The sequence below is a fragment of the Mauremys mutica genome, chromosome 13, assembly GCF_020497125.1.
Source record: "Mauremys mutica isolate MM-2020 ecotype Southern chromosome 13, ASM2049712v1, whole genome shotgun sequence".
In the NCBI taxonomy this organism is placed as follows: domain Eukaryota; kingdom Metazoa; phylum Chordata; order Testudines; family Geoemydidae; genus Mauremys; species Mauremys mutica.
Genome location: NC_059084.1, coordinates 56,395,440 through 56,466,091, shown reverse-complemented (window position 1 = coordinate 56,466,091; position 70,652 = coordinate 56,395,440). Strand labels below are relative to the sequence as shown.

The 70,652-nt window shown below is 52.3% G+C and overlaps 3 protein-coding genes across 3 annotated transcripts; all 3 read right to left on the bottom strand.

The window, feature by feature from the left end:
* Positions 1 to 15,226: 15,226 nt before the first annotated feature.
* Positions 15,227 to 19,511, bottom strand: LOC123348549 (ribonuclease-like). The gene is made up of 2 exons (XM_044986058.1): positions 19,491 to 19,511; positions 15,227 to 17,167 (listed from the first exon to the last, which is right to left on the bottom strand). The coding sequence occupies exon 2, from the start codon at positions 17,122 to 17,124 to the stop codon at positions 16,708 to 16,710; it is 417 nt and encodes a 138-aa protein (XP_044841993.1). The 5' UTR covers positions 17,125 to 17,167; positions 19,491 to 19,511; the 3' UTR covers positions 15,227 to 16,707.
* Positions 19,512 to 35,436: 15,925 nt separating this feature from the next.
* Positions 35,437 to 36,571, bottom strand: LOC123348919 (ribonuclease-like). The gene has a single exon (XM_044986617.1). The coding sequence runs from the start codon at positions 36,006 to 36,008 to the stop codon at positions 35,475 to 35,477; it is 534 nt and encodes a 177-aa protein (XP_044842552.1). The 5' UTR covers positions 36,009 to 36,571; the 3' UTR covers positions 35,437 to 35,474.
* Positions 36,572 to 54,583: 18,012 nt separating this feature from the next.
* Positions 54,584 to 55,282, bottom strand: LOC123347190 (ribonuclease-like). Its single transcript, XM_044984570.1, has one exon. The coding sequence runs from the start codon at positions 55,013 to 55,015 to the stop codon at positions 54,584 to 54,586; it is 432 nt and encodes a 143-aa protein (XP_044840505.1). The 5' UTR covers positions 55,016 to 55,282.
* Positions 55,283 to 70,652: the final 15,370 nt, after the last annotated feature.

Sequence of the window (70,652 nt, the reverse complement as noted above, 5' to 3'; positions counted from 1 at the left end):
CGTCTCATTCCCCCACCTGCATCTGGATTGGAGCCAGAGCCCCCTAAAGAGGAGAGTCCCTAGATTCCCTAGAAACCCCTGAGCGAGCCAGGACTCCGATCATGGTCACTGCACAGCAATGGGGCATATCTGCCCCTTCACTCATCCCTTTAAATAACTGAGTCATGTTCCCAAAATAGCCTGAGGGTTTGAGATCTCCAGATGCACAGTGACTTCGCCCCCAGCCCCCAAACACACTGACTGGTTCTGCACTGGCAGGAAAGTGTTTTATTGCAAGAAGCAGCAAGGAAACAAAACTCAGGGACAGCTTCCAGTGCCCCACCTGGGACAATCTTCTCCCCACAACCTGCCCCCCTCCATGGATGGATGCGGAATGGGAGGGGGCGGCTGTATTGTGTAATGGGCACCCAGCGAGGCGGGCGCTGGGCTCAGGCTAATGGTCTCAGTGCCAGTCGTGGGGGCTGGGCACCCGGATTTTCACTCATGCGGATGGGAACTGGGCACCCAGTGTGGGAAACCCCCCGGCAGGCCCGAAGCTGCCAGCCTGTGGAATAAAGGGAGATGCTGAATGTCCCTGTGGAGACTCATGGTGGGCGTTGTCCAGGAGGGGCAGGGATGGGGCAGGAGAGCCCCCAGTGACAGAAGGCTGCCTAGGAGGTACAGGGGGTCTGTGGCCAGCGCCTGGGCTCTACAGGACTCTGATGGAGTTCGGGGCAGTGTCTAGAGACAGGTCACATGGATCCTGCTGTTGAGGACTGTGGTCCTGTTTCTACAGCGCCCTAGGAATGAGGATGTCAGCTGGCACTCGGTGTGGTCGAAGCGTGCGATACTGGCATAGACTTTGCCGTAGACGTGTTTCCCTCTGCGGCTGCAGATGTTTTGGACTTGACTGAAGGGGGTGTGGATGAAGATGTTGCTGGCTTTGCAGGCGGAGCGGGTCAGCCCCCGGCGCTGCATCATGCAGTTGCAGTAGCCCTGGTCATTGTGGGCGCTGGACCTGGGGAAATCAATGTGCTGGTTCACAAACTGCTGGTTTGTGGTGCCTTTGCTGAGCTGGGGCAGGCAGGCGGCCAGCAGGACAAGGGTTCAGAAGAGCAAAGGGCAGGGGTCCCCTTGGGCCCATCGCTGTGTCTGTCACTGGATCGACCTGCAGTGGGGAGAGGAGAGGAGATGGATGGAGACGGCACAGGGTGGGGATCTGCCTCCTCCATGGAACCTCCTGGCCCATCCTCATCCCATCCAACCCACTCGTCCCTCACAACTTCTCTCAGCCCAGGGCAGTGAGATGGGGCTTAACTATTTGATTCAGAGCAACTTCTATTAACCCATTGACTCTGTGGCCACGAGGGGGCGCCAGAGTCACATGGCCAACATTGTACAAGGAGTCCAATTTTTTGGGGATGCTGGAGGTGTATAAATGGGGGCTGCCCCACTTATCTACTCACCATTCCCCAGCCATCACCTGGCTGATAGACACTCTACTGGAACACCTAGGTCCTTCTGTGGGGTGGGAATAGGAGCCAGAAGCCCTTTCCCCCTCTTTTAACCAATTACAGCCCATTCCTTTCCTCAACTCAGAGATAGAACCCAGGAGTCCTGACTCCCAGCCCCCCACTCTCCTCCCAGAGCTGGGCTAGGACCCAGGAGTGTTGACTCCCAGTCCATCTCCCCCACTAGACCTCTCTCCTTCCCAGAATCAGAAACAGAATCCAGGAGTAGAGGTTGGGTGAATAATGAATTTTTTGATTCCAAGCAATTGAAAACTACAGTAGAGCCTCAGAGTTACGAACAGCAGAGTTACGAACTGACTGGTCAACCACACACCTCGTTTGGAACAGAAAGTACGCAATCCGGCAGCCACAGAGACAAAAAACAAACCCAAAAACAAATCTAGTGTTGTGTTAAATGTAAACAACTTAAAAAAAAGGAAAAGTTTTAAAATTAGTATTTGAGAAGGTTAAGAAATTACTTCTGTGCTTGTTTCATTTAAATTAAGAGGGTTAAAAGCAGCATTTTTCTTCCTCATAGTAAAGTTTCAAAGCTTTACTAAGTAAATGTTCAGTTGTAAACTTTTAAAAGAGCCACCAGAATGCTTTGTTCAGAGTTACGAACATTTCAGAATTATGAACAACCTCCCTTCCTGAGGGGTTTGTAACTCTGAGGCTCTACTGTGGTGTTCTCGGGTTGAACCAAACCCCATAGTTTTCCAAATTTATGGCAAAATAAAAAGTAAAAAAATTCCACGTTACCTGGACAGGAAAAGTTTCTGTTTGGCCTGATGTGAAAGGTTTCTTTCCAGTTTGGGGCATTTGGACAAAAGCAGAGGACTAAAGCCACAAAATGGCCAGTGGAGATGGGCTCCCCTGTAACTTTCAGCCCAGCAGTTACAGCTGCCCAGAGCTGAAGGAAAACCCAGTTCAAATCCTCCCTCTGCCTGCCAAGGGGAGGGGATTAGACCCACAATCTGCCCCCTCTCAGTTGGGGACTCCTCACTCGCTGTGCTTGGAGCTGCCCTGCTCCACTGTGTCTGAACTGCTGTTGGAGCAGGGCCTGGAAACTGGGTCACCCACATCTGAGGTGCAGGCGTTTAGCAGAGTCATTCTCACAGGCTGTCCCAGGCCCAGTGGCTACTCAGCATCACCCTGCCTGACAATTTAGGTAGGCAAATTGATACAAATTCTACCCAGGAGTCCTGGCTCCCTGGTCTAACCCACTAGAACCCCCAACCACCCCAAAGCAGGGCTATAACCCACCTCTCCTGGTTCCCACCATGCCCTGGCCGAACCCATTAGACTCCACAACCATCCCAGGGCAGGACTAGAACCCCAATCAAAAGTCGGGACTGTCCCTATAAAACTGGGACATCTGGTCACCCTAGGCCACACCTAGAGTATTGTGGCCAGTTTTGGGTGCCCCACTACAGAAACGATGTGGACAATTTGGAGAGAGTCCAGCGGAGGGCAACAAAAATGATTAGGAGGCTGGAGCACATGACTTATGAGGAGAGACTGAGGGAACTGGGATTGTTTAGTCTGCAGAAGAGAAGAATGAGGGGGGATTTAATAGCAGCCTTCAACTACCTGAAGGGGGGTTCCAAAGAGGATGGACCTTGGCTGTTCTCAGTGGTGGCAGATGACAGAACAAGGAGCAATGGTCTCAAGTTGCAATGGGGGAGGTTTAGGTTGGATATTAGGAAAAACTATTTCACTAGGAGGGTGGTGAAGCACTGGAATGGGTTACCTAGGGAGGTGGTAGAATCTCCAGCCTTAAGAGGTTTGTAAGGTCAGGCTTGACAAAGCAGGGGGTTGGACTAGACGACCTCCTGAGATCTCTTCCAACCCTGATATTCTATGATTCTGTGATCTGCCAGTGCTCCTCAATTCCACCTCCCAGCACTCTGCTAACCCTGATCTGCTTCCAACAGAGCTCTGCCGGTGCTCCTCAATCTCGACCCCCAACCCCCACTATCCCAGCCCTGGATTCCGCATTCCCCACCAGCTCTCTGGGTGCCCCTATGTCCTGACCCACAGCCCCCTCCCATTTCTCCACACCATCCCTATACCCCCTATTCAACCCAGCAGCCACAATGCCCCTCTCTAACGTGCCTGTGACACCCATCACCATGGTCTCTGGTCTCCATGTTCTGTCCCCCTCCCCACCCCTTTCTCTGCCGGTGGCTGTTACACTGTAGGGTCTCTGCTGCCGGGATTGTCCCTGGCACTGTGTTTGTCCAGCACCAAGCATGTGGGACCCAGTCATAATGGGCGATGATGGGACTACAGCACAGCAATGAAATTTCTCCTCCCTGCAGACACGGAGCCCCCTGTGATACCCTGTTAATCTCCTAGGAATTGGTTATGGGTGCTCTGGGAACACCTAGGGGCTGCAACTGAAGTCAGGGCACTGTTTTGCCAGGCGCTGCACAGGCCCCAACAGAGATCAGGGCCCCCGTTGTGGCAGGCGCTGGACAGGAGTCCTGACTCTCCTGCCACAAGACGCTGCCCTGGGACAACCAAGCTAGTGGCATCCTTCCTTTTCCGAAAGAGCTCAGAGCAGGGTGCCCCTGCCCCACCTATGCCGGGGTGTGTGTGTGAATGAGAACAGCGGAGAGATCTAACCCAGCAGCCAATGAGGAAATAGTGCCTGGCTCTGCAGAGAGAAAGAAACCAGGTGGTGTTTTTGTTCTATGTTTGTGCAGGGCTGAGCACAATGGGCCGCTTGTCCAGCCCTGGACATCCTAGCCCCACTCCCACCCCAAACACACATGACACCAGTTTGCAATGGCAGTAAAATATTTTATTGCAGCCAGAGCAGCAGATTTCCCTCTGAACCAAACCCCAGTAGGAATATCCAGCAGAAGGGGGTTGGGGGAGCGTGCAAACCTCAGTACTGATGCAAAATGGTTATCATTTTTTTTTGAATGTCAGCTCATTACAAACTTGCCTGTGTCTTCACTGAACTAAAGAGACACTTGTGACAGTGTACCCCATAAGGCTTTATGGGGGGTGCTTACAAAGGTATATATGATGTAACTGGAATAGAGTTTTGCTACATATGCCATGTAACATATCTATGTAAAGGTTATGATCTACTGGTTATGTTCATCCTAGTTGTATGCAGGCACCATTTGTGTGTTCAGAGTTATGAACATTTGCTGTATAACTGCTTGATTTCAAAGTAGCCTTAGTTAGAACATTTGGTCACTTCTTGGGAAAGGAATGTGCTCAATCAGGAAGCATTTAACAGACAAAAGAGCCTGGAAGACTCCAATCCACATAAGAAGTCTACCTGAGAAAGGTAGTATGTGGGTAATGGCTGCTCCCTGCAAGTCCTGAGTCATGCATGGGCAGGTGACTTGCCCATGTGGTTCCAAATCTCCATTTTTGTGACTGGATTCTACACAGGGGGAGGAGGGGGTCTCCACCCACAAGAGAGAGTCTATTTAAATCCCTGGGAGACCCCTCCAGGGGGTCTTCAGATGGCTAAAGAAAGAGCCTCTCCACCCCACCAGGATACTGAAAGGAAACTGAAACAAAGGACAGTGTGCAAGGGGTGTGAGTGATTGCCGGACCGAGTCTAAAAGGAGATTAGCCTGTAAAAGGGAGCATTCGGGAACTGGTGAGGACCTTATCTGTATTTAGTCTGATTAGACATAGATTTGCGCATTTTATTATATTTTGCTTGGTGACTTACTTTGTTCTATCTGTTACCATTTGGAACCACTTAAATCCTACTTTCTGTATTTAATAAAATCACTTTTTACTTTTTAATTAACTCAGAGTATGTATTAATACCTGGGGGAGCAAACAGCTGTGCATATCTCTCTATCAGTGTTATAGAGGGCGAACAATTTATGAGTTTATCCTGCATAACCTTTATGCAGGGTAAAATGGATTTATTTGGGTTTAGACCCCATTGGAAGTTGGGCATCTGAGTGCTCAAGACAAGCACACTTCTGTTAGCTGCTTTCAGGTAAACCTACAACTTTGGGACAGGTAATTCAGACCCTGGGTCTTTGTTGGAGCTGACAGGAGTGTCTGGCTTGGCAAAACAGGGTGCTGGAGTCCTGAGCTGGCAGGGAAAACAGGAATAAAAGTAGTCTTGGCACACTGGGTGGCAGCTCCCAAGGGGTTTTCTGTGATCCAACCTGTCACAACACTCACAGATATTTTTATTCAGGATATTTGGAGAATGTAACAACTGACATGCCTATATTTTTAATTGCTCAGGGTAATTAAAGAAATTCAAGGAGGATTTTGCTTTCTGTCATGTTCATGGCATGCACACAGACACGTTAGATAAAAAACATACAATACTATTGCTGGAAGGTAGCAACTTTATTTCTTAGAATCCAGAACCTTAACACACAAGAATCCAAAACACACAGAGAGAAAACAGGCTGCTCCCTAAGGCACAATTCACCCCACCTTACTCCAGGCAGGCTTGCTGCATCCTGACTGTGCTGAAGACCCAGATCAAATGCTCCCCTCCAGAACCCCCTAGCCTGTCAGCAGGATCGGGTAACCCCTTGCACTTGAAGTGACAGCTCCCTACACACCACACCGTCACCCAGGGATAAGTCGGGTATGCAGCATGTCTCTGGTCATAAAACCATCTTTATGACACTCAAGTGTGTTTACACAGACTCTAAGACATAACTTGTATCTTCCTTTAGCAGTTTAGACTATCTTTTTTTTCTGCTATGTTTTGCAAAGGTAGATAAGCATTGTTCTCTGCAATAATTACTTGAAGTCTTAAGTGGAAAGTTGTAAATACACTGCGAATGACAGGTGTTAAAACCACATGGGTCAAAAGGCAAACCACCTGGACCTTATTAAAGACCAGGATGGCAGTCTGGTAGAGGGATGAGATTATCTGGAGAACAAAGCAAGGAGGATGTTTGTGGTTTAAAGAGAGTCCTGACTTGAAAGGAATGTCTAAGTGCTCTGTATTCAGCCTCAGAAAAGATCCTTATCAGAAGCCATAAAGAAGCTGTAAAAGTGGGAGTTTCTCCTTTCTCTCTTTCTAGCAATAACCCTCCATTTAAACCCTTACTAATTCCTGACTGAAAGTAAAACCTTCTGTAAGTGCTCTGAAAGGTGGTATGTAGCCCTGCAATTTGAAGAAAGACACAGCTGCTTGGAAAATGTTTTGCAGAGGATATGGGTGATTTCTGCCTAACTCCTGTTTCCTCTCAATGGTGCAAGCTTTGATTACTACTTATATGCCTGAAGATGGCTCTAGCTTCTTGGGAGATGCCTGTTTGCAAATACTTTACCTAAGTGCAAAGCTTCTAATTGCTATGGAAATAGTGAGATGCTTTATGTACCATGGAACCCAATGACCTTACTGGCCTGTTGTCTAATCAAGAAGCCATCGGAGTGTAGACTATTTATCGTCCTTGGGGAACCTACACTTAAAACAATGCAGTGGCGCAGCTTCAGTGATTCAAGTGCAGACAAGCCCTGGGAAAGATGAGAGCCTCCTCCCGAAAGACTGTGATGGAGAAGAGACAGTCGTGGCTATTCAAATGTCGTGGCTGTCTTTAAGAATTAATAATATTTAGGGAAGCAGGGGAATCGTCCCACTGTTGTGGAGAACTTTCCTGGCTTATACGCTACCCCGGTGAAATGGGCTAGTGAAAGGATCTGAGTCCTCGCTTCCACTCCCTTTACTCAGAGTCCTGCCTGACCTAGAGGGCTCCTCTTCCACTCTCCTGTGTCGCAGAGTCCTCATAACCCCAGCAAGGCTGGGCCCAGGATTCCTGGGGGGCTCAACCCCCAACCTTGTCGTGGTCGTGGTAGGGCAGGGGCTAGGGTGTCCCCACTCTGGGGTGCGCTCTCTGCACTGGAGGCTTCCCTGACCCACTGATCATCACATACAATTCAGAGCAAATACAATTTATTAAACAGCAACCAATTAAAAAAAATAAGGAAAAAATGGGAAAGTTTAAAGGAAAACATGTAACACGGCTCGGTGGCACGGGGCCATCACAGCCAGCGTCTCTGGAATGTCAGGACAGTTCAGTCTGTCCCTCACTCGTCCCAGGCCTCCTGCCCAGGCCCTGGCTGTGCTGCAGGGATGCTGCGAGTCAGACACTTGCTCTGGCGGTGGCCACATGCCCTCAGGCTCTAGGGGGCAGGACCCTTCTTCCCAGAGTCAGCCTCTCCCCATCCCCCCTTGGGGTTACAAACCCCCTCCAGGTCTTGCCTTCAAAGCCTCTCTTGGCTGGGAGCATCTTCCTGGGCTGGGTCTGCTGCCCAGGGTCCCCTTCGCTCTCCCCAGCTGCTCACGCACCCGGCTCTGGACTGCTCCAGATCCAGGTCTAGGGTTGCCAACTTTCTAATTGCACAAAACCGAACACCCTAGCCCCACTCCTTCTCCTGAGGCCCCGCCCCTGCCCCACCCCTTACCCAAGGCCCTGCCGCCCGCTCACTACATTCCCCCTCCCTCGGTGGATTGCTCTGCCCCACCCTAACTCACTGTCACTGTGCTGGGGCAGGGGCTTGGGGTGCAGGAGGGGGTGAGGGCTCCAACTGGGGGGGCAGGCTCTGGGGTGGGGCCAGGGATGAGGGGTTTGGGGGGGCTCAGGGCTGGGGAAGGGGTTGGGGCTTGGGGTTGGGGCACGGGCTTACCCTGGCGGCTCCCGGTCAGCAGCACAGCGTGGGGGGCTAAGGCAGGCTTCCCGCCTGTCCTGACTCCACGGTGCGCTCTGGAGGTGGCTGTCAGGTCCGGCTCCTAGGCGGGGAGGCCAGAAGGCTCTGCACTCTGCTCTTGCCTGCGGTTCCTGGCCAATGGGAGTGCGGAGCTGGTGCTTGGGGTGGGGGCAGTGGGCGGAGGCCTGTGGCCTCTTCACCTAGAAGCCAGACCTGCTGCTGGCTGCTTCCGGGGCACAGCGCGGTGCCAGGACAGGTAGGGACTTGCCTGCCTCAGACCCCCAACACTGCCAACCGGACTTTTAATGGCCTGGTCGGCAGTGCTGACTGGAGCTGCCAGGGTCCCTTTTCAACCGGGCTTTCTGGTCTAAAACCAGACACCTGGTCACCCTAGAGCCAGGTCCAGCTCCACTCTGCCTCCAGCTCCCTGGGCTGCTTTTCTGCCCCCCTGGCTCTGGTTGCTGCAGTTCTCCTCCCAGCACAGGTCTGCTCTCTGGGCTGCTTCTGCAGCTCTGCTCCCAGTGCTGACCTGTTCCCCCTGGGTTGCTTCTCTGGTTCTCTCTGGCTGGCACAGCTCTGCTCCCCAGCTCAGCTCAGACCCCTGCTCTCTCCTTAGCTCGGCCCCACTCTGTCTGACCCAGGCAATTCCAGCTCACTTGCAGGACAGGACCCCCTCCCCCCCCCGGCCTCCTGACTCCCTCATTAGCCTGCCGCCCTGTCCATCAGGGTGACCTAGAGCACTGGTCTCTCCCCATTGTTCCTGGGGACTGTCAGTCTCAGGGTCCTGATTTCCCATCGACCCTTCCCCTTCCTTTTAGTACTGGGAGCTAGCCAGCCAAAATACCCCTGCTGAGTTTTGGTAAAGGGCCAGCAGTCCCCTTACATTTATGAAGAAGTTTGATGTGGCAAGTTTGGACCAGTTTGAGGCAGATTTTAAGCTTCTGTAAAACCCCGATGAAGCAAACAGGGTAGCTCCAGAAATGAACTGGATTTTAATGCAGCGCTAGTTCTAACTGCTGTTAAAAACTCTTTTCTGTTACATCGGTGACTTTTCTAAAACTTGCTACGTTATTTAGATGGACTTGAAATGTGTTTCATCTCATGGGAATGTGGGGTAGGATTACTAATCCAAATTTGGGATTATGCTGTCATTCCTGAGATACAACCCTGGGGAAAAAAGCTTCTTTAAGGTTGACTGATTCTAACAATTCTTTTAAAACAGACTTCGGGACCAACCCATGGCTCTGATCATACCCCAAATGGTCTTAATCATTCATCCTAGATCCCCCAGCTAGGCCCCTTGAGCTGGTTTTGACCATGTTCACTGCTTTGCAAAGGGGTCTGCCCCCAAGCCCCTTCCCTAAGCCCTTTGAACAACGTAGTCATATTCCCAAAATAGCCCGAGGGTTTGAGATCCACAGATACACAGTGACTCAGCCCCCAGCCCCCACAAACGCCACTCCCACTCGTTCTGCACTGGCAGGAAAGCGTTTTATTGCAAGAAGCAGCAAGGAAACAACACTCAGTGACAGCTTCCAGGGCCCCACCAGGGACAATCTTCTCCCCACAACCTGCCCCCAATACCCAATTTATGCCGTGTGGGAGGGGGCAGCCGTACTGTATAATGGGCACCCAGCGAGGCGGGTGCTGGGCTCAGGCTGAGGGTGGCAGATGGGGGGAGGGGGGAAAGGGACTGGGCACCTGGGTTTTCACTCGTGTGGATGGGAACTGGGCACCCAGCGTGGGAAATGCCCCTGCAGGCCCCAAGCTGCCGGCCTGTGGGATAAGGGGAGACTTGAATGTCCCTGTGGAGACTCATGGCAGGCGTTGCCCAGGAGAGGCAGGGATGGGGCAGGAAAGCCCTGAATGACAGAGGGCTGCCCAGGAGCGAAAGGGGGGAGCAAGGGACCCCCTGCTCTCAGCCCATGGCTAGTGCCATGGCTCTACAGGACTCTGTCTAAGTACACGGGCCGCCCCTGGGCACAGGTCACATGGATCCTGCAGGTCCAGACTTTAGCCTTGTATACAGCCCTAGTGGGGAAATGGATGTCGGCTGGCATGTGGCGACGTGGAAGTGTGCGATATTGTTGTAGACATTGTTGTGGATCCGTTTCCTTCTGCTGCTGCAAACCCCTTGGACTTGGTTGGTGGGGGCTTGGACGAAGGTGTTGCTGGTTATGCAGAAAGGGCGGGTCAGGCCCTGGCGCTGCATCATGAGTTTGCAGTAGTTCTGGTCACTGGAGGTGCTGCTTTTGGGAAGGTCACTGGAGGGTAAGGATAGGATACAGAGGGACCTAGACAAATTAGAGGACTGGGCCAAAAGAAACCTGATGAGGTTCAACAAGGACAAGTGCAGAGTCCTGCACTTAGGACGGAAGAATCCCATGCACTGTTACAGACTAGGGACCGAATGGCTAGGAAGAAAGTCTGCAGAAAAGGACCTAGGGGTTACAGTGGACGAGAAGCTGGATATGAGTCAACAGTGTGCTCTTATTGCCAAGAAGGCTAACGGCATTTTGGGTTGTATAAGTAGGGGAATTGCCAGCAGATCGAGGGATGTGATCATTCCTCTCTATTTGACATTGGTGAGGCCTCAGTACTGTGTCCAGTTTTGGGCCCCACACTACAAGAAGGATATGGAAAAATTGGAAAGAGTCCAGCAGAGGGCAACAAAAATGATTAGGGGGCTGGAGCACATGACTTATGAGGAGAGGCTGAGGGAACTGGGATTTTTTAGTCTGCAGAAGAGAAGAATGAGGGGGGATTTGATAGCTGCTTTCAACTACCTGAAAGGGGGTTCCAAAGAGGATGGATCTAGACTGTTCTCAGTGGTAGAAGATGACAGAACAAGGAGTAATGGTCTCAAGTTGCAGTGGGGGAGGTTTAGGTTGGATATTAGGAAAAACTTTTTCACTCAGAGAGTGGTAAAGCACTGGAATGGGTTACCTAGGGAGGTGGTGGAATCTCCTTCCTTGGAGGTTTTTAAGGTCAGGCTTGACAAAGCCCTGGCTGGGATGATTTATTTGGGTTTGATCCTGCTTTGAGCAGGGGGTTGGACTAGATGACCTCCTGAGGTCCCTTCCAACCCTGATATTCTATGATTTTATGATTCTAGGGTGGGGTGGGGATCTGCCTCCTCCATGGAACCTCCTGGGCCCAAACTCCTCCCTTCCACTCCATTCTGCCCCCACAACTCCTCTCATACCAGGGCAGTGAGATGGGACTTAACCATTTGATTCAGAGCAACTCCATGTTAGCCCAAGAGCCATTGACCCTGGAGCCACAAGGGGGCGCCAGAGTCACATGGAACACAGTTTCCTGAATCTTTTTGGGTGCTGGGGGTGTAGGCCGCCCCACCCATCTACTCGCCATCACTCAGCTCCAATTCATTTCATGTCATTGGAAAAGTTATGATTTGCTGAATATGATTATCCTATTTGTACGTATGTATCATTTTTGTATCTGAAGATATGAGTATTGACTATGGATCTGTGTATTTCAAAGGGATTACTCTGGAAGACTCCCACAGCCAGCCTTTCAGGTACAATAATGAAAAGGTCAGAGAGTGCTAATGGCTGCTCAGCAAAGACAATGGGCCGTGAAATAGCTTAAGCCTTCCTGTTTTGGCCAGCTTGTAAGTAATAGCTGCTATGACTCTGCAAGGGCAGGCGACGAGACCACATGACTCTGGACTCCATTTTGAGTACCTGTATTTTTCCACAAACTGTGCTGGGAACTGTTTTTGGAACAAAGGGTTCCTGCCATATGCTAAAGCTATATAAGGCAGGGAGTGTCCTCCTCTGTTGTTCTTCACTCTCCCACAACTCAACACTTGAGAGAAACTCCTAAGAAAAAGGACTTGGAACCGGGCTGGGGAGCCCAAGCTGCAAAGCAAGTGCAGCTTGTGCCTTGAGAATCTGCCAGCCTGCGTGTATCATCAGTCAGGGCGAGAGATTATTGATTCAAATCCTATCTAGTATTTTAGGCTTAGTTTGTAGTTTTGTTTATTTGCTAGGTAAGCTGCTTAGATTTGTTTGATATCCCTTATAATCACTTAAAATCTCAATTTTATAGTTAATAAACTTGGTTTTTGGTTTAGCTAAACCAGTGGGCCTTTAGGAGAAGTATCTGGGGGGAAAATCTCCGCATGGTTACCCCAAGCTAGGTGTCCATATCTTTCCCACATTGAGGGGAAAGTGAACATATTGAAGAGCTTACATTATACAGCTCCCAATGCAGTGTAAGATGGTATAATTTTGGGTTTATACTCGGGGGGGGGGGGGGGAGGGCGGGTGCAAGCCTGGGGAGCTGAGAAATTGTCTGTCTGTCTTTGAATAGCTTAGGAAAAGCACTTAGGTAGCTCAGTTTGGGGGTGTGGCGCCATCTGCTGTTGTGTTGGGTGATACCAGGGCCTTCTTTCGGTCATACATGATCATTATAATCTATTAGGTTGTGAACATTCTGGGTAGCAAAAGTCTTTTTATAGTTTGGACCGCAGGCAGCGTGAGTCCACTGGATGCGGTCATCCAGCCAGAAGTGGATGAGACAGCCTAGGTTTAAAGCACCTTTCCTATCCCTCTCTCCATGTGAGGTGAGCAGAGGGGATCCTAAAGAGGACTGCTCAGTCGCGCTAGGAGCTGCTGAATTGCATCCCTGTCTCTGTCTAGGTGGCAGACGACCATCTAATCACTGCCGCCTACGTGCAGATTCCTGGCTAGGGACTGTCAGTTTCACTAATCCTGTCCCTGTCACCACTAGCCCATCGCCGCAGGTCTTGGGAGGTTGGAAGATGTTACTTCCTGTGGTAGAAGCCTGTGTGAGACTGCTGGTGCGCCTACAGCAACCACATGATCATAACAAGCTGGAGGTCTGGGGCCCAGTGGCATAGAAAGTTTGAGACGACTGGAGATCTCCACCTTGCAGCAGCCTTCCTCCACTTTCACAGCCGTAGGGAGCCAAAGAGCCTCATCCGCCTGATCTACCGTTGAGGACTTGGGGTGCCTGGGGGAGGGGGGCGGAGGAGTTGGACTGTCCTTTTTCTGGGACCTCCCCTCAGACCTGTTTGCCTTGGGTCACCCTACCAGGAGCATTTAGCTCCCAACAACATAGATCTGAGGATCATTGGAACACACAAGTCCCTTCACCACAGTACGGGTGATGGTCCCTGAAGAGGCAGTAACATCACCAAGGTCACTGCCCTTTCTCTGCTGGTGGCTGTTACACCGTAGGGTCTCTGCTGCTGGGATTGTCCCTGGCGCTGTGTTTGTCCAGCACCGAGCACGTGGGACCCAGTAATGACAGGCGACGCTGGGACTCTAGCACAGCAATGAAATCTCTCCCCCCTGCGGACACGAAGCCACCTGCAATACCCTGTTAATCTCCTAGGAATTGGTTATTGGTGCTCTGAGACCACCTAGAGGCTGAAAATGAGATCAGGGCCCCCCGTTGTGTCAGGTGTTGCCCAGACCTCGACCAAGATCAGGGCCCCTGTTGTGCCAGGCTCTGCCCAGACGCTGACTGAGATCAGGCCCCGTTGTGCCAGGCACTGCACAGACCCCGACCGAGATCAGAGCCTCTGTTATGGCAGGCACTGGACAGGAGTCCTGACTCTCCCACCACAAGACGTTGCCCTGGGTCAACCGGTCTCCCAAGGTACAATATGCTCTCCCACAGTATTCTTGCCAGCAAGTTAAGAAAGTATGGATTGGATGAATGGACTATAAGGTGGATAGAAAGCTGGCTAGATTGTCGGGCTCAACAGGTAGTGATCAATGGCTCAATGTCTACTTTTTTAACTTGGAAACCAGTATCAAGCAGAGTGCCCCAGTGGTCAGTCCTGGGGCTGGTTTTGTTCAACATCTTTATTAATGATCTGGATGATGGGATGGATTGCACCCTCAGCACAGTCGTCGATTACACTAAGCTGTGGGGGAGAGGTAGATAAGCTGGAGGGAAGGGATAGGGTCCAGAGAAACTGGAGGGTCTAGACAAATTGGAGCATTTGGCCAAAATAAATCTGATGAGGTTCAACAAGGACAAGTGCAGAGTCCTGTACTTAGGATGGAAGAATCCCATGCACAGGCTGGGGACCGACTGGTTAAGCAGCACATGTGCAGAAAAGGACCTGGGGATTACAGTGGATGAGAAGCTAGATATGAGTCAGCAGTGTGCCCTTGTTGCCAAGAAGACTAACGGCCTATTGGGCTGTATTAATAGCAGTATTGCCAGCAGATCGAGGGAAGTGATTATTCCCTTCTATTCGGCACCGGTGAGGCCACATCTGGAGTACTGCATCCAGTTTTCGGCCCCCCACTACAGAAAGGATGTGGACAAATTGGAGAGAGTCCAGCAAAGGGCAACAAAAGTGATCAGGGGTCTGGGGCACATGACTTATGAGGAGAGGCTGAGGGAATTGGGTTTATTTAGTCTGCAGAAGAGAAGAGTGAGGGGGGATTTAATAGCAGCCTTCAACTACCTGAAGGGGAGTTCCAAAGAGGATGGAGCTCGGCTGTTCTCAGTGTTGGCAGATGACAGAACAAGGAGCAATGGTCTCAAGTTGCAGTGGGAGTGGTCTAGGTTGGATATTAGGAAACGCTATTTCACTAGGAGGGTGGTGAAGCACTGGAATGGGTTACCTAGGGAGGTGGTGGAATCTCCATCCATAGAGGTTTTTAAGGTGCAGCTTGACAAATGCTTGGCTGATATGATTTAGTTGGGGTTGGTCCTGCTTTGAGCAAGGGGTTGGACTAGATGACCTCCTGAGGTCTCTTCCAACCTTAATTATCTATGATTCTATGAACCAAGCTAGTGGCATCTTCCCTTTTCCCAAAGAGGTCAGAGCAGGATGCTTGTGCCCCAGCCATGCCAGGGGGTGAATGAGAACAGCAGAGAGATCAAACCCAGCAGCCGATGAGGAAATTGCTCCCGGCTTCGCAGAGAGACACAAACTAGCTGGAGTCTTTTTGTTCCGTATTTGTGCAGTGCTGAGCACAATGGGCCACTTGTCTAGCCCTGGGCATCCTAGCCCTGCTCCCACCCCAAACACACGCAACGCCAGATTGAAACAGCAGTAAAACCTTTTATTGCAGCCAAAGCAGGAGATTTCCCTCTGAACCAAACCCCAGTAGGAATATTGAGGAGAAGGAGGAGGGTAAACCTCAGTACTGACATAAAAAGTATTATCAATTTTTTTTATCATGTTACCTCATTACAAACTTGCCTGTGTCTCCACTGAACAAAAGAGACACAATTATTTTTATGCAGGATGTTTGGAGAATGTAATAACTGACATGCCTATATTTTTAATTGCTCATGTGAATTAAAGAAATTCAAGGAGTATTTTACTTTCTGCCTGTTACATTCATGGCATACACAGAGTGAAATTAGATAAAAACATACTATACTCTTGCTAGAAAGAAGCAATTTTATTTCTTATAATCCAGAACTTTAACCCACAAGAATCCAAAAAACAGAGAGAGAGAAAGCAGGCTGCTCCCTAAGGCACAATTCACCCAACTTACTCCAGGCAGGCTGTCTGCAGACTGATGGTGCTGAAGACCCAGATCAAATGCTCCCCTCCAGAGCCCCCTAGCCTGTCAGCAGGATCGGGGAACCCCTTGCACTTGAAGTGATAGTTTTCTGAGGAAAACTGCATGTCTCTGGTGGCCATAAATCCATCTTTATGACACTCAAGTGTGTTTACACAGGCTCTAAAACATAATTTACATAACTTGCATCTTCCTTTATCTCTCTAGACTCTCTTCCTTTGTGCTATGTTTTGAAAAGGTAAATAAGCATTGTTTATTATGAGCAATAATTAATTGAAGTGTTTAGTTGCAAGTCGTAAATACACTGGGAATGGCAGGTGTTAAAGCCAGAAGGGTCAAAAGGCAAACAAACCACTTGGATCTTATCTAAGACCAGGACAGCGGTCTAGTAGAGGGATGAGATTATCTGGAGAACAAAGCAAGGAGGATGTTTGTGGTTTAAAGAGAGTCCTGACTTGAAAGGAATGTCTAAGTGCTCTGTATTCAGGATCAAAGAGCCTGACACTGAAGATCCTTATCGGAAGCCATAATACGTGGGAATTTCTCCCTTCTCTCTATAGCAATAAACCTCCATTTAAACCCTGACCAATGTCTTACTGAAAGTAAAACCTTCTATAAGCTCTCTCAAAGGCTGTATCCCTGCAATCTGAAGAAAGACTCTGCTGCTTGGAAAATGTTTTGCAGAGGATATGGGTGACTTCTCTCTAACTCCTGTTTCCTCTAAATGGTGCAAGCTTTGATTGCTACATATATGCCTGAAGATGGCTCTAGCTTCTTGAGAGATGCCTGTTTGCAAATACTTTGCCTAAGTGCAAAGCTTCTGATATCATGGCTATGGAAATGGTGAGATGCTTTATGTGCCAAGGAACCCAATGACCTTACTGGCCTGTGGTCTAATCAAGAAGCCATTGGAGTGCAGATTATTTATTGTATTTGGGAAATACACACTTAAAACAGTACAGCGTCTGGGCAAAGTTCATCAACTGGCCAGGTTAGGGTTAGGGTTAGATACGTCTCAAGTATTGGACGGGCAACCCGTTGCGGCAGACCAGGCGGATACGGGCCGTGGTGGAGCTGCCCCGGTAGAGGCACGGGCCCTTGGGCAGGCGGGTGCAGACAGTCAGCTGGAAGGTGCCCAGGCTGTCGCGGGTGTCTTGCCCATGGCTTGTCCCCGAGCTGCAGACGGCTCTCAGCTGGGCCTCGCTGGTGTGCACGAAGGTGTTCTTGCCCTGGCAGCGGATGCTCCGCCTCCCCATCATGGTGGTGCAGTACTGCTGGGCGTTCTCAACCCGTGACTTGGGGAAGTCGAGATGCCGCTTCAGGAATTTATTGTACTGGGCATCGGCTGTTGAGAGTGCCAGGCAGGAGGCTGCCAGGCAGAGCAGGGGCAGAAGAGCTGGGCGTGGTGCCTTCAGGGCCATGGCAGGGCCGACCCGGGTTTGTCTGCAGCGGGGAGAACAGGGCCTGGGGGCGGAGACACCAAGGGGAGCTGCTTCTAGTGTGGAGCATCCTGTCACCAAATGCCCCCCTGATCCCAAAGCTCCGCCCCCTCCTATAGTCCTCCTAGTCTGCCTCCTTCCATTATCCCCCTCACTCTGCCTCCAAATCTTTGCTCCCTCCCATTATCCCCCCCACTCTGCCCCCACAGGTCTGCCCCCTCCCATGGTCCCTCCCACTCTGTCCCCAAATCTTTGCCCCCTCACATTGTACCCCCACTCTGTCCCCTCCCCTTATCTCTCCATTCTGCCTCCAACCTTGCGCCCCCTCTCATGGTCCTCCCACTCTGCCCCCAAGTCCCCACCCCCTCTCATTATCCCTCCACTCTGCCCGCTCCCATGGGCCCCTCCACCTTGCCCCCAGAGCCCTGCCCCTCTCACCCCATCCCCAAAGAGCCCCTGCTTTAACCACTAGACTCCACTCCCCTCTCAGAGCTGGGGAAAAAAATCATGAGTCCTGGCTCCCAGCCCCCTCCTCTAACCACTAAACCACACTTCCCTCCCCGAGCTGGGCTAGAGCCCAGGAGAAGAACTTGATGAATAATGAGTGTTGGGGCCATCACACACAGCTCGATGTGTCTTTGGTTGGGGGCAGTGGGAGAACACAACACTTTGAACAGAAACTTTAAATCAGGTGAAAACAAGTCATGTCAGGTGGAAACCAAACCTGCCGCTGCGCCCCAATGGGACAGGTTTCCCTTCCGTGTCGGCACTTGGATTAAAACGGAGGAGGATGAGATTTCCTGAAGGGCTGGAGTCGGGCTCCCCTTTAACCTGTCGCCCAGTGTGCTGGGTTCAAGTCCCCCCTCTGCCTGCCGAGGAGCAGGAGTTGAATTGGGGCTGTGGGATGCTGCCCTGGGGTCTCTCTCCTGCTCAAGCTGGGTGGCCATTGCATTGTGAGGGGTATGGGATCAAAGTCTTGGGGGAGGGGATGTGACATGCATATTTCCTGGGAGGGGAGGGGCAAGTAGGGGGCAGAGGAATGGGGGGAGGGAAGGAGAGGGTGGGGGCTGCAGCAAGGGGAGAGGGATAAATGGGGAGGGGTAGTAGTGTTGGGAGAGATGTTGGGGGCTCATGGGTATTAAGGGAAGGGGGGGGCGGGACACCAAAAAGGGGAACATTGGGAGGAGTTATAGGGAGACTGGGGGAGCATTGGGGAAGGAGATCCTGTCAGCCCCCCATTACCCTCCTGTATATGTGCCACCCTCTGTGGGGCCCCCGGCCCCTCCCACAGGGGTGTGACCTCCCCCTTCCCTGTCCCCCTCATGTGAACCAGATTCTGGGGGGCTTGCTTATCTCAGAGGATCTGAGTCCTTTTCTCTACCCCAGTGTGTGAGCTAGGATCTGGGGGTCCCTGTCCCCCAGAGGTGTCTGAGCCCCATTCCCTGTCCTTTGTGTGTGTCAGGATCTAGGAGAGGGAACTGCACATTTATGGGCATCTGACCCCTCATCCTTGCCCCCTTCATGTGAGCCAGAATCTGGAGGGGGCTCATCTTCCTGGGGGTGTCCGAGCGCCACTCTACCCCTATGTGAACCAGGATCTGGGGCACACCTGCCCCTCTGCACAGGGAGTTTACAACAGGCATGCTTGGCGCACACACCACACACACGTTAACAGGGCATAGCGGGGCAGTGCTAAAAGTGGGCTGAGTTAAGGTTACACGGGCAGCCTTAAAGGTGCATTTCCTGCTTTCCAGACCTTTGAGTTTTGCTCAGCTCAAAGTTCTGCCAGGGGATGACCAACTGCCAAGCACCCTTCACTCGGTGCTGTGCCGTTTATCAGAGTAAAGTTCAAATCCCTGCTCCAATGGCTAATTATTGAGCCCAGTAAAACAACTGCAAGACGAGAGACCCAGAGAGAGACTCAAATTCAAATCCTTTCTGTTCATCAGGCAGATCTCCCACATCCCTGGTAAGTGACCGAACCTCAGGGCTAAAGGGCCGGTATTTTCTCCTCAACTATCCTATGTGTCTCATCTTCCTCTGCTGTTATCAGAATACCCAGCCTCAAAAAGAAAAATTCCCACCTGACGCAGAGCCTCTCGCATGGCCATTTCTGCCACGTTCTGATCTCTCAGGTTCAGCCGACACAGGAATTCGCAGCTCATTTCATGTCGACCAAAAGGGTGTTTGTTTGGAGAGCAAACGACTATCGGCTGAAAGGTTCTAGCCCAGCTCTGCCCAGGAGTTCTGGCTCACGGCCCCCACCTGCTCTGACCCACCAGCCCCAATGCGCCCCCAGAGCTAGGAAGACACCTCAGAACCTGACCCCAGCTGGGTCGCCACCTCACCTTGTCCTGGGGCTCGTCTGGGAGCTGGCTCCGGAAAGAGTCTGAGCCTCCTCCCACTCTGGGGCCCTTATATGGAGCCCGAGGGCAGGAGACACACAATGAGCAACTCCGCAAACACAGCTGGGGAGCAGAGACTCCCAGTCAATGGCCATAAAAAGTGGGCAGCAGGTTTGGTAAATATTTGCTGTCAAGTGTCAAAGATCTGCCCATGATCTGCAGGTGCCCCTCAGTCCCTATCCATAGCACCCTCCTACCCCAGCTCTTCCCCCAACCCCAACGCTCTACCAGTGCCCCTCAGTCCCTACTCACAGCATCCTCCTGCGCCAGCTCTGCCCCCCAACCCCAAAGCCCTACCAGTGCCCCTCAGTCCCTATCCATAGCACCCTCCTACCCCAGCTCTGCCCCCAACCCCAACGCTCTACCAGTGCCCCTCAGTCCCTACTCACAGCATCCTCCTGGGCCAGCTCTGCCCCCCAACCCCAACGCTCTACCAGTGCCCCTCAGTCGCTATCCATAGCACCCTCCTACCCCAGCTCTGCCCCCCAACCCCAACGCTCTACCAGTGCCCCTCAGTCCCTATCCATAGCACCCTCCTACCCCAGCTCTTCCCCCAACCCCAAAGCCCTACCAGTGCCCCTCAGTCCCTAGACATAGCACCCTCCTCCCCCCGCTCTGCCCCCCAACCCCAACGCTCTACCAGTGCCCCTCAGTCCCTACTCACAGCATCCTCCTACGCCAGCTCTGCCCCCCAACCCCAACGCTCTACCAGTGCCCCTCAGTCCCTATCCATAGCACCCTCCTACCCCAGCTCTTCCCCCAACCCCAACGCTCTACCAGTGCCCCTCAGTCCCTATCCATAGCACCCTCCTACCCCAGCTCTTCCCCCAAACCCAACGCTCTACCAGTGCCCCTCAGTCCCTACTCACAGCATCCTCCTGCGCCAGCTCTGCCCCCCAACCCCAAAGCCCTACCAGTGCTCCTCAGTCCCTATCCATAGCACCCTCCTACCCCAGCTCTTCCCCCAAACCCAACGCTCTACCAGTGCCCCTCAGTCCCTACTCACAGCATCCTCCTGCGCCAGCTCTGCCCCCCAACCCCAAAGCCCTACCAGTGCCCCTCAGTCCCTATCTATAGCACCCTCCTACCCCAGCTCTGCCCCCAACCCCAACGCTCTACCAGTGCCCCTCAGTCCCTACTCACAGCATCCTCCTACACCAGCTCTGCCCCCCAACACAGCTTTACCAACATCCATCAGTCCTGACCCCCTCCCATTCCTCTACCCCCCCCATTCAACCCAGCAGCCACAACACCCATCTCTAACACGCCAGTGACACCCATCACCATGGTCTCTGGCCTCCATGTTCTGTCCCCATCCCCTTCTCTGCCAGTGGCTGTTAACACTGTAGGGTCTCTGCTGCCGGGATTGTCCCTGGTGCTGTGTCCAGCACCAAGCACATGGGACCCAGTCATGACAGGCGACGCTGACACTCTAGCACAGCAATGAACTCTCTCCCCCCTGGGGGCATGGAGCCACCTGCGATACCCTGTTAATCTCCTAGGAATTGGTTATTGGTGCTCTGGGAACACCTAAGGGCTGCAACAGAGATCAGGGCCCCCCGTTGTACAGGGCACTGCACAGTCACAGAGTAAGAGACATCCCTTGCCCTGAAGAGCTTCCAGTGCACATAGAGTGAAAGGTTGGGAGGGAAAACTGAGGCATGGGCAGCAAAGCATCAGGGCCCAGATCACACAACAGGCCAGAACTGGGAACAGAACCCACGTATCCTGGATCCCAGCCCCATTCCCTCCCCTCTAGCCCACACTGCCTGGCTTTGCAAATTATGGGCCTTATCCCAGACCCATTGAAACCAACTGGAGTCTTTCCCTGGCTGCGGATCAGGCCCTACATTGGGAAAGAGACTGTTACTTCAACCCCATTGTGCAGAATGGGAAACTGAGGCACAGAGAAGAGACGTGTCTTGCCCCACGTGCAGAGTCAGGAATTGAACCTAGGAGTCCTGACTCTTGCAGCACAAGACACTGCCCCAGGACAACTAAGTTAGTCCCAGAGGAGCTCAGAGCAGGGTGCTCCCACCCCACCCATGGCAGGGGGTGAACGAGAACAGCAAAGAGCTCAAACCTGGCAGCCAATGGGGAACTAGCACCCGGATCTGCTGAGACACACAAACCAGCCGGTGTCGTTTTGTTCTGTGTTTGTGCAGCGCTGAGCACCATGGTCCCTTGTCCAGCCGTGGGCGGCTTACCTGTTCCTGCTGTTCAAACAGTGTCTATTTATCTGTCTCTCCCCGATCCCACGCGTACCTGCCAGCCAGTGGTTTATCTACCTGGCCTAGCATCCAGCCTTGGAGCAGTGCCAATTCACTCCAGCTGGGGACCTGTTCCAAAACTTCCCTGAATATTAGCAGCCTTATCTTCCTCCCCTTGCGCCAGCAGCTGAGTTATTCCAGATTCACAGCACCAGGCAGGCATGGAGAACCAGATCCTAGCTCCGTCCATCTCTCTGTGGCAGGGTTTGCCATGCTCCAGTCAGTGCCGTCTCTGTGAACGCGCCAGGTTCAAGCGAGGTTATACATTCCACAGCTCAGCTGTCCCTCCACTGCTGCTCCCTCTGCGTCTGCAGCTACGGTGCTATTTACACTGGCGCCAGCATGCTGAGAACTCGCATAGTCTGTGCACATGAACAGGGAATTGCACCCTCGGCTTGGAGAGCAGAGACCTAGTCAAGCCCGCTCCACAGAATGGACCCCACGCCTGCTACATTGTGCAGCCCTGTGACGGGGTGTGCATTCCCCGCACTGGGACTGCAGGGGTTAATTCCTCTCTTTGGGCTGAGGAGGCCACGCCCCCTCGACCCTGCTGGGCATGCTCCAGCTGGAGGCCAGGTATAAAAGGGAGCAGCCGAGTTCATTTGGGGCTGACCACCCCCAAGAGGGAGGAGGTGTGCTGCAGACGCCCGCTGAAGGACTGCTGACACTCCATGACACAAAGCCCAGCTAGATGGCAGCGCCCCATGACCCCCAGCCTTCAGATGCGACAGAGCGGGTAGAGACCATGGGAACTGTGAGACCACAAGCTGCAGAGAAGTGGATAGGAAGTAACCCCAGGAGGCTTTGCAGGGAGGCGGTTGGAAGCCTGGAGGCTAGCTCAGCGTGTTTTGGCTGGATCCCTGCTGAGCTGGTGGCAGGCAGCCCTGCCACTGACAGGACACTGGGTTGGGACCCAGTTGAGAGGAGAGGACCCAAGTACCCCCTATCCTGGCCACTGCCCACTCTGGGGTTACCGCCCACCCCACCAGCCCTGTTGACTATTGGCCACTGGGCCACACAGCCCTGATAGAGGGGGCAGGTAGATTGACTTTGGCTGTTAGGGCACATTACACCGAGACCCAGAGGGGTCGTGCAGACTTGCCTGCAGGCAACCCACGAATGTGCTGAACCAATGAAAGGATGTCCTCAGCGAATGGCCAATCCTGCCAAGCCTGGAAGAGGTGTTTTTTGTTGAGCTGCCAAACCACCAGGATTGCCCTGGAGTCAGGGGTGCCCAGGGGGGGTGGCAAGTGGGGCAATTTGCCCCAGGCCCCGCAGGGGCCCCCATGAGAATATAGTATTTTACAGTATTGCAACTTTTTTTTATAGAAGGGGCCCCCAAAATTGCTTTGCCCCAGGGCCCCTGAATTCTCTGGGCGGCACTGCCTGGAATCTCCAGGAATTAAAGATTAATTTTTAATTAAAGATTATGGCATGTGATGGAACCTCAGGGAATATGTCTGACCAAAATTGACAACCGTAGTTTTCCTCTTTTCATGATGTTATGTAAAGAGCAGCAGAATGGTGGTCTTCACCCCCAGAGCTCCCCCTGGTGGCCCAGTGCAGCATTGTTCCATCTCTGCCTCATTTGCTCTGGTGGGGTTTCAATAAGTCTAATGATCCTTATGTATATTGAACAGCGCCTAGTTTATTTAACCCGAAGGCATTTTGCAAAAAGGCCTTTGCCCCAGCATCTCCAGCTGGAGAGTGAGGGGGCCGAGTTAACCTTAGTCCATTAACCTCACTTATGTCCAGGTGCTTTACTGGCCAGCCCCCAATGGCAAAGAATCCTCTTCTGAAGTCAGAGCCTCTTGCCCCTAGCTGGTGAAGAGACCCTCCTACCAGGGACAGACCTCATGGACCTTCCCTCTGCTCTGGTGCTGCTCCCCGGTGATGTCCTTCTGCGCGTGGCAGGAGCAGGTTCCCCTGGAACTTGGGGTGCATAGTGCCTCCCTTTCAAAGCAGCTCCCCCCTGGGAGCATCCTTCCTCAGTTTCCTTTCCTGGTGGTCCCCCACACCTGCTGCCACCTGAGGAGACTTCTCCTTCAAAGCCTTCTCAGCCCATTTCCCAGGGGCTCTGCCTCTCCCCAGGACCCTCTGGTCCCTTAGCCAGCTCCTGCTGGGAGTAGCTTTCTTTTCTCATGAGGCTCTTAAGGTGTCCATTTTCCTGGCTCCCAGCCCCCCTTGGTCTAATCCACTAGACCCCACTCCCCTCCTAGAGCCTGGAGAGGACCCAGGAGTCCTGGCCCCCAGCCTTCCCCCCTGCTCTAGCCACTAGACCCCACTTCCCTGCCAGAGCCGGGGGCTAGAACCCAGGAGTGTTTTGTTTGACTGGACCCAGCTCACTCCCTGCCGCAGGCCCTTGGCTCAGATGGGACATTCCATTATTCTATCTTATCCACCATCTCTCAAAGGGCTTGGCTGGAAGGTTTTCCAAGTCACCCCCTCTCTCCCACTTCCACTTTCCCAGCCTCAGCCCTTGGCCCCAGGGTTGTGAGAGCTTCCCCTGGGTGTGCCATGCAGAACATGGAGGGGCACAGGGGGCAGTGTAATGTCCCATGTAGACAAGCCCTTTGACACTTTGTGACTCAGTTTCCCATCTGGGAAATGTGGCTAATGGCCAGGAACCTCAGATGGATGGACGTGGGGGTATCGGGGGGGGGGGGGGGACAGAGCTAAAGCCCCGCCAACAACTCCCACTGCACCTCTCTCACCCCAGCCTTTCCACCCCACCTGCCCCGGCTTTGTTCCAACACTCACCCTCTCTGCTCTGACCCCCATGTCCACACAGCTGCTGTGACTCCCCAACCCCTGCTCCTCCAGCACCCCTTCCACTGTGCTCATTGCACCGTGTGTCCATCACATCCCCCTGTTGCTCTGACCCCCCCGAACACCCACTCTCCGCTCCTCTCAGCCACTCCATGCCCCGGGAAGAGGGGTGGGCCCTGGGGAACTGGGTGTGGGGCTGTCAGGAGCCCATGAAAGGGGCAGGAGAGGACAGACACAGAGCCTCTGCCCCAGAACTGGGCTAGTGAAAGGGGAGGGGCACTACACACCTGTCTGCAGCCCGGGAGGCTGGGAAAGTCATGAAGGGGCTGGGGCACTGTAAGTGAGTGGAGCCGGGGCTCGACCCTCTCCGGGGGGATGAGGGGAGCCACGCCGGCTCACTACACTCCGGTTGGTCCGGGGAACTATCCCGGGAGTCCTTGCGGTGACTGCCCGCTCGGCGGGCAAGGGGCTCAGGTCCTCCGGCAGGGCTGAGCCGTAACAATCACTATGAGCCTGGCCCTACGTCAGGGCAGGGCAGCAAACACTGAGCCAGAGAGCGCAGGCCCTGGGGGCAGAGCTGAGCAGCAGTAACAGTTAAGGCCCAGCCCTGGATCAGGGCGGGGCAGCAAACACAGAGTCAGAAAGCTCAGGCCCTGGGGCAGGGCTGAGCAGCAGTAACAGTTACAGTTGGTGGCCTCCTCAGGCCAGGGAGAGGAGGAGTCTGCCACCCCGGAGTGGGGTGGCAGGGGGGGGGACGCAGGCCCACCCACTCCACTGCGTCCCAGCCCGGGGCCCTAGCAGCAGCTGAGGATCCGCTGGTCAGTCAGTGGGGATCCTAACCGCAACACACTGACATAGGTTCAGGCAGTGCTGTAGCCAGACTGGAGTCGCCTGCCCCCGGGCTACTTCCATACTCCGCCTCGGGGACTACCTGGGTCCTGACGTCGACCTCTGGAGGGTCCACGAGCATGGGCTCGTCGCGTCCGGGGCTGGGTGGTAGGTCCGGCAACTCCTCGGGATAGTCGGCCCAGGGTAGCTCCGGCGGCTCCTCCGGGTAGCAGCAGGCGCGGGGAAGCTCCGGCGGCCCCTCCGGGTAGCGGGCGCAGGGAAGCTCCGGCCAGTCTAGGCGGCTGCCCTGGGTCGCAGGGGCTTCCCAGTCTCGAGCTCCCTGAGGGACGTCTGCTCTCTTCGGCAGCTGGCCCCTGACTGAGCTCTGAGGGCCGGCTTTTATAGTTCCGGGTCGCCGCCTGACCCTTTGAGGGGCGGGCTCAGAGATTTGTAGCTCCGCCCACTCTGGCCTCCGGCTGGGCTCTCCCTTCTCTGGGCTGGAGAGGAGCCACACCAGCTCACTACACCCCCCCCTCAAGTCTGGCTCCCACTCATCGGGGTGCTGCGATGAAGGCAAACTGGGGGATGAACCGCCAATAGTACCCTACAAGCGCCAGGAACTGCCGGACGTGGCGTTTTGTGATAGGCATTGGGCAGGCGGCCAGGGCTTGCACTTTCCCGACAAGGGGCTTCACTCGTCCTCCCCTGATGGCGTACCCCAGATACATGGTCTCCTGCCATCCGATGCGGCATTTGTTTGGGTTGGCCGTCAGTCCCGCCTGTCGCAGAGACCTCAGGACTGCTGCTACTCGTTCTAGGTGGTCTTCCCAGATTGCTATAGACTATAGACCACAACATCGTCCAGATAAGCGGTGGCATAGTCTCAATGGGGCAGCAGTAGGTGATCCATCAGCCACTGGAACATCACGGGGGCCCTATGGAGGCCGAAAGGCATTCGCGTAAACTGGTAGAGCCCCATCGGAGTGGCGAATGCCGTCTTTTCCTTGGAGGTGTCGTCGAGTGGGATTTGCCAATACCCTTTACGGCGGTCGAGGGTGGTGATGAACTGAGCCTCCCCAAGGCGGCCCAGCAGCTCGTCCACATGGGGCATAGAGTAGGCATCGAACCAAGAGGTGGCATTCACCTGCCGGAAGTCTATACAAAACTGGCGGGTGCCATCGGGCTTGAGTACCAAGACCACAGGGCTACGCCATTCACTCCGAGACGGCTCAATGACTCCTAAGGCCAGCATGGCCTGCACCTCTTTCTCCACCAGTGGCCTGGTCGTTTCCCGGATTACCTTCCCCGGCTCGGTCTGGATAGAGTGATAGACCAAGTTCGTGTATCCTGGTAGAGCCGTGAAGGTTCCCTGGAAAGCCTGCAGGAGACATTTGGCCTGCTTGTGCTGCTCTTCCATTAGGGTGTCGCCGAGCAGGGGAGCAGCGAGGTCCTCTGTCTGAGACGCGTGGGGACCCAGCTCCGCTCCGGCAGGTAAGGGTTAATCAGCAGGCCTTCCCAGTCTCGCCACGGTTTCAACAGATTTACATGGTATCGCTGGGTCTTCTTACGCCGGTCAGGTTGGTGGATCTCGTAAGTGACGGGTCCAACCTTCTGAGCTACCTCGTAGGGTCCCTGCCAACGGGCCAGTAGTTTTGACTTGCTCGAGGGCAGGAGGAGCAGAACCCGGTCCCTGGGTTCAAAGTCACGCACCTGCACTTCCTGGTTATAAGTCTGCTCCTGCCTGTCCTGAATAGCCTTTAAGTTCTCCCGAGCCAGGGCCCCAGCCTGGGCAAAGTAGTCCTGTAGTTGGAGGACATACTTCAGGAGTCCCTGGGTTGGAGAGGGGGACTGCTCCCAAGTTTCTCGCATCAAGTCCAACAGGCCCCGTGGACGGCATCCATATAACAGCTCAAATGGGGAAAACTTGGTTGAGGACTGGGGCACCTCCCAGATGGCTAGCAGCAGGGGAGGGAGCAACTGGTCCCACTGGCGTAGTTCCTCCGGGGGGAACTTCCGCAACATCTCTTTGAGGGTCCGGTTGAACCGTTCCACCAGTCCGTCTGTCTGCGGGTGGTAGATGGAGGTGCATAGTTGTTTTACCCCCAGGAGCTTGCAGACCTGCTGTAACAACTTGGAGGTGAAATTGGTGCCTTGGTTGGTTAGGATTTCTCGGGGCAGGCCCACCCGAGCAAAGACCTTCACCAGTTCCCCGGCAATGGTCCAGGCGGTGGTGCTCCGCAGTGGGATGGCCTCGGGGAAACGTGTGGTGTAGTCAAAGATGACCAGAACATACTGGAACCCGGCGTTGCTTTTCGGGCCAGGTCCATGGCCACTCGTTCAAACGGTGTCTCGATTATAGGCATGGGGACCAGGGGTGCCTTGGGCACTCGCTGTGGAGCGGTGAACTGGCACTCTGGGCAGGAGCTACAATAGTTCCTTACCTCCTGGTGAACACTGGGCCAGAAGAACCATGCCAAGATCCGAGCAAGGGTCTTCTCATGGCCCAGATGCCCTGCAACCGGGGCGTCATGTGCCAGCTTCATCATGGCTCGCTGGTGGCACCGCGGTACCAGCAGCTGTGTTTGGGGTTCCTTCGTGCGGGAGTCACGGTCGATCCGGTACAGCCAGTCACCAGCGAAGCTCGAAGTGGGGCCACTGGGTTGTGCACTGAGGGTCGATGACGGTCCCATCGACTGCCGCAAGTTGTTCATAGGCCCGGCTAAGGGTAGGATCAGCCCTCTGGTCCTAGCAAAAATCGGCATGAAGGAGGGATTCGACCGCGGGCTCCCGCCGGGGATTATCGGTTTCCTCGTCCTCCACTTCGGTCCCTGGGGTCCCATCCACTTCCTCCGGTAGGGCCTCCTGGCGTTCAGCTTCCAGCGTCGGTGTCGACCGGAGGACCTCCTCTAAGGCGGGCCAGTCCCGCCCCAGGATCACCAGGTATGCCAGTCGAGGAGCTAAGCCAACCACGAGTCGTCGGGTGACACCAGCTATTGTCAGCGGGACACAAGCATTAGGGTAGGGCCAGACGTCCCCATGGATGCATTGTAGGTGTATCGTTCCCAAGCGGGGGTCTGCCGGGGGTCCCAGGGCCTGGCGGATTAACGTCTGGCCACAGCCAGAGTCAATCAACGCCTGGGTTGCCTGGTCTCCGACGACCACCGGGACCGTGAGCTTGGGGGCCTGTGGTAGCCGAGCCCAGGTGTCCCCTGCACAGACCTGCCCGAAGCTGCAGTCCGTTTCTGTGCAGTCCCGCTGCCGGTGTCCAGGCTGCCCACAACAGAAACAGGGCCTGACTTCTGGGCAGCCACCCCTGGAGGGGGCTCCTCTTGGACTTCTGAGCGGGCTCCGATGGGCCCTCGAGGGCCCCGGCCGGAGGGTGCCGTTCCGGACCGAGGGGCCGGATCCGGGCGTCGGACCCAAGGCCCCAGTCAGGGCATCCCCCTTTCTGTCAGAGTTCGGGCAGTCAGGTCCAGGATTTGGAGGCCGAAAGGCGGGCCCCACGGGTGTTTCGGCCGCGAAAAAGTCCTCCATTAGTGAGATGGCCGCGGCCAATGTTGCCGGCCGGTGGCAGAGCACCCAGGCTCATCCTCGGGCTGGCAGAGTGTGCACAAACTGCTCTAGGACGACTTGTTTGGTGACCTCCTCTGCCGTCCTTGTTTCTGGCTGTAGCCATCGCCAGCACACCTCCTTCACGGCCTGGGCCACCAGCCAAGGTCGGGCGCCCAGGGGATATGTCAGGCTCCGGAACCACTGCCAAAAAGTCTCGGGGCTAACGTCCAGGGCATCCAAGATCGCGACCTTTACTCAGCCATAATCCCTGGCTTCTTCCGTTGCCAGCCCCCGGTATGCCGTCTGGGCAGTCCCAGTCAGGTACGGGGCCAGAAGGGTGGCCCAATGATCTCGGGCCCACCCAGCGACGAGGGCCACCCGTTCGAAGGTTACCAGGAATGCCTTGGGGTCATCGTCGGGGGGCCCATCTTGGTGAGTCATACTGGGGCGGCAGAGCATGGCGCCCCAGCGCCATCCCCTGCCGGCGATTCTACGGGACGGGGTAACGCGGCCACCAGCTGTTGCAGCTGGGTTCCGAGCTGCTGCACAAGCTGCTGCTGCTGGAGTTAGGCAGCATGCCGCTGCTCCTGCTGCTGCTGCTGGAGTTGGGCGGCATCCCGCTGCTGCTGCGGCTCGAGCTGGGCAGCTGCCTGCTGCTGCTGCTGTAGCTGAGCGGTCTGCTGCCGCTCCTGACTCTCCGCCAACTGCTGGCACAACCGCTTCATCTCCATGATCCTCTAGGGGAAGGGGGGGAGACGTCCCCCTCCGGCCCCTTCTCACGGGGTCAAGGGTTCAGGCGATCCCCACCTCTGGTACCACGTGTAAGCGAGTGGAGCCGGGACTCGACCCTCTCCGGGGGGATGAGGGGAGCCACGCCGGCTCACTACACTCCAGTTGGTCCAAGGAACTATCCTGGGAGTCCTTGCAGTGACTGCCCGCCCGGCGGGCACGGGGCTCAGGTCCTCTGGCAGGGCTGAGCCATAACAATCGCTATGCGTCTGGCCCTACGTCAGGGCGGGGCAGCAAACACTGAGCCAGAGAGCGTAGGCCCTGGGGACAGGGCTGAGCAACAGTAACAGTTAAGGCTCGGCTCTGGATCAGGGCGGGGCAGCAAACACAGAGTCAGAAAGCTCAGGCCCTGGGGCAGGGCTGAGCAGCAGTAACAGTTACAATTAGTGGCCTCCTCAGGCCAGGGAGAGGGGGAGTCTGCCACCCCGGAGTAGGGTGGCAGGGGGGGACGCAGTCCCACCCACTCCACTGCGTCCCAGCCCAGGGCCCTAGCAGCGGCTGAGGATCCGCTGGTCAGTCAGTGGGGATCCTAACTGCAACGCACTGACATAGGTTCAGGCAGTGCTGCAGCCAGACTGGAGTCGGCTGCCCCCGGGCTACTTCCATACTCCGCCTCGGGGACTACCTGGGTCCTGACGTCAACCTCTGGAGGGTCCACGAGCATGGACTCGTCGCGTCCGGGGCTGGGTGGTAGGTCCGGCAACTCCTCGGGATAGTCGGCCCAGGGTAGCTCCGGCGACACCAGGGTAGCAGCAGGCGCGGGGAAGCTCTGGCAGCTCCTCCGGGTAGCAGCAGGCGCGGGGAAGCTCCAGCGGCTCCCCCGGGTAGCGAGCGCGGGGGAGCTCAGGCCAGTCTAGGCAGCTGCCCTGGGTCACAGGGGCTTCCCAGTCTCGAGCTCCCTGAGGGACGTCTGCTCTTTTCGGAGGCTGGCGCCTGACTGAGCTCTGAGGGCCGGCTTTTATAGTTCCGGGTCACCGCCTGACCCTTTGAGGGGTGGGCTCAGAGCTCCGTAGCTCCGCCCACTCTGGCCTCCTGCTGGGCTCTCCCTCCTCTGGGCTGGAGGGGAGCCACGCCGGCTCACTACAGGCACCTCGACAGGAAGGTCTCTGCTGGGTGAGACCCCAGAGATGATACAGCTTGGAGAAATGGTGCTGAGACGTGGAAACTGCTCCAGATGTCTCCCCAGGTTTTCCCTGCCCCCCGCTCACTGTCAGGGCTTCAGAGCCTGGGCCATGCATCGAGTGTGCCTGTTCTCAGCTCCCCACCCAGACCCTGAGGCACACGTATGATCCTAGCTCAGACACGGGCTCAGACCCCCATAGAGGGACAGGGTCCCTGGATTCTAGCTTGGACATGAGGGGCTCCAATTACCCCCAGCGGGGCAGCACACGAGGAGCAGCTGACAGCTCCCCCAATACTTCTTACTTCACCTGCCACTCACCACTATGTCCCCCTCCATGTCCCACCCCTCATCCCCACCCCCTTGACTGTGCCCCCAAGCCCCTCTCCCCTTTCTCAACACCCGCTCCTGTTTATCCCCCTCCCACTAATCTGCCTCTCCTTGCTGCCGCCCAAACCCTTTTTCTCCCTGCCCCCCCCTCACCGTTCTGCCCCAATACCCTGATGCCTCCCCACAGTGCTCCACCTCTCCCTATTCCCTGACGCTCCTCTGCAATAGGAGAAGGCTGGGAGGGGAAACGGAGTCACAAGTGGAGCAGTGACTTCCCAAGGCCCCACAGGAGGTCAGTGGCAAATCTGGGAGTCCAGGAGTCCTCATTTCTCATCAGGAGCCCGGAGTGACAGACACTCGGCTTTCGAGAGGACAGCGTTCTCCTGCAGCAATCCTGTAGACATCCATCCAGGCAAAGGCAGTGAAAAGTGACCCCCCTCCCCGAGGTGCTTCACCTGGGCTCCAGTGAGCACTGAACCCATAACCCCTAAGGTACCAGCTCAGCGCTCTGAGTCACAGGGCTCTTCCCCGTGAGTATTTCCCTCTCCTCTTGACCGTACTGAGTGTTGTGGGCCCTCTTCCATCTCCCGTCTCTGCCTCGGTTTCCCACGCCAGTGGGACAGGAGGTGAAGATTCTGGCATGGTCTGTGTAAAGGGCTTGGAGGGGCCTGGCATGGATGCCAGATACTGTATCATGGCAAAGAGGCACTGCTGTGGTGATGACTGTACGTGCCCTGCTGTTCGTGGGAGCTGCAGAGCAGGGGGTGAAAGGAGCAGGGGTAGGAGAGTCTAGCTCTGCCTCTGCACTGCAAACCCACCTGGACAAAGCTCCACACGTGGCTATGGGGCACGGGGACCCTTCCAGCCCCATGGAAACTTTGGCTGCAAGCAGATGAGCCAGACCTCAGATGAAACCTCTTTGTTCCCAGATCCTCTCTCAGACTCATACCAGGAGCCAGGCAGACCCCGCTGAGCTGCAGCCACATTGTTATGCTTAGAAGGAGCATGCAGAGTCTTTTAAAAGGAGGTAAGGCAATACGCCGCATTTACTGAGAGTACAATGTAAGCATTGAAATCAGCGTGAGTTTCCATTCACCCCCCCCCCCCCCGCTACTCGCCCCCAAAAAAGGTTCTGCTGCTGGATCTTATAGTTACGTCCTTAGTGTTGCTTGGTCAGTTTCAGTGGCCAGCTGAAACTGCATACAAGGGAGGGGAGCTGGGCTCTGTCGAACGTGTTTGAAGTTCCAGTGTTGATTCAGAATGAACCCAAAGTCCCATGGCAACACACCCTTCTTTCATAGTGATACATTCCCATACAAGTCTCTGGACCTTGCTGTGTCACACCGGAGCTGTCACTCACGAGGGATTCAAAGTTGCTCTGTTTAGCATTATTTTGAGTTGTTACCGGGAAGATCCGCAGCTGTTTCTTATCTCGTCCTTGGGGTGTGCCTTTGCTTTAGGGTCATCAATCTGCCATCCTGGATCACTCCACTCCCTTCTTGACAACCCGGGCCAGTTGTCCTGGCTCAGTTAATCACCACATGTTCTTCATTCACACGAACAGTAAATAAGGCAATTACAGCCATAAAACGTCTATCCTTCTAGAAACAATCATTAACACAATCAGTAAAGAATAAAGTCAGAACAATTTCTTCTTACTAATTCAAAGCTAGCAAAATGGACTATAAGGCAAAATAAGCAAAATGGAGTACAATTTTACCTGAGACAATTTCTTCCCATTAGGCTTTTGGCCTACAACATGGCACCTGATACTCCGGAGATAAAAATCCCTATAGCCCCTTCCCTATCCCCAATGAGCCACCCAGCTTATGGCCACAGAGAAATTGGTGACACCTAGAGGGGAAAGCGCCTGTATCCCCTTCATAGCCATTGGGCAGGACTGGATCTGGCATCCCAAAAGGGGCAGCGCCCCATATCCCATTCCTGACCATCACACCCAACTCCCACAGGCTGTATGGCCGGATTGGAGTCAGGACTCACTAGATTCATCGATTCCAAGGCCAGAAGGGACCACCGTGACCATCTAGCCTGACCTCCTGGATCACACAGGCAGGAGACCCGCCCCCCCCCCAGTAATTCCTGGAGCAGAGCTTTTAGAAAAACATCCCATCTTGAGTTGGAAATTGTGAGCAATGGAGCATCCACCACAACCCTTGGTAGATTGTGCCAATGGTTAATTACCCGCTTGCAGAGATGACCCGTGACTGCTGATACTGGGGTGGGGGAGGGCACAATGTAAAGGGGGGGCACTGTGACCACCACATCTGTCACCTCTGGGAGGAACCTTTCTGCCCCACCTCCCCTGGGCCAGGGCAGCCAATCAGGCCAGCCCCTGGGGGGCTGGGGCCACAGGAGCTGGGAGCACGGCTCTGGGCTGGGCTGGGGCTGGCCCTGGCCTGGGGAGGTTCACAGCACCAGTGTCTCCCCGGAGCTCCCGCACCCCTGCAGACACCTCATCAGGGGAGGGCTGCAGGCAATGCCCCGACCTCCAGCTGAGCAGAGGGACCCTGTTCCCAGGGCCTTCCCCAGCAACTCCTGCCCTGGGCTCAACTTGGAGCCACCACTCTCTCCATGCCAAAGTGGCAAGGGAGGGGGGAGAGTGGGCTCTGTCCTCTCACTGCCCCTCCCCCTGGCACATTTCTGGCTCACTCAGCCCCTGTCCCTTGCAGACGGGCCCAGGCGGGGAGCGGAGGGGGCGGGACAGAGCTGCTTCTCACACCGGCTGAGGGTGGCCGCTCAAGGTCACTGCCTCTGTGCAGCGCGGCGGCTGCCTGTGAGAAAGCCCAGCTGGGGAGGTGGCAGCAGCCACTCCCCCTGCCCCCGACCTGGGCCTGTCTGCTGGGGATAGGGGCTGAGCAAGCCAGAGCCCCCAGCTCCTCCACAGATTTCTGGCTCGCTTGGCCCTCTCTGTTAAACATTTACACCTTAGTTCCAGTCCGAATTTGTCTGCCTTCAACTTCCAGCCGTTGGATCTTGTTATACTTTTCTGGATTAGATTGACGAGGCCATTATCAAATATTTGTTCCCTATAGAGGGACTTAGAAACAAAAATATTGTGTCAATGACCTAGGCTGGATCTGTAGGGGGCACACACATTTTACCCCACTCCCTGCCCGCCAGAGCCAGCCAGTCCTCTTCTGCTGAGACTATCTCAAAGACAAGGGGAAGCCCTAAAAGGGAATGGACTTGTAAATCATTTCCCAGCACATCCTAGTCATCCCACACATCCTTCTGCAGCTGGGGGGCTTGAAGCAGGAAGAAAGAGAAAGAGAGAAAAGTCTGATTTCTCTGCATCAAGTCTGGCACAACAGCCGACCCAGCCATTCTGCATTTTCAATCATGTGTTTTATTGCAGGAAGCAGCCCAGTAAGAGCATCCAGGGCTCCACCTAGTGCAATCTTTATCCCACATCACGTATCAACCCAGAAAATGCTGCACTGATGATGATGATGATGATGATGATGATGTATTAATTATATCACAGTAGTGTCTCAGGGTCATGGTCATAGATCAGGCTCACATTATTATGTACGGGCCACTGGGGCAGCAGAGGGTGGGGCTGGGGAAGGGGTGGCTATACTGTATAATGGGCACTAGGGGGCAGCAGGGGGTGGGGGTGGGGAAGGGGTAGCTATACTGTATAATGGGCACTAGGGGCAGCAGAGGGTGGGTGTGGGGAAGGGGCGGCTATACTGTATAATGGGCACTAGGGGCAGCAGTGGGTGGGGCTGGGGAAGGGGCGGCTGTACTGTATAATGGGCACTAGGGGCAGCAGAGGGTGGGGGTGGGGAAGGGGCGGCTGTACTGTATAATGGGCACTAGGGGGCAGCAGAGGGTGGGGGCAGGGAAGGGGCAGCTATACCGTATAATGGGCATTAGGGGCAGCAGAGGGTGGGGGTGGGGAAGGGGCGGCTGTACTGTATAATGGGCACTAGGGGGCAGCAGAGGGCGGGGGTGGCTGTACTGTATAATGGTCACTAGGGGCAGCAGAGGGGGGTAGGGAGGGGCGGCTATACTGTATAATGGGCACTAGGGGCAGCAGAGGGGGGTAGGGAGGGGCGGTTATACTGTATAATGGGCACTAGGGGGCAACAGAGGGTGGGGGCAGGGAAGGGGCGGCTATGCTGTATAGAGGGCATTAGGGGCAGCAGAGGGTGGGGAAGGGATGGCTCTGCGGTATAATCGCACTGGGGGCAGCATCGGAGCAGGGGCTGGGGGGAACTGACCGTGCTGTGCAATGGGCCCAGGCTATATTGATTTGTCATAGTGCACAGGGAGCCCCCCGACACAGGCGATGCGGATGTGTTGGGTGCTGGTGTCTGCATTGTAGTTGCAGGGCGGTGTCTGTGATCCCCCCTGCAACCGGCAGGTGGTGAGGGTGAAGGAGGCTTTGCTGTCTCTCAGGTCCCCACTCGCCGAGGTCCCCCCAGAGCCGCAGACAGTGGTGATGGTGGCACCATTGGCATGGACGAAGGTGTTGGTGAACTTGCAGACCGATGAGGTCATGCCCCGGCGCTGCATCATCTGGTTGCAGTAGGTCCTGGAGTCCGGGACACTGCTCTTTGGGTAATCGACGTGCTGCCTCAAGAACTTCTCATAGCGCGTCTCCCCCCTGGCCAGAGCCAGCCACGTGGCCAGCCAGACAAGCATCATCATCAGGTGGTGTCCCCTCTGGGCCATGGTGTCTCTGCCTCCCGATAACCCTGCAGTGGGGAGGAAAGGGAGGGATGGACATATGGGGCAGAGGGGACCTGTTTCCACCCTGGCCCTCCACTTGCTCATCTCCTTCAGTCTGCCTGCCCCCGGTGAGCTCCTTGCAGATTGCAGTCTAAGGTCCACTATTATTGGCCTGGATTTGAGGGCTGTGTGTACCCCAGAATGTGATCAAACTAATTGCAGCCATATTATGTGCATTCAGTCACCACGAATTAATGAAATAGAACACCACATACCGTTAAGGGTTAATTTGGAGACAGGCTTTCAGAAGCAAGGTCATATCTAGCTGGCAGTTTCTGCTAATCAGAACGGGAGGAGGGGACAGACAAGTAAACAAGTGAGACTGAAAACCTTGGTGGATGGAAGACCTTGAGTCTGGGCTCCTCTGACATTAGAAGTTTATGGAAAGTTAGAAAAAGTGATGATCCCATAGGGGTCGTTATGACCTGTGTATTTTGTAGAAGTTAGTTATAAAAGATTAGAGTGCACTTTGGAGCAGTGCTTTGAAGCCATCTTGAGAGACATTTTTCCTGACACCTTTTCTCCCCAGTGGGTGAGCAACTGCCCACTGCACACCTGCGGTCAATTACTCAATACTGTTCCAGATGTTAGGTAAATACCTGGGATGTTCTAAACCTATTGCTTATGTCTGTGTGTGCTTAAATCTAATAAACTGCAGTGTTCGCTAGAGAACACGTACTTGCATTGAATCCTTGATCAGACAGAATTGCTGTTCCTATTGATTTATTCCTGACCCTGCCGGGAGTGCAACAGTTAAGTTACCGCAGATGTGGGTTCTGAAAACCCTGGGTAACAAGGGGTCCCAGGTAGCACTGGTCAGACAGTCAGCCCAGCTTTGCACAGCATGGGATGCTCAATGTCACCCCAGGTCCTCTCAGCCCAGTCTCTTTACTTTATTCCCCATTAAATAACTAATTTAAAATGAGCCGGTAGCCTGAACCTCCCTCTCTGCATAACCTGACGCAGCCCCTCTCACCTGCTTTGCTTTTTGAAATTCTGCAGTTCACAGGTAAGATCTAAACTGGTGGAAACTCCTGCTCCAGTGCTCAGTGGAGCCACAGTGGGGTCTGCTGAGCCCTTTGCTCCAATCTGTAGGTGACATGCTCTTTCCCACAGGCAGGAGTCCTGATTTCCAGCCCTGCCATTGATCTAATCCATTAGACCCCACTCCCCTCCCAGAGCTGGGCATAGCAACGAGGAGTCCTGGGTCCCAGCTGCTCCTGCTTTAGCCACTTGAATTCAGGAGAACATCAGCTGACTCTCACGTTGAACATTGGTGACCCTCCTCACCTGAACCCAGCTGGGTCATCAACTCACCTTGTCCTTGTGCCGGGGTGGATCTAAATCCCTGCTGAAATGAAAGCCACTGAGCCTCCTCCTGCTCGGGTCTGCATTATATAGACCCTGGACGTGCAGGTGGCCAGAGAGATATGGAAGGTGACATTCAGCAAACAAAGCTGGTCACGAGAAGTCCTAGGAACTGGGAGTAAAAGCAAATAACCTGCCAGGTGGGCTGAGGGAGTGGAGAAATAACAGGTGTGTTGGCCAAGATGTGGGCTTCAAACAGTTCTGCCAATGCCCCTTAATTCCAACGCACAGTCCCTGCTAGCCCAGCCCTGGGTTCCCCCAGCTCTGCTGGCGCGCCTCAGACAGCACCCCAGACAGGGAAGGGAATGAGCCTGAGGGCCTGAGGAGAAGAGAACTGGGAGACCTCAGGGGCCAGGGCGAAGTGGGCTGGGCAATGTGGGAAAGGATGAAGCACTCCCAGATGTCTGGGGCTAAGGGGGAGTTATGATGTGGAGCAGTCACAGGGGTTTCTGCTACGCCCCACTTGAAAGTTCACCAGAGGCCACTGGCCCACCCCACTCCCAAGTCCCACTGAGGCTATGTCTAGAACACAGAGTTAAGTAATGCACGTTACGCTGACAGTCATAAATGGATATAATTGCGTCGCTTATGCGTGGTCACACAACACTCCTCATGTTGGTGGAGCGCGTGCCCAGTTGTTGATTTTGCATTAAGAGTGAGAGCAGTGACCCATGGCTAGCTATCCCACTGTGCAACTCTCCACCTTCTGCTGCTTGGAGTTGTGGGAATGGATTGCAGCACATCACAGATGTAGGCTCACTGTCCCATGATGCAGTTTTTTCTGTCTCATCATTCCATGGGCTCCGACTACATTTTGTGCCATTTTTCAACAGCCCCTGTTCTATGGAGTGTGTGTGGCTTCAGACTGGGTCTCTTATGCTGCTCACCTGTGTGCTGCTTTCATCCCTGGACAAGTGATTGCTGATTGGCACAGCAAAGTTTCCTACAGCAGAAACAAAGCAACTCTTCCAAGGAACCTTTTGCAAAGGATTGGCGAGTACCTCCAGGAAAGTTTCCCAGAGATCCTTCTGGAGGATTCCCATGCAACCTCAGTGTACGTTAACAAACTTTTCCACAGGGCTCCCCCACTGCGTAGCTGCATGGAGGAATGTGAAGCAGATGCAAACACAGATAGTCGTGTACATTTCTACCCCTTAACCCACTTCTAGTGGATAAAGAAACAAAGGACAGCTCTACCTCATGTCACCCAGCTGTATTAATTCAAAATGAGCACTTACCAGAGCTCCCCTCTCCTGCATCATGCGCGCCACTGACCTAGGGCTGGGCCTGGCTTGAACCCTCAGGTGTCAAGAAGAGGTCCTGGCTCGCCACGGTACCGGACGACCCTGTCAGCTGTCTCACCTCATCCTCCAACTCCACCATATCTTCCTCAGGGTTGAGTCCACTGGCCACTGTCTCCAACCCAACCCCCCCCAAATATCCACAGGGCTCTTGGCGGTGGAGGTGGGGTCACCGAGGATGGTGACCAGCTCCTTATCGAAGTGGCAGGTGTTTGGCGCAGCACCAGAAAAACAGTTTTCCTCCTTTGACTTCTGGCACACCTGCCTCAGCACCTTTATGTTCCCACGGCACTGCTGCGGGTCCCGTTCCTGGCCCTTATCACACAAGCCATGAGAGATCTGCCCATTGGCATCGAAGTTCCCACGGCTTGAATGCAGCTGGGACGGCACAGCCTCCTCTTCTCACTGACCCAGCAGAGCCAACAGCTCCGGCGTGCTCCAAGAGGGAGTCCTGCACGGGAAGATGTGATGTGAGCTGTCCATGATGAGCAAACAGGAAGTGGAATTTCAAAAATCCCCAGGCCTTTGAAGGGGCCAGATGGCCATGTACCAGGCTGCAGGACAGTGGAGTTTGAACTGCTGACCAAAGTGGTCAGGATAGGCATTGTGGGATACCTCCTGGAAGCCATTGACGGGGACATAACCAAGCACAGTGTCTACACTGACACTGTGTCAACCTAACGTTGCGGCAAAAAGCTCCAGACCTCTCGTCGAGGTAGTGAGGTTATTTTATCGGTGCAGCAGGGGAGTTAAATTGTTGGGAGGAGCATTGCAGTGCATGCACCTGCACTTTTTGGTCGACAAAAGCTGATGTTAGTCGACAGAAATGTGTCGTGTAGACAAGGCCTGAACTACTCAACTTGTGGCCATATTGTCACTGGTGATACCTAGATAGGAAAAGTCCTTTAACCTATTCCCCACCCCATGAGCCAGCCAGTGCCCTGCCCTGGGGCCAGATGGGAACCGTCACCCTGTAGAGAGGAAAAGATCCATGTCCTATCCCCACCCAGTGCCCTGCCCTGGGGCTGGATCAAAGTGGTCTCTCTTAGAGGGGAAAGGCCCCATGTCCCATTCCCCATCCCTCTGAACCAGCCAGTGCACCACACCAGGGTGAGATCGGAACCAGTGACCCATAAAGGCGCAAGGACCCGTAATTCATTTTCCAGCACGTAGTCATAGAATCCTAGAACTGTGGGGATGGAAGGGACCTCACGAGGCATCTAGTGCACCCCCTGCACTGTGGCAGGACCAAGCAAACCTAGACCAGCCCTGAGAGGTGGTTGTGAAACTTCTTTTTAACAACCTCCAGTGATGGTGTTTCCATAACCTCCCTTGGGAGTCTGTTCCAGAGCTCAACTACTCTGAGAGATAGAAAGTTTTCCCCAATACTTAGCCTAAAGCTGCCTTGCTGCAGATTAAGCCCATTGCTTCTTGTCCTGCCTTCAGTGAACATGGAGAACTGTTGATCCCCGTCCTCTTTCGAACAGCCCTTAACATACATGAAGACAATTATCATGCCCCCCTCAGAGGTCAGGTTTTCTAAACCGTTGATCATTTCAGTTGCTCTGTTCTGGACTCTCTCCAACTTCTCCACAGTTTTGCGAAAGTGCAGCACCTAGAACTGGACCCAGGATGCCAGCTGGGGCCTCACCAGTGCCGAGCAGAGCAGGACAATTCCCTCCCGTCTTACATACGACACTCCTGTTAATATACCCCAGGATGATATTAGTCTTTTTGACGGCTGCGTCACAGTGTTGACTCATTCAGTTTGTGATCCACTATAATCCTCAGATCCTTTTCCGCAGAGAATCTAGCCAGTTATCCCCCATTTTGCAGCTGTGCCTTTGATTTTTCCTTCCTAAGTGAAGCACTTTGCACTTGTCTTCATTGAATTACATCTTGTTGGTTGGTATCGGACCAATCCCCCAATTTGGCAAGTTTATTTTGAATTCTCACCCTGTCCTCCAAAGTGCCTGCAACCCCTCCTACACTCTGCACTCCATTAGCCAAGTCATTAATGAAAATATTGACTAGTACCAGACTCAGGACTGACCCCTGCATGACCCCAGAATGGATGGACTTATATCTCCAGGTTTGACAGAGAACTATTGATAACTACTCATTCTGCTTTCAGCACTGTCTCCCAGCCACAGCTGGTTCCCCAGGGCCTTTAAATCGTGAGAGGCCACGTCTCTTCTGGATGAGGCCACGCCTCTTCCGGATGAGGCCACGCCCCCCATCAGGACTCCGGCAGTACTGGGGTAAGTTCTGTAAGTTACTTTCACCCCTGCAGATAGTTCACTTTTCTAGCAAGTGTGGACAGCGAATATGGGGAACTTCTGTATCACACTCAAGTTAGATGGCTGAGTCATGGAAATGTTTTGAAGCATTTTTTGCACTTAGAGAGGAGATTGATTCCTTCATGAAAATGAAAAACAAGGAGGTTCCACAACTTACTGATTTCACTTTTCTCTGCAACCTTGCTTTTCTAACAGATGTAACTGATCACCTGAATGCACTGAACTTGAAGGTTCAGGATAGAAAACAGGTGATAACGCAGATGTATGACAGTGTTAAGTCATTCAAAGTCAAGCATACTTTGTGGGAGAAACAGCTGACTGCTGGCAATTTGGTCCATTGCTAGACTCTGAATTCCTTAGGAAAAGTTGAACCCGAATGCTTGAAAGAATATGCAGAGATCATTTCTAACTTACACAAACAGTTTGATGTGCGGTTTAAAGATTTCAAGGCACTTGAACCACATTTTCAACTTTTTTTCCACACCATTTGCTGTGGAAATTGACAATGTTGCACAGGAAATGCAGATGGAGTTAGTGGAGGTTCAGGGTGACACCATTCTGAAGCCTAAGTATACAAATGTTGGAATTCCAGAATTCTACCAGTTTCTTTCACAAGAAAGATTTCCCATGTTGTTCTCTGCTTCCACAAGGCTCATGGCAATGTTTGGAAGTACATATATATGTGAACAGTTTTTCTCTTCCATGAAGATTAACAAATCTGTGTTAAGATCAAGGCTCACTGATGAACATTTGCAAGCAACACTGAGATTGGTTTCGTCTCAGGATATCAAACCTGTTGCTCTGGTTGATGAAAAACGCTGCCAGCTAAGTGGCGAAAAATGAAATGACTGTCAAAATTAGCACTGACTTTTCACATTGCAGTTTTTAAAAAGTTAATATATTGACTTTTAATATCATACTGTATTACTCTTCATTTTTTTCATTTTGACTATACTTTTGTATAGTTGTATGAAAAGGCTTCAGTGATGCATCCCTCAAGCCAATGTACTAGTCCGCATGTGGCCTTCGTGGTGATTTGAGTTTGAGACCCCTGCTCTACACTATATAATGGCCACAAGAGACAGCAGAGGTTGGGGGTGGGGAAGGGCCAGCTGTACTGTATAATGGCCACTAGGGGCAGCAGAGGGTGGGGGTGGGGAAGGGGCGGCTGTACTGTATAATGGGCACTAGGGGCAGCAGAGGGTGGGGGTGGGGAAGGGGCGGCTATACTGTATAATGGGCAGTAGGGGGCAGCAGAGGGTGGGGGTGGGGAAAGGGTGGCTATATTGTATAATGGGCACTAGGGGGCAGCAGAGGGTTGGGATGGGGAAGGGGCGGCTATACTGTATAATGGGCACTAGGGGGCAGCAGAGGATAGGGGCAGGGAAGGGGCGGCTATACTGTATAATGGGCACTAGTTGCAGTAGAGGTTCTTCATGGCGTTGGTGGGACCGATACTGATGTACTGTCAATGCTGACTGCAGTTCTGGGGTCCACCTTCTGGAAAGGAGCAGAGAAGAGCCACAACAATGATTTAAGGGCTGAAGAAATTGCCTGAGAGTGAGAGATTTAAAGAGCTCGATCTATTCATGTATCTAGCAGCAGACTGAGAGGTGACTTGATGAGAATGTACATGGACCTTCATGGGGAGAAAACACCAGACACTCGGTGTCTGTTAAATCTAGCAGAGAATGTCCCCTACAACCATTTATTCTATGATGTCCTCACTACTCACCAAAACCAAATCTAAAATGGCATCTCCTCTTGTTGGTTCAGCAGCTACTTAGTGAAGGAATCCATCAGCTATCGCATCTAGGAAAATCTGAGCCCTATTACTATTACTCGCACTTGTCCTCCAGTCTATATCTGGGAAGTTAAAGTCTCCCATGATCACACAAGTCCCATTAGTATTTACTTCATTAAAAACATTAAAGAGGTCTCTATCCATACTCAAATCAGATCCCTGTGGTCTATAGCACATCCCAAGCACTGTCTCCGGGGAGGCTCTAGTAGCTTTCTTCCCCAATGCAATTTTTGTCCAGACAGAGTCTGTCTTATCCATTCCATCACTTCTTATTTCTTTACAGTTAACCTCATCATTGATATACAATGCTGCTCCACCACCTTTGCCTTTATTTCTGTCTTTCCTAAACAGCACATACCCTTCAATACCTGTACTCCAGTCATGACTACTATTCCACCATTTTTCTGTTATCCCTATAATATCCGGTTTCACTTCCTGCAATAGTAGCTCTAATTCCTCCATTTTGTTTCCTAGGCTCCTCGCTTTAGTGTACAAACATCTTAATTTTCACTGTTTGGCTTCTCTCACATTCTTTTCCCGATTAGGCCCAGACATTCTACCACCAGTATCACCTATTAGACTGGTATCTACACTACCCTTCCTCCATATGTCCATTCTCATACCCATGGCTGTATCCTTTCTTACTTCATTTTCTTCCCTCTCAATGTTAAAATCCGGCGTGGAGATTACCTGGACATCTCCCAATCATCTCCCCCATCTTCAGTCTAGCAGAGAAAGGTCTAACATGGTCAAATGGCTGGAAGTTGAAGCGAGACAATTCAGATTAGAAATCAGGTGTACATTTTTGACAGTGAGAGTGATTAACCACTGGAACAATTTAGCAGGAGTTGTGGTGGATTCTCCAGCATTAAACTCAAGATGGGATGTTTCTATAGAAGCTCCGCTCTAGGAATTATTTTGAGGATGTTCTCTTGCCTGTGCTAGCCCCTCAGTCCTGACTCTCTGCCCCAAGCTAGCCTAGTGCTGGGCTTCTCTCCTCCTCACCCTCCCCCAGCTCTGCTGGTGCCCCTTAAACCTGACCAGCCACTTCCCTGTTATTCCCGTTTACTGGAGAACCTGGAGCATATTTTTCCAATTCTGTTTTCTGTTGTTTGTGTGGTGAAATAGACACTGCATTCTGAAATGTTAGTGGGTCACTATTGGGGTAGGAGCCTCCTACTTTCGAAATGACCTGGCTTTTCTGTGCTGGGTTTCCCAGTGCTAGCACAGCACCCACTGGAATGCCTGAGAGAGCTTATATCTTGTATTCCAATAGTACAGTGCTCAGCACCCAGGGCTGAGATAGAGAGATGGGAGTGTACGGGCATCGAAAGAACAAACATCAGTGTAATTAGAGTGCACCCTCAGTATTCTAATACACTGACTCGTGTGTGTGTGTGTGTTTCTGGATTTAGCAATTATGCCAACTATTTAGGCACAGCTAAAGCCATTGCTCCTTTTGCATACAGCAGAGGAAGCTGTCCCTGTGCCTCAGTGAGTAACAGCTGAGAATACCAGATTCAGGACAAATTGTTGAGAAATAGGGGAGACACTCCCCCAAACTAGTGGTTATTCTCCCACAAGATATACCAAACCAGTAACAAAAGTAAACTTCTGTCTCGCCACACTTGCTGACAGGAAGTCAGAAATGCAGCCTCCTTGGCTATTCCAGTCCTGGATTCAACACCCAGATGCTAGACCTAATGATGAGTGGTTATTTAAAGCCAGTTTCATCAACCAGTGGGTTCTTCTGATTCCTAAGGACCAGCCACCTACGCAGGTCCATATATAACTCAGCTCTTACTCAAGAATCACTCTATTGCCAAACCTTTAGTATCTAATATCTAAAGATTTATTTAAAGAAAGAAAGAAAGAACGAAAGATGAGAGTTAAAATGGTTAAAGGAATCAAATACATATACACCTTGCAAAGTTCTTGTATCTGGTTTGTAGATGGAACAAACTGCTGGCTTGTTAAGTCTCTGGTGGCATTCAAAAGATTGGCAGGCCCTCAGTCTGTTGATTGAAATGGTCCTTTTAGTGTAAGTCCATAGTCCAGAGATCAGAGCAGGAAAGAGGCAGAATGAAGATGTTTCCAGGGACTTTTATAGCTTCTGCCTTGTGGAGGGAACTTCATTGTCCGAAGCAGCCCAGTTAGTGGAAAAGTACAGGCACAACATGGAGTTCAGCATCACATGCATAGGCGTCGACTTCTGCTGGCGCCGGTGGGTGCTCAACCCTCCCCTGCTTCCTGCCCTGACTCCACCCCCGCCCTACACCTTCCGCATCCCCATTCCAACCCTTTCCCCAAATCCCTGCCCGGGCCCTGCCTCTTCCTCTCCTCCCCTAAGCGTGCTGCGTTCCCACTCCTCCCCCACCAGAGCTTGTTACACCACAAAACAGCTGTTTTGCAGTGGTAAGCACTGGGAGGAGAAGTAGGGATGCAGCATGCTCGGGGGGAGGCAGAGGTGAGGTGGGCGGGGGCAGGGTGGGGACCTTGGCTGCCGGTGGGTGCAGGGCACCCACCAATTTTTCCCTGTGGGTGCTCCAGGCCCGGAGCACCCACGGAGTTGGCGCCTATGATCACATGGCCTTGCATGCTTCAATGAGTCATAGCAGGGGCCATTACTCATATTCTGGCTAAAACGTGCACAGGAAAGCCCATCAGGTGGAGATAAGCTTCTTCTATGGCCTATTGTTTTTTTAATGGGCCATTGCCTTGAATGGTTCATCTACAATGTGCTGGCTAGACTGGATGTAAACTACCTTGTGGGTGTCAGCCCAGGAGCAAACCAATTTGAAATACAGGTATATAGTCAATATTCATAACTTCCGATACAATGAAACATGCATACAAATAGGGTAATTATATTCCGCAAATCATAACTTTTCCATTGTTACCTTACATGACATATTTTGTACAAGATTTGTTGGAATTGTATAACGGTGGTGGGAATAATGGTATACGGGGTCATATTTTAATCATGTAAAGTCAGAGAAGCATTTGCTGTTGGGGACAAAATTCCCTGCTGGCAGCTGCAGAACGTACGTGTGTTTATGCAGGCCCAGCTTCTGAGATCCAATTGGTTTGGAATTTTCACACCCACACCCACACCCCTGGACGCATCCACTCCAGCAGTGGGTGTCACATGGCCTCCACCCATGTGCACACATACACGCCTTGTACCATTTCCACACACACGGCTGGCCCATTTCCACACATGCTCCCCAGAAGGTGAAGACATGTTCTATCCTAACACCCTGCCAAAGTGATCTCAGGGCATTGCCCCTGGCTGTGACATTGTGATCCATGGAGTACACCCCCAAATAGCTCTTTACACTTGCTAGCAGTGGGGGGTCAGTCTGAGGGGGGAGGCAGTGGGGGGTCAGTCTGAGGGGGGAGGCAGTGGCGCCAACATGCAGCACTCAAATTAGGGTCATGCAAAAAGAATAACTAGAGAGACTGAGTCACTTGTGGCAGGTCTAGAGAGAAGATATACTGGAGGGGGTGGGGGATCCTCCGGGTTAATTCCGAGATATTCCCCTGTACGAAACTTGCTTTGATCATGGCAGAGTAACAGGCCAAGCCCTAGCGAAATACAACCTCAGGAGCCCTGGTTTGCATGGCCAGGGCTTTAACCCCTGAGCTATGGAGCCAGCTGATACGGAGATAACTCACCTGAGCAGATATTGACACTGTCTAGGGAAGCTGCAGTCAGCCGGATCAGCTGTCAGAGAGGGACAGGGGGATGTTTTACAATGATTTCCCCTGGGCTCCCAGCCAGGGCTCTCCCTGGCAAATGCCCCTGTCTGGGCTGGGCTGCAAGACTGGTTGGTTTTGCCGTGGGCATGTGGCTGGGTGACAAGGGGAGGGAGCTGCTAGACACACACACAGACAATCACTGTCCTCAAACGCACACAGCATCAGCATCCCGCTCTCCATGGCAATTCCTCCGGGAGCAAGGCACGGCCATGTATCTCCATTTGACTGGATGACAGAGAGCACAGGTGGGGGTACAGCACTGACCTTGTCTAGCTACCTGGAAGTAAAAACTGTCTGGGCTTTGTCTGCCAGGGGGATTCTGGAGAGAGAGAGGGGGACAGGCTTTCCTCCTTCTGAGTGACGGCTCCAGTTTTGTTGTGGCTTCTCTCTGCCCTGGGATGATTTAGTTGGGTTTGGTCCTGCTTTGAGCATGGAGTTGGACTAGATGACCTCCTCAGGTCCCTTCCAACCCTGAGATTCTTGAATGCAGCCAGGTGGGGTGGGGGATCTACGGGCTCAAAGATAGAGAAAAGTAGAAAACTCTACAAACAAAGGGATCAGCTCTATAATGTAGCAAGCTGCCTCAGAGGGCTATGCATTGCATGTCTGTATTTGCAGCATTCCCTAGGGTGCTTATATATGATACTAGAGTTTGGGTGAGTGTGGACAGTGTCTGAGGTGATGTTAGAGTGCTGGAGTTTGTGAGGGTAAGGTGTCTGGTATGTGCAGGGTTCTCTGTGTGTTTGGCATGTGACTGTATGTACAATGTCAGTGCACATGTTTGGATGATAGTATGTAGGGCCTTAGCTGTGAGGGTGGATGTTGTACGGTGTGTGCATAGACAGATATAATAGAATTTTAGGGTTGGAAGGGACCTCAGGAGGTCAGCTAGTCCAACCCTCTGCTCAAAGCAGGACCAATCAACACATTTTTACCTCTGTTCCCCCAAATGATTGAACTCACAACCCTAGGTTTAGCAGGCCAATGCTCAAACCACTGAGCTATAGCATTTATGTGTTTAGGGTGTGTGTGTGTGTGTGAGTGTCTTTTAAGTCCAGGGATTGCTGCCAGTACTGAAAGGCTGTTGGCTATTGCTCTAAGGCACAACTCACAAGTATAATTGTGCCATGGACAGACACTCATGGACAAAACACACAGCTACCACACCCCAACTATCACACACAGCTGTCACACCCAACTATCACACACAGTTACAGTCACACACAGACACAAAGAAACACAGGACAGAGACAAAGATTTGTGTAAAGCTCAAAACTCAGGAGGGCAGAGGGTGGTTTAGAAGGGCAGAGCAGGGGGCCAGGAGCCCAGATTCCTGGGTCCTATCCCACATGTGGGAAGGGAGCAGCGTCTGGTGGATTAGAGAAGCAGGTCTGGGAGCCAGGACTCCTGGGTTCCATTTTTAGCTCAGGGACAGAGGGATGAGTCGTAGCCCAGACAAACAGCAGGAACCAGGACTCCCGACATTGCTCACACCTGGCACTGTCCTGGTCACTGGTCACTGGCCTCTTTCCAGTCACTCAAACATGGGCCCATACACAAGATGGGCCTTGTTCAAAGGGCTGGGGCCTGGCTTCCCAGCGATGTTGTTACCCAGCCACAGAGCTGTTAGCAGCAGCAGCTAACGATACCTTGGCTATTTGCACATGCAGGGACGGGAGCTCTGCATCACCCAGGCAATAAGAAAAAGGTCCCTTCATGACAGTGGAATCACAGCATAAATGTCTGTCTATCCATCCCCAGACAGATCCATCTGTCACCATACCCACCCCCTACCTATCCATCCAACCCCAGACAGATCCGTCTGTCACTGTACCCACCCCCCTACCTATCCATCCAACCCCAGACAGATCCGTCTGTCACTGTACCCACCCCCCTACCTATCCATCCAACCCCAGACAGATCCGTCTGTCACTGTACCCACCCCCCTACCTATCCATCCAACCCCAGACAGATCCATCTGTCACCATACCCACCCCCTACCTATCCATCCAACCCCAGACAGATCCGTCTGTCACTGTACCCACCCCCCTACCTATCCATCCAACCCCAGACAGATCCATCTGTCACCATACCCACCCCCTACCTATCCATCCAACCCCAGACACATCCATCTGTCACCATACCCACCCCCTACCTATCCATCCAACCCCAGACAGATCTGTCTGTCACCGTACCCACCCCCCTACCTATCCATCCAACCCCAGACAGATCTGTCTGTCACCGTACCCACCTCCTACCTATCCATCCAACCCCAGACAGATCCGTCTGTCACCGTACCCACCTCCTACCTATCCATCCAAACCCAGACAGATCCGTCTGTCACCGTACCCACCTCCTACCTATCCAGGGCCGGCTCCAGGCACCAGCATTCCAAGCTGGTGCTTGGGGCGGCATTCAGCAAGGGGTGGCAGCCCCCCTTGTTTTGCCCCCAAGCAGCACACCGAATTGCTGCCGTGGGCGGGGGGGGGAGGCAGTCTGTGTGCCCTTAGGGTGGCAGGCGCGTTTCCGCGGCAGCGGCAATTCGGCAGCAGCTTCTATGTTTAGCTGTCCGGGGCGGCTTCAGCTAAACATAGAAGCTGCCGCCAAATTGCTGCCGCCGCGGAAACGCGCCTGCCGCCCTAAGGGCACACGGACTGCCCCCGCCACCCAGGGCGGCAATTCGGTGCACAGCTTGGGGCGGCGAAAACTGTAGAGCCGGCCCTGTACCTATCCATCCAACCTCAGACACATCCATCTGTCACCGTACCCACCCCCTACCTATCCATCCAACCCAGACAGATCCGTCTTCTCACCATACTCATCCCCCACCTATCCATCCATCCTGTGGTTTGGGCTTGACTCTGGATTACCCTGAAAGGGGTGAGAGCCGAGAGCGACCTGGCTGGAGGAGCAGGTCACAGCCGCCAAGGAGCCCCCAGAAGTTTGGCTGGTTGATGAGCAGGGCTGGAGTGCAGAGAAGCCCTGCAATGCTGCACCTGGTTGCGAGGGGGTACCCAGATGGTGAGTCTCTTTGCCCTGGGTGATCTGCCGGGGATTCCATCTCCCAGCAGGCTCTGGGGCCCGGGGAGTTTGTGTGGTCAGTGCCAGGGCTGGGAACAGAATCTGGGTCCCAGGCCCTTCGCCAGATCAGCAGCGGGATATGAGTGTGGTGTGGGGAGTGCAGGCTGGAGGAATGGGGGGCATCAGGTAGGGATCCTGTCAGTGGTGGACGGGAGGGAGTTCACCCCCCTTCCCAGCGCCCATAGACCCTCCCCCAGCATCACCCCGGGAGCCCCGTGAATCAGTCTGAAGTGCAGAGACCTCACATGACACCCCCAGGAAAGAATCACATCGAAGCCGAGTGCTGCGCTGGGAGCTGGGCCAGGGGGAGCCCAGCAGGCAAAGGCCGTGTGGCTCAGGGGTTATTGCCCTGCTCTTATAACCCAGGAGTTGTGAGTTCACATTTCCTTGGGGGTCGCCAGTAAATTAATTAATTAAAAGTCCATTTCAGCCCCTGGTGATTTTATCCCCCAACCCTTGGCCAAGCCCGGAGCAGAAGACTTCTGCCCCAATTGTTCTGTAATCTCACCCACCATAACACTAATAGGGACCAAAGGCCACAGCAGCCGTTCAGTAACATTGTGGAACACACCTTAAAGGAAGGTGTCATTAACTGACTAACCAATTAATTAACTCATTAACTGCATGGCTAATGTTCCTCCAGGGAACTGGCACAAGGACTTTCCCCAGTTCCAGATTCTCTCAGTAAAAATTGCCCCCAGAGGGCAGAAGTTGGAATCTCCCCATCTGCTGTCCGAGCACCGCTCCCAGCTGCTTTTGGGCCATGGAGCCCGGAAGGAGACCTGAGCTGTGGTTTGCCCAGAGGAGCTAATGATGGATTCCCACCAGCAGGGGGTGAACCGGTCCGACTTCAGTGCAAAGAGAGCACCTTGTGGTGACAATTAGCGTCACTTGTTGTCCATAGTGTGTCACCTTCATGTGGATTGTTGGTCTAGATAGGGGCGGGGGAACCTGAGCCTGAGAAGGAGCCAGAATTTACCAATGTACATTGCCAAAGAGCCACAGTAATACATCAGCAGCCTCTCATCCACTCGCTCCCCTGCTCCCAGTGCCTCCCACCCACCGGCAGCCCTGCTGATCAGCTCCTCCCCCTCCCTCCCCATACCTCCCGATCAGCTGTTTCGTGGCATGCAGGAAGCTCGGAGGGGGAGGAGCGAGGGCATGGCAGGCTTAGGTAGGGTGACCAGATGTCCCGATTTTATAGGGACAGTCCCGATATTTGGGTCTTTTTCTTATGTAAGCTCCTATTACCTCCCAACCCCCATCCTGATTTTTCACATTTGCTGTCTGGTCCCTAGACTTAGGGGAAGGGGCAGGAAGGGGTGGAGTGGGAGCAGAGCCAGGGGTTGAGCAGTGAGCACCCCCTGGGCACACTGAAAGTTGGCACCTGTAGCTCCAGCCCCGGAGTCGGTGCCTATACAAGGGGCCACATATTAACTTCTGAAGAGCCGCATGTGGGTCCAGAGCCACAGATTGTCCACCCCTGGTCTAGATGATCACAATGGTCCCCTCTGGCTTTGGAATCTGTGACTTCATCCTTCCATTGGAGGGATCAATGAGAACACTACCTACATCCCTACCCCCTTCACCCTTCCATCCCTAACGTCTGAAGCCAGGAGGAATTACATCTCTTCTGTGTTGTTTATTGTAGTTAATGTCACTCAGGATATTCTTATTGCTCATGTAAATGTGAAAATACTTCCCTGAACTGGGCTAAGCTCTCTGAGCCTCATTATCACCCCCAGGCAGAGACACCCCATGATGCACTCTGCCAGGAGGAAGGAGATGGCAGTGAACCAGGGATGCCTAACTGCAGAGTTCTGCATCAGGGAGGAGAGCCCCAGCTACCAGACTCATTGGTCTAGGCATGTGGCTCTTAGAGCCAGCGTGTTAGGGTCTGGGTTTAAACCCCTAATGAATGCAGGAGTTTTGCAAAGAAGAACAATATTGCAGATAGCATTTAGGAAGAGGCTGGAGACAGAGAGCTGTGTGTAACAGCCCAGGGGCAGAGTGATTGAGAAAGTCCAGGAAGGAAGGTCAATTTGGGGGTGTCAGAGCTGGAGTACGTTGGAGAAGCCTACAGGGGGTTCAGGATGGGGTGTCAAGGAGCAACCGGAGTCAGGGTCGGAGCGGCTCTAGGCACCAGCAAAGCAAGCAGGTGCTTGGGGCAGCCCATTTGCAGGGGCGGCAGCCCACAGGGATCCAGCCCGGGAGCTGAGAACCAACAGGGGGTCCTGGGAGCTGTAGTTCCTTGGTTAGCTCCCTGCCTATAGAGCCAGCCCTGGAGCAGGGAAAGAACTACATTTCCCAGCATTCCCTTGGCTGCTATCAACAGGAAAGGGAGGGGGAGGGAGTATGGTAGCTGAAAGCACATGCTGTAGCTTGCTGTGAATGGAGAGCTCACTGCTAGAGCGGGGTGGCACTGTGAATGGGGAACAAGTGTGCCCATGGAGTAGAAGGCTTTGGCCCAGATATCCCCTTCAGAAGACATCCCCAGACTGGATTAGGGATACTGGTGTGACCTCCCCTTGCAGCCCCCAAAGAAGGAATTGGGTGGACTCAATGGACAGTGCCCCTCTCTATCTGAAACCTAGCAAGGGAGGTATGTGGATCCCACTAGAATTTAAAATGAAAACTAAGGGAGGAGAGGCTCTACTGGACCTGGGCAGCTTTAGATACAGTACCAGACACGTAGGAGGATTTCCACTCTGAGCCATGGAAGCAGAAATTGACTTTTCCTTTCCAGATTTAGCTAATATTCAGAAAGGGAATCTAGCACATGCCTTCCAGATTTGAACACCTCAAAATTCAGGAGTGCTCAAGCTCAATCTCGGCAGCTGTTACTTCATTTCTCCCAAATCAAATATACTGATCCACTGGAATTTGCTGTAGAAAAAGTAGGATAAAATTGAGCAAGAAATGCTTCCCAGTGGTTTTTAGGACTGGAATTTCTATTTTCAACAGCCATTGCTTTTTTTTTTTTTTTAGTTTTATTTGTTTAAAAAGAAGACAGCGATATTGCATTGGCAAATTCCCCATAGAAACAAAGAGTGGAACAAAAGAATAATAAAGGCACCTCAACTTTTCCTCATTTATGGAGGACAGTCTTATAATATGCATCCAGATATCCTCCAGTCACACAAGCTAAAAATTGTTCCACTTTACTGCAGCTCTGTAACCATATGGGAACCAATCCTGTCTGTGTTCTGTGCACATACAAAATTCCTGCTGAATGACCTGCCCTGGGAGCGAGTTACCAGAGACCCAGGGCTGGGGTGGAAGGAGGGTGCAGGTGCAGGGGGGAGAGCCCAGCACTGGGGCGGCAGGGGGTGTGTGGGTAGGGGGGCACTGGTGGGGGAGGAAAGGGGGAGCTCAGAGCTGGGGCAGCATGGGGTGTGTGGGGGGAGAGCCCAGCACTGGGGCGGCAGGGGGTGTGTGGGTAGGGAGGCACTGGTGGGGGAGGAAAGGGGGAGCTCAGAGCTGGGGCAGCATGGGGTGTGTGGGGGGAGAGCCCAGAGCTGGGGTGGCAGGGAGTGTGTGTGTGTGTGGGTGGGGAGAGCCCAGGGCGCGGGTGGGGGGAGGACCAGAGCTGTGGCAGCAGGGGGTGCAGGTGGGGGGGGGAGCCCAGGTCTGGGGTGGGGGCAGCCAAATTTCTTTTTTGCTTGGAGCAGCAAAAAACCTAGAGCCAAGCCTGGTTAGGGTGAGTTCAAGTCCTGCTTCATGGACCACAGCTCCCTCTCAAACTCCACATTTATCCTTTGTGCATATCACATCATGTTCTGTGAGTGGCTAATAGGTTTAGGCATTGGCAGTGGTGGGATTTGAACCCATGACTTCTTAAATTGCTCAGGTTCCCTATTGGGAACACCAGCTACTACTTCTTCCTCTCTTAGTCTAAGGGTGTGTTTCTCATCTGAGAGGTGTGGTTCATATCCTAAATGATATGAATTTTGACAATGACTTGTGGAGGAATCAAAGCTGGACTGACCCAGGTCCCTCCAGCTCAGCCTCTGACACAAGCCAGTCCCTGTTGCTTGAAAAGAAGGAAAGCCTTCAAGAGAAGAATAATGGAAAAACTTGCTCAAAGGCAAAGTTTCTTCCTGACCTTCCTCAGTTAGTGACTGGCTCAAGCCCTGAAGGATGAAGGTTTATATCTCCTGTATCAATATCAATTTTGGAAGGGAAGTGGGGTGGCTGGGAGCGAGGACTCCTGGCTTCTAACCCTGACACTGGGAGGGGAGTGGGCTCTGGGACCTGGGGATTTATGTTCCATCCATCCCCAATTTCACACGACAAGACAGATTGCTTTGCAGGTACCAGGTTTAATAAGATTTAGGGAGCACAGAGAATGGCAGAAAGAGGGGACATGTTAAAAAGCAGAGAAGAATGACAAATACCAGACCATTCAATGAATATGAGGATTTTCCATCATTACACTGAGTACATAACCCCAGAGGAGTGAAACCGGTGGATATTCCTTAATTAAGACTGGTTTTTTTAGATGGCCACTATCTGTCAGCAGGGAAAACAGGATAGGTGAGGGGTGGCTATACTGTATAATGGGCACGGGGGCTTCAGAGGGTGGGGATGGGGATGGGGATGGGGATGGGGAAGGGGCGGCTGTACTGTATAATGGACATTAGGGGCAGCAGAGGGAGGAAGTGGGGAAGGGGCGGCTATACTGCATAATGGGCACTAGGGGGCAACAGAGGATGGGGATGGGGCGGCTATACTGTATAATGGGCACTAGGGGGCAGCAGAGGGTGGGGGTGGGGAAGAGGCGGCTATACTGTATAATGGGCACTAGGGGGCAGCAGAGGGTGAGGGCTGGGGAGGGGGCGGCTACACTGTATAATGGGCACTCGAGGTGGAAACACCTAAACGATCTGACCAGTGCTCAGAGGTGGGTGAGGAGCCAGGTGCTGTGGTCGGTGTGGGAGGGACAGAGCCGGGTTAGAGGAAGCAGTAGGGTTCCTGCCTCCCCTCCAGGTCCAGCCCCGGGCCCTAGAGCTGCTCCAGGTAGTACACAGCGTAAAAATTCCAGCAGCCAACGATAATTTTCAGCTTCTTCACTACCCCGATGTAAGAGATTGACAGTGTGTCAGGGTTAAATATGCACTGAGTGATGCTGAATTCATCTTTGCTCTCGCGCAGGCCACCTATTTTGGGTATCCCATCATCCCTGCAGATTCTGTTGATATTTGAGACAGGCTCGTGAATGAAGGTGTTGACTGCCTTCCCATACAGTCCCCGAAGCAGCATCATCTTGTTGCAGTAGTCGTTGGCGTCCGGGGCGGGAGTCTTTGGATAGTTCACATGCTTCCTCTGGAAAATGAAGTTCGGCTCGATCCATGGCTGCCCACTGGCCAGGACTAGGCAGGCGGCCAGCAGGGCGAGCGGCAGCAGGAGCGCTGGGCGAGGTCCCCTCAGAGCCATGGCCGTGTCTGTCTGTCACTGGATCGAACTGCAGTGGGGAGAGGGATGGAGACAGGGCGGGGTAGGAATCTGCCTCCTCCATGGCACCTACTGGGCCTAACACCCTCCCACCTCATTCTGTTCCCAAAGCTCCTCCCTTCTTATGATCCCCTCCCACACTGTTCTGCCCCCATGAGCTCCTCCTACTATTCTTGTGCTATTGTGCCAGGCACAGCACAGACCTCGACCAAGACAGCCTCCCTCCTCCAGCCCACTGATCCCCATTCCCCTCCCAGAGCCAGGTTAGAACCCAGGTGTCCTAGTCTCAGACTCTGACCAAGCTGGGCCCCCACATTTGACAGGTGCTGCACAAACCCGAATTGAGATCAGCCCCTGAGCCCAGAGAGGTGGAGCGTGAACTCAGGAGTCCAGACTCCCAACTCCCCATCCCCCCTGCGCTAACCCCTAGATCATGCTGCCTCCCAGAAACAAATACTGCAGTTCCAGCCCCATGTGACACTGTTCTCTGCTCTCTCTGGGCTGGTGGAATCTCCTGTAACTTACCCAAGTCCTTGTTCCTTCGCTGTCGTCAGACCGATTGGTCCCAGCCTCTGTGGAGCTGAACCTCACCCTGATCCTCCTGCCCATCTCAGAGCGGGTTATATAGAGCCCAGCCACATGTGGAGGTGGGAGGAGTGGGAGGGGAAATTCCAGTAAACAGTTGGGTCAGTGCAATCCTGTGACAGCTGACAATTAGAAGCAGTGACCCAGTAGTCAGGGTGTGCGTGAGGAACAAACAGCACATGTCATACCAGAAACATCCTGTGGTGAAGTGTTTTTCCACTTTGTTATGTTGCATGTGAGTCTTACTGTCCTATACTAATACTGTGTGTGCCTCAGTTTCCCTGTGCACTGCACCAACGCCTAGGTGGTGGGAATTGGGTGTGTGACTTTTGCTGAGGCTCTCAGGGCAGCTGAAGCTGCCCAGCGGTCTGCATGTAGGTGATGGATGGTGCACTTCGTAACCTGAGACCCAGGAGGGGGATTCGACCAGGTGACACTTTGCCTGGAAAGCAGGACAAAGCCCGGGGGAGGAGCAATGGGCATGTTGGAAGCCAGGCAGTGGGGTCCAGGGCAGTCTGCAATGTGGGACTGGAAGATGGGGAGTCCAGGGCATCGGGCCTGGGACTCCCCCAAGATGGATTTGGCTGAAAGTCACTGATTTCTGTGCTAACAAGTTCTGTTCTATGCTGTGTTCCTGTCGACTAATAAACCTTCCATTTTCCAACACTGTCTGAGAGTCACATCTGACTGCAGAGTTGGGGTGCAGGGCCCTCTGGCTTCCCCAGAGTCCCGCTCAGGTGGACTCACTGTGGGAAGCGCACGGTGTGGAAGGGGATGCTGAATGCTTTGAGGTCAGACCCAGGAAGGTCAAAGCTGTGTAAGCTTCTTGCCCCGGTGACAGTCTGCTCAGAGACAGGAGGCTCCTCCAGGTGACACATCCAAAGGTGTGTTTACCCTGCAAGCGAAGGTCTGACTGTGGCACAGTTAGGTGGTGCAATGCCAGCTTTCATCTACCCAGTATGGGTAATAATAGCTGGCAGCACAAACTTCACGGCGAGGTAGCTGCCCCAATACCAGCCTGCCAGGGACCCTGGGTACCTATCCTGCTGTGCTGCTGTCCAGGCCAACGTGTCCCCTTTGCTGGTTGTTTCCTGTGCTAGCTAGATCAATGCTAGCATAGGAACGCCCACCTGTGCTACCATCACACCTTCATTTGTTGTACACATGCACCCTGAGTCCTGACCCACTGGCACCTTCTGAATCCAGTCCTAGCCTGGAAACTCACAGCTCTGCCAGTGCCCCTCAAGCCTGACCCACAGCCCCTGCTGTCCCAGCCCTGGACTCTGTTGTAGTCATTGAGATGGAATATATGGGCCCAGAGAGTCAATGGTGCTAACGTGACTCTATTGCTGCCCAATGTTAAACAGTGTTCAACAAGGTTCGGGGTCTGGTGTCCAGGGCCCTCGGCCTGCTCAGTCCCATGGGAAATGCACCATTAACAATCCTTCTAACCTTTCAGTTCAGATACAGAAATGGAGGAAAAACAGCTCAAACCTTTGAAATGTGACGTATTAAGGCAAAAGCCTTATTTTTAACTACATCCCTTGTTCCTTTTCCCTGTAGCTGTGGAGAGGTATTTGAAGGAAGCCCTCTTGCTGTGACAGTCTCTTCGATGGTATTAAAGATGGTACTAACTGTCCTCTTGGGGAAAAGAGAAGAAGTTAGTTGTGATGGGCTGGAGCTGTTATTGTCTTTTGTTCAAGGTGAATCCTGTTTCCTAGTAGAAAAAACCCGACAGACACACACACACGAGAGGGGAACAAGAAGAACAGCAAAGAGAGAAAATGCAGGTTCTGTCTCTGGTGTGACTCTCCCTTCCAGCCTCAGCGCTGCAGAAACCCGGCATGGCCCACGATCTTACCAGCCACTCTGAGACTTGGCAATTTATACTAGTCTGGGACCGTTTCCTGTTCTGTCTCACTTTTGTTCCTGTCCTCAACCTTGATTGTTATACATGATAGGAGGGTTCGTAAACTTTCACTCCTCACAGCAGAGCTTAAAATTAGGCTAAATTTGTAGGCCCAATTATTACAACAGGTCCTCATTGTCTACAGCTCTTCTGGTGCCCCTCACTCCCAACCCGCAGCTCCTGCGATCCCAGCCCCGGGGCTCCCCCATCCCACAAGCTTCATCTGCAGACCCCTCCAAGGTGCCTGAAAGTATAAGATGCCATGAAAATTAGTGAGGAACTGGGCACTTGGACAACTTCAAGGTGGAGTCAAGGCACTCAAACCCCTTGGACTGCAGTGCTGTCACTATAGGAAGAGAGCAGATTAGCCAGCCTCTGGTAGATCAAACTCTCCTGGGATGAATGACCCCAGAAAGACTCAAACTTAGAATGCTGGTGATGTACTGACATACATTACAAACCCTGAAATCTAGGTTATTCATTATTATTTCTTTCTCTGTAGGATAAGAGCAATTCTCTGAAGGAAGGAGAACTGCCATTGGATGCAGAAAGGCAGAAATGTGCCCTTGGAATTTGAATAGTGAAAGAAAGAGAGAGAGATGGGAAAGCACAAAATCAGATAGAAAGAAGGATTGACAGATTATTTCCTCTTGGAACCAAAGCCAGGGCTGGAGTCGTTGAGGGAACAGGTTGGATTGGAATTTTGGCTTGTTCCAGGGCTCTAGGCAAGATGTACCTCAGAAAAGCATGAGTTTGTTGTTTTCCTTTTTTGGCAATAGATACCATTAGAAAGGTGATTATATTGTTGCCATCAATAGTGAGGATTAAAACACACCGGTATGAACCCTGGTTCAACTGACATACACAATCCATAGTAGGGGTTACATTGGAAATTGGTACAAAATCTGCCTTTCTCTCTGTGCATCCAGTCCCATAAACACTAATTTCTTTCTTTTTATCTCTCCATCCATCTAACCCAAGACATACCCATCGCTCTCTGTCTACGTGTAGTTCTGCCCATCCCTCTGTGGGAGTCTTTGAGAACTGGCAGATGCTACAGAAACATGGGAGGTTGTTATTGCCATGAGCATCATCTCCAGGGGGCATTCTTGAAAGGTATAATTAATGAAGCTTCATAGCTAGAGATGAAGACACCAGGAATTTTTACCACGCAAATTCAGAGTCTTTAATGCAGCAGAGCGAGGTAACATCCTACTTTCACCTAGCAGGTCACCTTGGTCCCTGTTACCATCTTTCAGTTTCATCAACTTTAAATTTGTCACCTCAGCTTTTGGCTTCTTTTGGGTGTTTGGATTTGGAGTCAGGATTCCTGGCTTCTAGTGCTGGCTCTGGAATGAAAGTGAAGTCTAATGGGTTGGGGCTGGGAGTCTATATTCCTGGGTTTTGTCTATCCCTTTGTCTGGGGAGAGGTGTGTGATAGGTCAGAGTAGGGCAGCCTGGGAGCCAGGACTCCTGATTCTTTTCCTGACTTTCAGTGAGGAGGGGTGTCGTGCTTTGAGCAAAGGGAACTGGGACCCAGGATTCCTGGGTTCTTTCTGCAGTGCTGCAGCTGTCTACACAATGAGGTCTCAGCTTGAAGAGTCACTCCCGTGTAGTGATGTCAAGCACTCAGGACAGGGGCGAGATCCAGCTGATTGCAGAGGGAAGGGGGCAGAATTGTTCTGTGGTAGTTTGATGACTACATCGCTGTCCTGTAAACGAGGTGGTGTGAGTTCAAATCTCCTTGGGGCTTTGCATAACCATTCCTTTCACACCGTCTTCAACCCAATGGCTAGCAGTGGGACTGGAGACATCTGCCCAGTGCTAGGTACATTTTATTGCCCACATGGGCTCAGCTCCAGCTCTCAAGTGTCCTGCACAGAGTCCTCTTGAGCTGAGCTCCCTTCTTCCAAGTCCATGGGTCATTAGGAGTTACAAGAAGTGTGAGATTCGAACAATGTTCCTCCAAATCTTTCAACCTCAGGGGAGCTGTAGATACTCAACAAACCCCGTCGGGTAGCAGCTGCTGTCCCTTTGCACAATGCTCCCCACAGCACAGCACCCCTCAGGGCCAGCACTGACCTGCAAGGGAACAAACCCTCTACTGAACTCCCACCCTGCTCCCTGCAGTGTAGCACCCGCTGGGGCCAGTTTGGATTTTGAGGTTAGAGCACCCCCTTCTGAGCCCCTCCCTGTGGCACAGCACCCCCGAGATGCAGGGCTGGTACACTGGAGTTAGCACTGCCCACAACAGAGAACCCTGAGTGTGCCCTGGAGGTTTCTGATTTATTTACAGGTGGTTAATGGCTATGAAAGAAGGAAGTAAATAAAGGAACAAATGGAAGGAAGATCATTCATTCCTAGAGCTGAAGGCCAACAAGGATCATTAGATCATAGAAATATGGGGCTGGAAGGGACCTCAGGAAGTCATCAAGACTTTAAAAAACTTCCAATGATGGGGATTCCACAATCTCCCTTAGAAACCTATTCCAGAGCTTAACTACTCTTATGGCTAGAAACGTTTCCCTCATAACTAACTTAAATCTCCCTTGCTGCAGAGTGAGCCCATTACATCATGTCCTTCCATTGGTAGAGACAGAGAACAATCAATCAGTCCTCTTTGTAACAGCTCTAAACACAGCTGAAAACTGCAGTTGGGTCCCCGCTCTGTGTTATTTTCTCAAGACTAAACCTGCTCAGTGGTTTTATCTGTTCCTCAGAGCTAAGGTTTTCTAACTCTTTTAGTTGCTCTCCCAAGGACACGCTGCAATTTATTCACATCTTTCCTAAAGTCTGGGGCCCAGAACTGGACATGTGACGAGTTGGAGCACAGAATCCCCTTGGGAACTGCCAACTGATGTGCTGAGACTACCCCTGAGCCCGTTTTCCCCGACACCCTGGGGCTTCAGTGCCCTGCCTGGTCTGAGCCAGACACAGTAACCTGCTGCAAACCCAGACCCTGGTCTGAACCATGTTCCCCAACAGCTGCAGGCTTAACTGAAAGCAGCTTAAGAAGTGTTCCTGTCTCTAACACTCAGATGCCCAACTCCCAATGGGGTCCAAACCCCAAATAAATCTGATTTGCCCTGTATAAAGCTTACACAGGATAAACTCATAAATTGTTCGCCCTCTATAACACTGATAGAGAGATATGCACAGCTGTTTGCCCCCCTCCCCCGCCCCAGGTATTAATACATGCTCTGGGTTAATTAATAAGTAAAAAGTGATTTTATTAAATATATTGGAATTGGAAAAGGTACAGAGAAGAGCGACAAAAATGATTAAGGGTATGGAACAGCTTCCATATGAGGAGAGATTGATAAGACTGAGACTGTTCAGCTTGGAAAAGAGATGACCAACGGGGATATGATAGAGGTCTATAAAATCTTGAGTGGTGTGGAGAAAGTAAAGGAAGTGTTATTTACTCTTTCTCATAACACAAGAACTAGGGGTCACCCAATGAAATTAATAGGCAGACGGTTTAAAACAAACGTAAATATTTCTTCACACAATGCACAGTCAACTTGTGGAACTCTTTGCTAGCGGATGTTGTGAAGGCCATAACAGTAACAAGGTTCAAAAAAGAACTAGATAAGTTCATGGAGGATAGCTCCATCAGTAGGTGTTAGCCAGGACAGACAGGGATGGTGTCCCTAGCCTCTGTTTGCCAGAAACTGGGAATGGGTGACAGGGGATGGATCACTTGATGATTACCTGTTCTGTTCATTCCCCCTGAAGCACCTGGCATTGGTCACTGTCATATACTGGGCTAGATGGACCTTTGGACTGACTCAATATGACTAATCTTATGTCATATTCTTATGTTTGACCCCCTTTTGCCTCACCTTCCATAATCTCTCACCACTGTGAAAATTAAAATAGTTTCAAAATAAATATTGATGCTATTTGTCAAAAATGTCAAAAAAAAAAGTTTCCTGCCATTTCTAATCCTGTCTCCAAAGGGCTTGCAACCCTTCCCATATTTGTGTCAATCTTATCCCTTATCCAAGTCACTAATGAAAATATTCTACAGTATTGGACCCAGGACTGACCCCTGCGAGACCCCAGCTACATCTTCCCAGTTAAACAGCGAATCAGAGATAACTGCTCTCCGAGTACAGTCTTTCCACCGGATGTGCACCCACCTTGTAGAAATTTCATCTAGACCGGCTTTCCCTAGTTTGCTTTTGAAAATGTCATATGGGACTTTGTCAAAAGCCTCACTAAAACCAAGATCTATCATGTGTGCTCCTTCCCCCTATCAACTAGGCTAGTAACTCTGTCAAAGAAGGAAATTAGGTTGGTTTGCCAGGATTTGTGCTTTACCAAGCCGTGCCGGCTATCCCTGTTATCCCTCTAGGTGTTTACAAATCCATTGTTGAATCATTTGTTCCAGTATCTTTCCGGGTATCAAAGTTAGGCTGACTGGTCTATAATTCCTTCTGTCTTCTTTGTTCCCCGTTTCAAAAATAGATATTACATTTGCCCTTCTCTATTCCTTTGGGACAGGGGTGGGAAAACTACAGCCCGTGGGCTGTGTCCAGCCCGTCAGACATTTTAATCCAGCCCTTAAGCTCCCGTCGGGAGCTTGCAACCCTCCATGCATGCCGTGGCTCCGCGCAGCTCCCAGAAGCAGCCGGCATGTGCCAGCTCTGGCTCCTACGCATAAGGACAGCCAGGGGGCTCTGTACGCTGGTCCTGCCCCAAGCGCTGCCCCCACAGCCCCCATTGGCCAGAAACCACAGCCAGTTGGAGCTGCAGGGGTGACATCTGTGCATGAGGTAGTGTGCAGAGCCGCCTGGCAGCGTTTCCACATAGGAGGTGGATGAGGGATATGCCACTGCTTCTGGGAGCTGCTTGAGGCAAGTGCCGCCCAGAACCTGCATCCCTGACCCCCTCCTGGGGCCCAACCTCCGCCCTCCAAACCTCCTCACTGCAGACCGGAGCACCCTCCTGCACCCCAAACCCCTCATCCCCACCCCAGAGTCTGCACCACCAGCCAGAGCCCTCACCCCCATACACGCCAACCCCTGCCCCAGCACTGATCCCCCTTCTATCTTCTGAACCCTCAGTCCCAGCCCAGAGCACTCTCCTGCATCCCAAACCTCTCATTCCGAGATGCACCCCAAAGACCACACCCTCAGCTGGAGCCCTCACTCCCTTGTGCACCCCAACCCCAATTTCATGAGCATTCATGGCCTGCCATACAATTTCCATACCCAGATGTGTCCCTCGAGCTAAAAAGTTTGCCCACCCCTGCTCTGGGATCTCACCTGTACTCCAGGAGTTCTTGAAGATAATTGCTCACAGTTCCAAGATTGCTTCAGTTAGTTGTTTAAGTAACCTAGGATGGGTTTCCTCAGGCCCTGAAAACCTGAATACATTTAACTCATCTAAATATTCTTTAACCTGTCATTTCCCTACGTTGGCTTGCAGTCCTTCCTCCTTGCTAATATTTACCGTGTTGAGGATCTGGTTATTAACCAACCCTAACCCTAACCCTATTAACCATTCTAGGGGTGACGGAAGCAAAAGAGGCATTAAATATCTTGGTCATCTTGATGTCATCAATTATTTCTTCTCTTTCCCTGCTAAGTAGAGGACCTACATTTTCCTTCATCTTTCTCTTGCTCCTAACATATTTAAAGAACCTCTTCTTATCACCTTTTCATGTCCCTTGCTAGGTGTAACTAATTTTATGCCTTAGCCCTTCTGCTTTTGTCCCTATATGCTTGTGCTATCACCTTCCACAGAGACCATATTCTGTTGTCTCAAATCCATCAGTTTCTGGATCACTGCTTCTCATCCAGCTGGAAAGAAACGTGAGACTGTATTTTACAAACCATTGAAAACTGTTGGTGACTTTGATGGGGTACCACAGGGTTGTGAGTTCAATCCTTGAGGGGGCCACTTAGGGATCTGGGGCAAAAACTGGTCCTGCTAGTGAAGGCAGGGGGCTGGAGTCGATGACCTTTCAAGGTTCCTTCCAGTTCTAGGAGATTGGTATATCTCCAATTATTATTAATTAATTAATTAATTAATCTACTCCACAATCAACCTGCAGGCCAGGTGGGCCAATGAACTCTTTGGGCAGCTGATCAAGAGGGATAAGCAGGGCAAGAATAGGTGGGACCTATAAAACCCAGGCGCTGAAAGCAGAAGGGGCTGCTGGGGAAAGGCAAACATTCCCAGGAGAAAGAGAGGGGGTGAGTGGGGACCGCAGGAGGCCATCACTCCCTGGGAAGTGGGAGGAGGCTTTGGGGAACTGGTAGGCCCAGGAAGACAAGGGGATCCAGTGGTAGGAAGCAGCCCAGGGATAGAGCAGTGAGGCCAGGCATAGTCTCTGACTCTGTGTCAGCTGTTCTGTGGCATGCAGGAGGTGCTGGGGGGCAGGGGGAGGAGGAGAGAGGGCGGGGTGCCCTCAAAGGAGGGGGCGGAACAGGGTGGGAAGAAGCAGGATGGAGCGGGGGCAGGGTGGGAAGACGCAGGGTAGGGTGGGGGGGTGAGAGGGTGGGGGAAGAGGTGGTGCAGGGGTGGTGCGGGGGCGGAGCAGGGATGGGAAGGGGTGGGGCAGGGGTTGGACCTTGCGGGAATGAGTGGAGTAGGGGCAGGGCACGGGGCAGAGCAGGAGGTCACCCCACCCTGCCTGGCAAAATAGAAAGTCAGGGCCTCTGAGGCCAGGGACAGAAGGCCCAGACTGCGGATCTGAGGGTCCCTGGGCTGGCACCTGGAGAAGAGGGTGGTCCCAGGTTCCCCTACCATCCACTGGGCGAGTGGCACCGAGGCAGTGAGCGAGAAGACTGCCTAGGACTATTGAGGTGCTAAAAGTCCCCTGGAAGGGGGGAACATGGACAGTGACATGGCCGCGGAGCTGAGCCACGAAGAGGACACAGCTGTTCCTGAGGCTGCGGGAGGAGCTGCAGGTGGATGGTGTTGTGTATTTGGTTGTCATGGTTTTTGTTGCCATGGCAACTGAGTTAGATTATTATGGGTTAGCTCAGCCAGCTTCAGCCGGCTGAGTGAGCTCTCTGTCTCTGTAAATAAAATGGTGGTTTTGTTAGCTGTCAGCTCTCTGGCCTCAACTGATTTCTTCCTAAACCGGCTCCCCCCAAGGATATAACAAGTGGCGACGAGGGTGAGATTCCGGTGCTGCTCCAGTGACAGAAGGAAGTAGAAGTCAAGGTAAAGAACAAACAAACAAAAAAGCTGCTTGTTTGCACTGACTGTGAAAGTGAAACTAAAAATCATGGCTACTCTGACCAGGCCACTGGAACCTTTTGATGAGAATATAGAGCAGTGGCATATGTATACTGAGCGTTTTGAGCTTTTTGTTATTGCAAATGACATTACAGAAGCGAAGAAGGTGCCAATATTCTTAAGTGTTGTAGGGGCTAAAACCTACTCACTGCTACGCAGCTTACTACACCCTGTTAAGCCTGAGACTAAATCTTACAGTGACATTGTGGAAATCCTGGGGTCCCATTTCTCCCCAAAACCACTGGTAATTGCTGAAAGAGATAGGTTCCACAAAAGAGACCAAAAGGAAAATGAAACAGTTGTACAATTTGTAGCCATTTTTAAAAAGCTAGCAGAACACTGTGAATTTAAAGAGATGTTAAATGATGCCCTGCGTGACAGGTTAGTGTGTGGGCTCTACAGTGAAGCTATACGGAAGCGCCTACTGACAGAGGCTCAGCTTACATTACAGAAGGCTGTTGATATTGCTGTCTCCATGGAACTGGCTACAAGGGAGGCACAATACATCGGTGCATTCCCTAAGGTGCAAAAAGTGTCACAAGAATCGACCCACAAAACTATGCAGAGTCAAGAATGTTACCGCTGTGGTAATCCGGGTCACCAGGCATCAGAATGCTGGTGTAAAGACCTGCTGTGCCGACACTGTGGCAAAAGGGAACACATTGAGTGTGCTTGTAAACAAAAGAAAAAGAGGCCTGTGGTCTGGCCGACAAAAAGAGGAACCCTACATACCCTAGAGCAGACCCAGGATGATCAAGGTGACACCTCATCGCAAGAGGAAGTGCCACTGCATGTTTTGTCTTTGGCAATGGGCTCACATGAATACTGGGTAACCCCGTTATTGGATGGCAAACCTATACGCATGGAACTGGACACCGGTGCAGCCGTCTCGCTGGTCTCAGAGACTGTGTATAAAGAAAAGCTACAGCATCTTCCACTTAAGGCAACAAAAACTGTTCTGAAGACATATACGGGAGAAGCTGTGCCCATGTTGGGCACTATTGATGTTAAGGTGGAGCTCAATGGACAGGCTGCTAAATTGCCACTGTTTGTGGTGAGAGGTAAGTACCCAGCCCTAATGGGTAGGTCTTGGCTTGGGAAGATTCAACTGAACTGGGCAGAAGTGCACCAGATGACTAAAGAAGAAACCTTCTGAACCCCGACAAATTGTGCAACATCAGCAGCAATATCAAGTCATCAGACGGGCACCCAGAGCAAAAGACCGAACCTTTAGCCCGGGACAGCCAGTTTTGGCTCGGAATTATATTTCCAGAGCTAAATGGGTCCCGGCCACAGTCATCACTCAAACAGGACCTGTTTCCTACACAGTCCAGACTGCAGAGAATCTTACCTGGCGGCGACATGTAGATCAGCTGTTGCCAGGTCATGCCAGTCCTCAGGACCCATCTGCAGTTGAGGGGTCTGACTTCACCACTTCTGGTGAGGCACCAAATCACGAGTCACCTGTTCCTGACTGTTCTCCTCCATTACTGCCGGCGGCTGAGATACCCCTTTGCCCAGCACGAGCTGATACCACCTCCTCACCCGTTCGTGCTGCGGACCCTAAGCCCCTAGTGCTTTCGGGTGCAATAACACCAGAAGTTCGCCGTAATCCGCCTAGAGACAGAAGGCCTCCTCATCGGCTGGATCTTTAGCTAGGGCGAACCCACGGTTATGGGGCAAAATAATCCCCAGGGTTTAGCCGGGAATGGAGGCAGTCTACCCTCCTTCTCTAGTCTAGTGTGTGTTTTATTTAGGGGATGTTCTTATTAGGGGGGGAGGAATATGTTGTGTATTTGGTTGTCATGGTTTTTGTTGCCATGGCAACTGAGTTAGATTATTATGGGTTAGCTCAGACAGCTTCAGCCGGCTGAGTGAGCTCTCTGTCTCTGTAAATAAAATGGTGGTTTTGTTAGCTGTCAGCTCTCTGGCCTCAACTGATTTCTTCCTAAACCGGCTCCCCCCAAGGATATAACAGATGGAATGACAGTGTGCCAACCCTGGACTCAAGCAAATCCCCAGAGTGCCATGCGGAGGCAATCACCACAGCCCACGATAAGAAACATAGGAAAAAACAAGCAGGGCAATTCACCGACGTTCCACTTGTGTCACACCAATGGTGAATGGCAACCTAGGTTTGCTGGTCCATTTGTCTGTCTCCATCTGTAGGCTTTTATCTTACACTCAGATTGTAACTGTGAACTCTCTGGAGCAGGGACCTGGCACGACAGGGCCCTGGTCCAGAAATAGGGGTCTGAGGTGACTCTGTAATAAAAATAATTAATTAATAATAATTAAGTGCCAGACTGGCTCAGACTGACGGGTCCATCACTGTCCTCTGTCTGATGGTGGCCAACGACAGACACATCAGAGGAAGGTGGAAGAACCCCCACATTGGGCTGTATAACCCTGGATGTGCTCCCCAAGATGGACACTCACTAGGCTGCAGCACCAGACCCAAACCTTGGGTCCCATGTGGTCCTGCCTTTCAGGGCTGAGCAGAGCTGAGGCAAGGTCTCTCTGGCCCAGGTGCACACCACATCATGGCAGTGGGGACCGTGTACTCCAATCACCCAGGCCCTGAAACTAGAGTGCTCCCAGAGTCCCACCCAAGCTGCAGACTCTGCTTTATTGTGTCCCTCTTCAGGCACAATGTAAGCAAGTATCACAGAGACTCTGCAAGGGAATTTCCAATGCACACCCACTTTATTCATGGGGAAAGCACAAGAGAGGTACAGAGCTGCAGAAAATCCACAAAACCTGCAGGGAAACACCTTTCTCCAGTAAAAAGTGACAAAGAGTCCTGTGGCACCTAATAGACAAACAGACGTATGGGAGCATGAGCTTTCGTGGGTGAATACTCACTTTGTCAGACGCATGTAGTGGAAAATTCCTCCAGTGTCATCATCCCTCCAAGAACCCTTTGGGGTTTGGACTGTCCTTTCAGGGCTCTCTTGCACTCCTTTTCTCCTACTCAGTGATGAGGTTCTGCTCAGGGCATCTCTCTGTCCCCCTAACCTGTTAAAATGTGGTGGTCCTGCTGCTCAAAGAGCATGTCCCTTTTTAATAGCACCTCCTAAACCTCCTTTGTTCCTTCTTTGGTGTTGGGGATTTTTCACTGCCACAGCATTCCCCATCCTTCAGGCAACCTGGGAGAGCCAGCTTGCTTGAGCTTGTAGGTTCATAGGTTCCAAGGGACCACTGCAATGATATGGTCTGACCTCATGGATAGGACAGTCCAGAGAAATTCCCCCCAACAATTCCTTGTGCAGGTCCTTCAGAAAAATATCCAATCTTGATTTCAGAATTGCCAGTGATGGAGAATCCACAACAGCCCTCGCTAAGTTGTTCTAATAGTTAATTACCCTCACTGTTAAATAGTTATGCCTTAGTTGCTCTATGTATGCCTCATTTGTCTACCTTCCAGCTACTGGATCTTGCTAGACTGAAGATCCCATTATCATATTTGTTCCCCATGTAGGTGCTTATCTCCTGCAATCACCTCACCCCTTAACTTTTCTCTTTGTTAAGCTAAATAGATTGAGCTCCTTGAGCCTATCACTATAAGTTATGTTTTCTAATCCTTTAATCATTTGCACGCCTCTTCTCTTACCTCTCTCCAATGTATCAACATCTTACTTGAATTGTAGACACTGGAACTGGATGCAATATTCCAGCAGCAACAGTATCAAAACCAGAGGTAAAATAACATCTCTGCTCCTATTCGAGTCCCTTTTTCTGCATCCCAGGAATGCATTAGTTCTTTTGGCCACAGTGTCACACTGGCAGCTCACATTCAGCTGATTATCCACCATGACCCACACTCCTTAGCACAATGTTTCTCAACCAGGGAGTACCTAGAGTCTTCTGGGGGTATTCAGCTAATCTAGGTTGGTGTTTCTCAACCTTGGGGTTGCGGTGCGCAGTGGGGTCATGGGACGGGTTCCGGGAGATTGCAAGTGCAGGGCCAGCATTAGGGGGTGGCAAGCAGGACAATTGCTCAAGGCCCCACGCCACAGGGAGCCCCACTAAGCTAAGTTACATGCATCAGCCCTGCGGTCTGCTGCTTTAGACAAAGCTCACAAGTGTCGAAGAAATACTAGCCTTATTCTTGAAACTCAGCTATCTTAAGTACAGGCTGGAGTTGGTGAGTTACATGTCATTTCCACCCTTAGTTCTATGACCCAAAATCCAATTAATACCACATCCTCAAGCATGGTTCCCATAAATTTCTTCCTGCCAGTGTATAATTCTTTGTTTCTTCACCAGGGTCAGTTCTCAATGTCCTTTTTAGTCAGGAATTCCTGGACTTAGGCAATGTCAGTGGAGTGAGTGTTTCTTCTTCTTTCCCAAAACAATTGTGGTTTAGCATCCTACAGGGGAGAGGTTGCCAGCACATATCACCCTGTAATGGCTTTGCTTCTTCTTGAAAAGTCTAAAGGCACAGTTGGTCTGTCAGTGGACAAGGGCGAGGTTGCCAGTACGTCACCTTGTCCTTTTCCCCTGTTGTCCAGAAGCACAGTAGAGCTAGAAGAAGAATAGGCTAATCATCAGTAGGAAAATTCTTCTGATGTGGAGGGGTCTTTTTGCAGTGAGAATCCTGGGTCCAGGCAGTCAGTCCTTGGCACTTCACAGCGGTGTTGGTAGACAGCAGGACTTGGAAAGGGCCTTTCCAGCGTGGAACCAAGGCAGTCTTTCGTTGATGGATCTTTATGTAGAGCCAGTCTCCTGGTTTCAAGGAGTGGCAAGGTTGCACAGGATCCTTCGGTAGTGCTTCCTTCACCTGTGTATAAAAAGACTTAACACATTTCATTAGTGCCTGACAATACTTAAGCAGTATGTTATCCATCAAATGAATGTTAGTGGGGGTGCAGCTGGTAGTCACATTGGGCGTCCTGTCAAAATTGCATGAGGGCTGAGTCCAGTCTTTCGATTGGGAATGGCTCTCATACTCATCAGTGCCAAAGGAAGGGCATCTGGCCACTTTAAGTTTGTCTCAACACAAATCTTGGCCAGTTTATTTTTTTAAAAATCCCGTTCTGGCGTTCCACTGTCCCAGCAGACTGTGGGTGGTGAGGGCAGTGAGCTGCACATAACTCCTTTACAATCTGTCCAGTAAAATGAGTTCCACGATCACTGTTGATACTCACAGGGATGCCAAAACGTGGTACAAAATCTTTAAGCAAAATTTCACAACAGTCCTGACACCTGCTTTCCTGCAGGGAAAAGCTTCAACCCAATTGGTAAATACATCAACTAAAACTAATACATATCCATAACCACAACATTTAGACATTGAAATAAAATCAATCTGAATATTTACAAAAGGTCCCCAAGGAGGAGGGTGACTGAGTAGAAAACATCACCACTTATAGTGCTTGTAGAGCCTAATAAAATTATTATTACATAGCACTGTATACATTCTTCAACTGATTTAACAAAATTGTTCATAGCCAAACGATTGCAATCTAATAATTTCTTTGCCTGAATTTATTTACAAACATTTCAAAGACACCAAAAAACTGTTCTCTTTAGCATTTTTACAAAGTTCAACTGCTGTTCCCTCCAGCAACTACAGAGTCAATTTTTTCACTTTCCCTTAAAAATCACTTGCTTTTCCCTTCCAACAGCCACTTTACCAATTCAAATCACCATTCCAAATATCCTTCTGAGTATTTGAAATTCTCATGCTTATATTCACCTACTCCTTCTTTCCACTACACCCTCAAAAGTTTCCAACCTGTTTTCCAATCTCTCTGTCTGTTGCCTGCCCGCCTGGGCCCGATCCTGCTTTTCTCGCTGAATCGTCCCTATCCTAGGCACAACTTGTTCCACTACCAGTTTAGCTAGGAGGGTGGGCTTCACAAC

Excerpts from the sequence above, each read along its gene's own strand:
- LOC123348549 (XM_044986058.1), bottom strand. The coding sequence starts at position 17,124 with ATGGCCCTGAAGGCACCACGCCCAGCTCTTCTGCCCCTGCTCTGCCTG.
- LOC123348919 (XM_044986617.1), bottom strand. The coding sequence starts at position 36,008 with ATGAGCAAGTGGAGGGCCAGGGTGGAAACAGGTCCCCTCTGCCCCATA.
- LOC123347190 (XM_044984570.1), bottom strand. The coding sequence starts at position 55,015 with ATGGCTCTGAGGGGACCTCGCCCAGCGCTCCTGCTGCCGCTCGCCCTG.